The sequence below is a fragment of the Cygnus atratus genome, chromosome 13, assembly GCF_013377495.2.
Source record: "Cygnus atratus isolate AKBS03 ecotype Queensland, Australia chromosome 13, CAtr_DNAZoo_HiC_assembly, whole genome shotgun sequence".
NCBI classification, from domain to species: Eukaryota; Metazoa; Chordata; class Aves; order Anseriformes; family Anatidae; genus Cygnus; species Cygnus atratus.
The window spans coordinates 5,332,035-5,400,082 of NC_066374.1; the positions used below are offsets into that span (position 1 = coordinate 5,332,035).

The 68,048-nt window shown below is 55.0% G+C and overlaps 3 protein-coding genes and 1 non-coding gene across 8 annotated transcripts; 3 read left to right on the forward strand and 1 right to left on the reverse strand.

The window, feature by feature from the left end:
• Positions 1-13,202: 13,202 nt before the first annotated feature.
• Positions 13,203-13,274, reverse strand: TRNAE-UUC (transfer RNA glutamic acid (anticodon UUC)). The gene has a single exon. It is a non-coding gene; the product is annotated as a tRNA-Glu (tRNA).
• A 163-nt stretch (positions 13,275-13,437) lies between these two features.
• On the forward strand, positions 13,438-24,751 carry LOC118245572 (ras-related GTP-binding protein A). Of its 2 annotated transcripts, XM_035541892.2 has the most exons (10): positions 13,438-13,503; positions 13,623-13,656; positions 14,274-14,373; positions 15,322-15,388; positions 16,373-16,595; positions 18,479-18,574; positions 19,646-19,768; positions 21,825-21,916; positions 22,844-22,959; positions 24,203-24,751. In XM_035541892.2, exons 2-10 carry the CDS (start codon positions 13,630-13,632, stop codon positions 24,298-24,300), a joined length of 942 nt encoding a protein of 313 aa, XP_035397785.1. In that variant the 5' UTR covers positions 13,438-13,503; positions 13,623-13,629; the 3' UTR covers positions 24,301-24,751. The 2 variants fall into 2 exon arrangements, with proteins under 2 accessions (XP_035397785.1, XP_050569378.1); XM_050713421.1 differs by lacking the exon at positions 13,438-13,503 and having other exon boundaries at positions 13,520-13,656.
• A 3,276-nt stretch (positions 24,752-28,027) lies between these two features.
• KLF8 (KLF transcription factor 8) lies at positions 28,028-32,307 on the forward strand. 4 transcript variants are annotated; one of them, XM_035541496.2, is made up of 5 exons: positions 28,028-28,087; positions 28,800-29,385; positions 30,033-30,135; positions 30,234-30,370; positions 31,493-32,307. In XM_035541496.2, the coding sequence occupies exons 1-5, from the start codon at positions 28,061-28,063 to the stop codon at positions 31,672-31,674; spliced, it is 1,035 nt and encodes a 344-aa protein (XP_035397389.1). In that variant the 5' UTR covers positions 28,028-28,060; the 3' UTR covers positions 31,675-32,307. The 4 variants fall into 4 exon arrangements, with proteins under 4 accessions (XP_035397389.1, XP_050569325.1, XP_035397388.1 ...); XM_050713368.1 differs by having other exon boundaries at positions 30,009-30,135; positions 31,493-32,109; XM_035541495.2 differs by having other exon boundaries at positions 28,812-29,385; positions 30,009-30,135; positions 31,493-32,109.
• A 4,195-nt stretch (positions 32,308-36,502) lies between these two features.
• Positions 36,503-54,831, forward strand: LOC118245365 (Krueppel-like factor 5). Its single transcript, XM_035541494.2, has 4 exons — positions 36,503-36,667; positions 48,288-49,191; positions 51,701-51,760; positions 54,514-54,831. The coding sequence occupies exons 1-4, from the start codon at positions 36,503-36,505 to the stop codon at positions 54,690-54,692; spliced, it is 1,308 nt and encodes a 435-aa protein (XP_035397387.1). The 3' UTR covers positions 54,693-54,831.
• The last annotated feature ends 13,217 nt before the right edge of the window (positions 54,832-68,048 follow it).

Consider the following 68,048-nt stretch of genomic DNA (forward strand, 5'->3'; position numbering starts at 1 on the left):
GAACAGATAAAATGGTAGAGAGCCTGTAACATTCTTAAGGGAATCAAAACAATCAGCGATTAAGGATAACACACTAACCAGTGTTACTTAGAACAAATTTAATGTATTGGAGAGAACATTAGTGTTTTAGAGAGCCAAAGCACTCTGTAGCTGCTGGGGTGAAAGAGTTTAATCTTCATTAGCAGTGTTGGTAGGATTGTATTAAGCTGACAAACAGAGGGGTTAGTTTTGCCTAGACAACATTTTTATCACTGCAGCAAAGGTTGCCAGGATTAGCATTATTCTGATTGCCATTAGATGGCTAGAGAACATGCTGGGAGGGAGCCAAACTCCCAAAAGCGTAAGGGAGCCCTGGTCTTCTTTTGTTTTTTGGAAACAAAACCAGGTACAGAACAGATTTTATTTTCTAAAGTAAATAAACTTCAGAGTGAATTTAGTTAATTGCCATCCAAGCAAATAACCGATCAGATTAAAGTTATTTCTGGGTCACTGGCAAGGTCTGTGCAAGGAATTTAAAAGAAATGCTAATACTTTGTGGTCAAGACCTCAAAAATTAGGAGAGTGGAATTACCATTTCTCAGAAACGTTGATTTGTTGAATATGTATAATAGAGTACACCGCTGCCAGCTTAAGCCAACAGTAGATTTTGGTCTCTTTCAGTCCTGGTTGGTCACAGCTAGGATCAGGAATAACTGGCATAGATTAGGCTAAGCACCCTTAGCCTAAAAGTAGAAATGGCCAAAACTTTTCCTTTTGTACAGGTTTTCCACGCTGGCTTTCTTGCTGAAGCTGAGCAGAAGTGTCTATGTAACATTTTTTAAGGATGTATCTGTGCATACCCGATTTGTCCATCTCTCTGTCTCTGGGGTTGAAGGGTGAAATGCTGCTGTCTGTGTTCCTTGCTGCTTTTAATCACTTCAGTTTCCAGGTTCAGATGTGCAACTCAACCTTGTGGGTTCCCCCTAATTCTGGGGAGCGCTCATGTTTTTACAAGGTTTCAGAAACCACTATCTGCCTCATACTCTGAAAAGCTTCTTTTGCGCTAAGCTTATTTTCCAAAGACCTAAGTGTTGTAGTATCACTGCTTTAAGCTGTGTGTCCTTACACGTATCACTGATGGCAGGAATTAAGCCGCCTTGTTACAGCTGGTCTGTCTTCGTAGTGAGTGAATGGCTAAGGGATGCCGAAGGGGTTGAGAGGATTGTTTCTGTGGCTATGGAGTCCTATGGAAATGCCAACCATCTGCAGCTTATTTAGTGCTCTCGCTCAGCAGAACTGCAGACACATAGCTCTCTAATACCTTATTTAGGTGTCTATTTACTGAGCAGAATCCTAGGATGCATAGCTAAAGAGGGACCTGGTCTGTCACGATGTTACTTTGCACCGGGGAAATCCTGTATCTTACAGCACACCCGACTGAAAAATGACCCAATAAATCGAATCGGAGGAAGGGATTTTAGTTTGTTCTTCACTAAAGTGCAAGGTTAAAATTGGTCCAGCCAAATCTAGCTCTTCTCTACTGCAGCTAAGATAATGTGCCATGAAATAACCTTAAGCCAGAAGTTTTGTGCTGAAGGTTGTGTGTAACACACCCATCGTGTGTAACTGCTTTTCTGCAGGACACGGTTCGACTCCTTGATTAAAGGTCAGAGTGGAAGTGGGCCAGGCTTGAGTCTGTTTTGGTTGACATAGGTTGAAAGGGAGTGAAAAGATTAAAATTCTCCCTTATTAATGTGGAAATCGTGAAATGAACAAGGCAATGCTGGACCAGTACCTGAGAAGCCAAGAAGTGAGGCAGGCTATAAATACAAAGGGAAACTAAATCGATATATTAGTATATGATCAAAACAAACAAAGTGGTTTACCAAATTATTGCCTGCTAGCTGAGATGCAGTAAGTCTGCATGCACCCCAGCAGTGAGATGAAATCCATTTTGCACATGAAATTGGCTGAGAATGAATATGCACTTAGTTCCACGAGGTAGCAGACAGGTGGCAATTTGCAGTAATATATTCATTTTCAACGGCGTGCCTGTACTTTAAGATGATGAATGACTATAAAATGCAAATTAACCACTGTTAACTAGGAAGAAGAGTCAGGATACCGATTTTTTTTTCTTCCTTAGGTTTTATGTGGGTCAGGCTAAGCTGATACAGACTCATGTTTTACTGTTTAGCAGCAAAGACAGTGAAAAAAGAAGCAGAAGTACTCCTCAACACATTTCAGGTACGTGCCATTAGTAAGGTCACCGGTGATATGTGGTGATCTTTCCTTGTCAAGAATCCCCAAAGACTGGCTGTTCTTCTGGAGACCTTGACTAGGCCTTGCGTGCCCGGCAGAATAAGCAGCAAGGAGCTCGGCGGGGTTTGATGCTGTCCTTTGTTGATTGTGCAGATCCATTTAACATCTGACTCAGCTCTACTCTTTTTCCACTGGAACATTGTTAGCAAGTCAAGTCCTGGTGTGTGCTTAGGGTTATTTTGCACCCCTGCCCTGTGTAGTTAGTAATTTAAGGACAACATTATAGGAGGTGGCAGCTGTTGTTTTTAATTTGAATACAGTGCTGATTTCTCTCAAGGAGTCTTTGTCCCCCTGTTAGGAGGGAACAAAGAATACTGTACTGGAACCATCCCATGATATTTTTACTACATCCTACTCATCTTTTTTTTTTTTTTTTTTTCCAGACAGAGGGTGATATATCTTAATTATCATTTGGCAAATCATCATTATTCTTCTAGTTTATCATTTCATATGATTAAAGCTATTTACAGCCTTCCCTTTCACTTGCTTCTGCCTATATATGTATTTTAGGGCCGCCTGAAAGGGTTAAGAACAGATGCAGACATATCCGTAGGGGAAGAACGGAGGAATACATCCCAGACTCTTCTTTTTTCTTTCCTCTCAGACATAGTAACGCACAGTTTTACCATTATTATCTAGGCATTGCGGACAAAGAGAATGATAATATGCAAGGAGAGACAAAATAAACATGCTCCAAGACTGCTTTTCTCTAACTAGGTTACTTAATATGGCCTTAGCAGATGACAGTTGTAATGAGAGGAAGGTATAAGATAACACATGGCATCAGAGTTCAGCAAAAGCAAGCATGTGTTTCAGCACGCTCAGAATGCTGACCTGGGAACCTGCATCCCGCTATGCTTCACGCAGTCCTCGGGACAATCTAATTTGAAGTTGTATTACATTCCTCAGTTCCTCATTTGTGCCTCATTCAGTGATAATTTTCATCCCCCTATGAAACAATTTGAGGTTTTGCTTTCCTGGAGAACGAAGCCAACAGACTAGGGACATTTATCACTGTTTATACATGTGAAATGAATTCTCACGTTAGGACTGCACAAGAACTCCTAGATGAGAGATCCTAGTGCAAGGTGGCTGTGGGGTCAAGCTGCAGCACAGTCACTGGTATGTGAGTAAAGCAGTGAGATATGAAAGTCTGTTCTCACCGGGTTAAATCTTAACTCTATGTTTCCCTTGCTGCAGTGCCATGGAAACAGCAAAACTGCAGTAGTTCCTTTTGGCCAGGCCTCCGAGTCCCGCTGGCAATTGTAAACCTTCGGAGTTCACCCCTGTTGATAGAGGAGTTTTAGAAGAAGGCAGAAGGCTGGTAAGGTAAATCCTTTACTCTGTGGTATTAGGGTGCAGGAGAGAACTTGAAGTTACGGCACAAGTTAGAGGTTCACTGTATTTATTACGAGGGGCAGCAGTACTGTCATGATAAGAGGAGGCACTGCTTCTTCTGCCCCTTCCTCTCCTGACTTGTTTCTTCCCTCTCTAACCCCAGCATCTTCTTGGAAAATGCTAGAAGGAGACAGGTGCATTCATTTTGCTGTTGTTGTGTGTCTAATAACGCACCTTCATTCATTGTTAGCCCGCTTTCAAGCTCAGAGGTGTTAAAGATAAAACTCTGAAGCAGTGGCCATCAGGTCAGAGATATGTGACTAGGAAGGAAGAAAGAGAGGTGCACTTCCTAGAAATGATATGGCTGGTTTATTCTGTTATTTTCTTGAGACACTTTGCTAGCCAGCTAGCAAGGGTTGGACAAGTCCAACTGAGTCTTAGAATTAACAATAAGAAAGTGATGTAAATGCTAATTCTCTGTCAGAGGCTACCAGACAGATTTTGCTCTCTGCTTCATTAGAGAAAAATACGTAGGAAATTCAGTGTGATCAGCAGACTCATTCTAGATTTACGCTCATGTAATAGGATTTGGTCCAAAGAGACTAAAAAGAACTGATGTATCACTTTTATTGAGTTGCATATAGCTGTCTCGCTCTGTTCAGGAGAATATTTTAACCAGACCCCATGTAATATTGCCTGTACTCTATGACTAATTTCTACAGCAATATTAATTTAATACTGCAGCAATTTATTGACTAAGAAAGAACTAAATTGCTTGGCAGAATAATGGAGAGAAGAAAAAACCTAGCAGGAGCGTTAAGTATGGCAGTCTTCATTGACCACAAGAGTACTAACTATAATACACTGAAACCAAGTTCCTTTAAGAACAATAAATAAAAAACTCAGTAGATTACTAGCAGGTATGAACTGCTTAATCTCTTTAAGACATTGTGCCTTGGTCTGCTTGGAAGCCAGACTCCATCTTGCCTGACATAAAAATTGTTTTCAGAGCCTCAAGCCATTAGCTCGTAAATAACACAGAAAATAATGTTATTGTAGTGCTTCTGCTAATTTCATCTCCATATCATTGCCGTGCTAAAGCAGGAAAAAAGTCAAAAGATAAAAATTCTTAAAATCAAGAGGGAGGGTGTTTGTGTGGTTTTGTTATTGTTGTGATTTTTCTAAATATTATAGATGATGGTAAACTCGTATTAAGTGGAAACTGGTTTCAGTTCTTCTCTTCTCCCACAAGGCCTACAATTATTGAAATACAGAGGCTATAATGCAATTTATTTAAATCTGTTCTGATGAATGTAGAATGAAATATTAAAAATGACTCAGCCCTGCTGAGTTTTTTGAGGATCCGTTCAGAAACGTTTTGGTGTGTCTGAATGAATCCAGGAAGATTAAGCATCAGAAACACACCGCTTAAATAATGAGCTTGTAATTGCAGCTTTTATGTACTAGGAAGAGGCATTTTGGTCGTTTGCACTCCTTAGCTGAGATGGAAACTGCCTTTCCTTAATTCACTTTTATTCTACTGTGGAAGATAATTTACACAGAGCACTGAGGCTCTGGTGGCTTAAATAGCGAGGCTGTAACAAGAAACTGGATCAAACAAAAATTTTGTTATTTGTGAGAACAATTTTGATTCTGGGTTCCTAGTTTGCAAAGTGGAGACCAAGAGCAAAAATCATGGGCGGTGCAAGCAGGCATAAGTCCATTGGTCTGAGAGGGCAAAAGGGCATTGGAAATTATCCCAGTGTAGTCTCGCAAGAACAGAACTCATTTTGCACTGCTTGTTTCTTTGAAACCCAGCCCTCCCTCTCTACCCCCCAGTAAAAGCACTCCCATCTAAATCTGCAAGTCCAGTCCCAAACAGCAATATATCTGCCTTGAATCTTGCCTGCTTTTTGGAGTCTGTGTCTGACCTGGGATGGTTCTTGTATAACGTTTTAATCCAGATGTTTTTCCTCTTCCAGCTCCGCTGTGTGAATAAGACGAAGCTGTTGTAGGGGGAAAGGTCCAGCTGGCATGGGGGGGCTCTTTGCGAACCCCCCTGCTTGTGCTGGCAGCGTGCTGCTTCTGTGCGGGGTGAAACTCTTTGCTTTGTCTGAAGGTAAGAAATGACTCAAAAGGAGAGCGGTGAGAAATGTGTTACTGTGATCTTTTCCAAACCTGGAGACTCGAATGCAGTTTTGATTAGAAGATGGTGAGCTAATTTCTCAGGCAGCTTGGCAAGATAAATTTGGTTCCAGTCCTGCCTCCTAATACCCTCCTGTAGCTGCTGGCCCAGAGCAGCTCCTCAGTCATACATCTAGCTGAAAATCACCCAGCACCTCGCAGTCTCCATCAGAAGCTGAAAACTTGTTTGGATGTAGATGAAAATAGTGTTTCGTCTGCGGGCTCCAGTCTGGCATGCCTGTGACTGGAATCCAGAAGAAGGTTTCTCCGAGCCACGGATGTTCGCCTGGCTGTTCGCGGGGACAAACAGCTGCCCACTCATTTACCTGACCATGAAATACATTTCCCATGTGAAAAGCGTCAAATGGTTTTCTTAGGGTGACAGTAAATTTTAAAAGGATTGTCAGGCTGGGACAGGCGAACTTGAAATGGTGCTGGAGCAGTATTCAGCTTAGTTTTTCCTTTAAAAATTTAAAAATAAAATTTAAAGACTGAACCAACTTTGCAGTTTGGGATACTGCAACTCCGTTAATGAACAGGGCAGATTCACCAACAGCTTCAGGAAATCAGACTTCTCCCATGATCTCTTCTCAGTGCTCATGAGCCCAGAGAAATCTAACGGTGTGAAGGAATCAGAAAGTAACTTTTAAGCTGTTCGACTGGCTCAGTCCTTGACATCCCCGAAGATAATACCAAGAGCCAGCTGCAGGCTTGTCTCACACTGACATGTGAGCACTGCTGCAAGAAATACCTGCTCGTTTCCTATTGCCCAAGGAAACATTTGGTTCTCTTGAAGCGCTGTGAGAGCTGACAGGCAAGGCTTTGATTTTAGTTTTTATTTTTAAACATAACTTCCAGTACCCTCAGCCCTAGCTGTCCTTCCATTACAATACAAATCAGCCTTCCTCTCACTTCAGTCTGGAGCGCAGAGATCGTGTTTATTCTTTTCTCCTTTTGGCAGCACAGTGCAGATCTAAAGCAGCTCTCCCCCTAACAAACCTCGAGTCAAGCACGGAGTAAGATTCGTGCAGTGCTCAAATTGAGGAGAGGGGTAGCAGGGACCGGGCAGCAGACTTCTGGCAGTGAGGTGGCACTGGGGCAGCATGAGCACAGCCCAGCTGCGAGGTAGCGAAGCCAACGCTGCTGATGTAACTGTGGCCCTAACGTGGGGAGGAGGATGGGGAGAAAAGAGGGGTGGCAGAGGGCTGGTCAGTGCTCTGTGTGTGCCCCCACTTCAATGAGAAGGGAATGTTGCTTTAGCTACACCTTTTCTTCCAGGCTTTACTGGTTTTGAAGCACTGGCAGATGATGACGGTGGAACGAAAATGGCACCTTTTCACAAGGCACTTTGGAGATGTTGTGTCTTCCTCTCTGTCTGCTCAGGAATGAGATCACGAGCTAGGCAGGCAGCTGGACTTAGCAATGGCAAGCCTTTGACTCTCTCCTTTGCTCATAGTCAGTGGAGATGTAACACTGCTCAACGGCCCGTGATGGACTGCCCACTCGGGTGTACCTCTGCTAGGGCAGAGGTCTCGTCAGCAGGTTCCAGCAGAGCCGCTGTTTGAAAAGCTGTTAGTAGGTGCAAGTAGCTGCCACTTTCCATCTTGGAAGCTCTTATTTCCTGCAACATTGCCTGGGTCATATATAGGGTGGGTTGTTCTAAGCCCAGGGTCACACTGCAGTGTAATTAGGTTTCTATCTCTGTCTTAATTAAATAAAAAGTCAAGCATGGGCAGATAAGGAGACATCACATCGCTGGGCTGACAGCTTTGGAAAAGAGATGCAGGTGATTTGTTTTACCCGGACAGCCTTCTTTCTCCTTGAACAGATGTACCTCTTTGCTTCGCATCCAGACAGACTCACGGTGCATTGGCTGCTACAGGGTCTGGCTGGTGCAAGAAGATTTGGGGCCAGGCTGGAAAGCAGTCCAGACTGTGCTCAGACCCTGACCAGTTTGGGTTTGAGGGGATTTAACTTTACTCAGAGGCAGGGTTCTGACCCAGCTTTAATAACAATGCACACGTGGCTGTGGTTTAACTGCCGGCAGCACGAGTTATGACAGTACTGATGAAAGGCCAATGCCATATGCTAAAACACATAACAAACAGAGCTGCTGACATTGAAAAACCTTATTTTTCCTTAGACCAGACTTTCCTACAAGTGCTGAAATATCGATGGGAATTTCAGCACACAAAGAGACGATTAACTTTTGGCTTTAGCCAACTTAGCTAAGGATTTGAGGGCTGTGGCAGCTCCATCAGGAGTCCTTTGCCATCGGCTCACTCCTCGTCACATGCAAATACCTTAAACTCGTTTCTCTCTCTGGTCTCAGCTGCAGGATTTTGGCACGGGGAAAGGGCACCTGCTGCTGCTGAAGAACTTGGTGCGTAACAGATGAAACCCAAACGTGTTGAATCCCACCTGGAGCCTTGCTGGCAGCAAACGCAGGGCCCAGAGCGGAAACGTGATGTTTTCTCAGAGAGACGCTTGACTTGGTAAGCGGGATCTTGTGCTCTTTTTGTGCGCGATCTTGTGCTGCCTTTTGCTCCCCACTAGTTTCAAGGTACGGTCCTATGAAGATCCCATTGTAGAAATCTAATCCTGAAGTGATGAAAATGGGTGGTCACAGCAGGATTCCTGCATAGGCAGGGGTCCCAGTGCACGTGTGCAGGATTTTCAGGTGTCAGCATTATATTGCATTGCAGATGAGTTTTGCTACGTGGCCTCCATCCTGCTGTCCCACCCAAGCGGCCTTTCTTGAACAAAAGCCTGGGCTAGTGCCCTGCACACAGGGTGGTGTGTATATTCAGTAATTACCGTCAATTTTAAAGTAAAAATGTGCCTGCTTTTCCCAACTTTCAGATGGCTCATTGCATTTGTGCTTCTAGTTTTCTCATAACGAGCTGTCTACAAAAGCTCTAGTTCAAATTCCTTTCCAGATCTCTAACAACCTGAGCTTAGCGAGAGAAGCAAACTGCCAGAGGATGCAATTAGCTTAAATTTAACCTGAAACCGAAATCTTACCCAGTGACATGGGTGAATCCCTGGTGGTTCATGCCTGGGGAGCAGAGATCAAGGTGCTTGTTAGCTTGGGTGCTGTCGGGCTTTATATCCCCTGTCAGAGGGCAGCTGTCCCCCGTCGGGCCGGACGGAAAGATGCATGTCCTGAGCGACTGGGGCTTTCCTTGGAGTCTGCTTCGCCACGTGTTTGTGTGGAGGCAGCGATTACATAAAGGAGTGGGAGATGGGGTAGCGTTATTTCTGTTGCAGGCTCAGCCTGTATGTGTGATGTGCGGGACGCGAGCGTGGTGCGTGAGCCACCGTGCACAGGGAGCTCGGCGCGCGGCCCCACGCCAGGGTGCAGAAGAAGAAATGAAACAGTGCCAGGGGAGCTAACGCTGAGCTTCCTGAAAATTGGGGTTTTACTTCCCACCTTTACGATGAGCTGGGGATTTGAAAACTGCACCTGGAAGCGTGCAGATTGCAGCCCTCACCCAATCATGCGTGCTGCCACCGTGGAGTACTCGTCCTGTGTGTCTCTTCCCTGCCTGTTTTAATAACAGCACCCTAACTGCTTGTTTACAACCAAATAATCTGCACAGGAATGGCACGGCTTTGGTTCATAATGCTTGGCAAACAGCACGGCCTGGGCATAAGCATCGTGGTCTGATCTCCAAGCAACAGCTTCTCCTCTGCCTCACGCTGCTGCTGTCTCTGAAGTGGGATTCTTTGCTGCACCAAACTGCCAGGAGGTGATGAGGGATAAAGGACATTAATAAGAGCCCAAGCAGGCTGTGAAGACAGCATGCTGCTTGGGAAGAGGGTGCTGCGGTACCTTCACTAATAAATCAGGATCATTATCACACCGGGGGAGAGAAAGAGAACCCAGAGCACCAGCATCTGGCGTGAGTTATGTCTTGGAGCCAGCTGGAGCTCTCCGTCTTCCTGAAGCACTTGCTCCAGCTACGCCGTGCAGCCTGCCAGCAGCCATTCATCCCAGGCGCTCTGGCCGGAGAGCTGACACTGGGCCGAGGCAAATATTTATTGTCTGACTTTTTTCTTTCCTTTTTTTTCTTCTTTTTTTAATACATGCTGAGAGCCCAGAAACGCTCGGAGTGCTTTCTGCAGGGGCTATGGGCTTGTGTGTCAGTGGGAGGAGATATAAAGGCCAGGGAAGCTTTCTCTTTTTATGAGTTCGATTACCCTGTTTGGCTCCAAATAGCCGCGTGTGTAGAGAGAGTGACAGCTGCTGAGCACAGGGACGTCACTGCAGCAGTGTGTCTCTCCTCAGAGTCCATTTCTTACACTGTGCTTCTCCTTCGGCCAAGCAACTGAAATGGGAATGGGGGAACGCTGGTAGCGATGCTCCTGAATTCATTAGTTTCTGTTTTCGTCCACACTTGTTAAAACACAAATGCCCTGAATGCTTTTCTGAGAGTGATCCTGATTTATGCAGCTAATCCTATTTGTATTTTTTTTCCTTTGACGAAGGGGCTTTTCAGATTGAAAGCTTGTGAGCACAAAGCTGCCTTCGTATGCTGGAAGTGCGATGCCGTGACCATGGCCACAGACCAGTTTCAGGTGATGCATGCTGACATAACACAGCGTGTCAGAGACTCTTTGCAGACATTTCCTCAGTATTGATGCCAGACACGCCAGGGGTCACCAAGGCACAACGGCAGGAATTACACGAATAAGAACTTGCATTGTCCAGCCAGTAAAACATTTTGGGCTTGTCTGATTGTCTTTGTTCCTCAGGAAAGAAGGTGGAACTTGAAGCCCCAATAACCATTGAACTGGGAACCAAGTATCCGGGAACCAAAATACGGGGTTCCTGACAGCCACCTCCGGGTTATTACCAGGGGCTGGGTCCCCTCCAGTTGTTCCCTTGGAGGGAGCCTGATAACTGGGTACGGCAACACAGGCCTCAGCACTGCTCTTCTCCTCCGTGGAGACCGATGGTTTCCAAATGACCATACCCAGCAGCTGGGCAGGTTCAGGAGCTCTGGCTCAAGCTGCTCGGCCTTGCATGAAGCACGTTTTGGTGACTGGGGGCAGTGACTTGCAGAAAATGGACTCCACAATCAGTAAGATTGTAAAGTAGGTATGTTTATTCAGCTCTGGGCAGCACGGGGCGTAGTCCCGCCGAAGTTGTGCATGCCTGACGCGGCAACTTGCCTTGGTTATATGCAGTAAAGAGTTACATATGCATGAAGTTTCACAATACGCCTATACATATTCATAACCTGTCCCCGCTTCGTATTAAAATTAGTTCCAAGGAGTCATTTCCATAAACTCCTCCCATCTACACTTGCGCAGTGTATTCTGGTGGTGGTCGTCGGGGGTCGTGGGGATGAAGATTGATGACTCTTCCTCGTCACCGCTAGTTGACCTCTTGTCTTTGCACAGACTCAGTTGCTCCTTGGCTCTTGTCCATCTGCAGGACCAGTTTCTACCAGTTTCTTAAGACGGGCTCACTCTCTTATTAGGAGACTGACCTTGGTAAGGGGCCCAAGGCTTCTTGCTTTAGTTAATTTGCACAATGCAATAGTTAGCAAAGACACTAAGTAGCATCCTAGTTTAATGCTGTCAGCGCTCTATCTCCACTTGATAAGATTCTCCTAACTCCCTCTCTCAGCAGGTAGGCTGCTGGCTCGGTGCTCCTGAGTAGCCAGGGGAGAGCTGCGTGCTGGATGTTTACCAAGTGCTGAGTAACGCACAGTGGTGAATCAGCCTGGAGAAGAGGAGGCTCAGGGGAGACCTCATCGCTCTCTACAGGTACCTGAAAGGAGGCTGTAGCGAGGTGGGGGTTGGTCTGTTCTCCCACGTGCCTGGTGACAGGACGAGGGGGAATGGGCTAAAGTTGCGCCAGGGGAGGTTTAGGGTGGATATTAGGAAGAACTTCTTTACTGAAAGGGTTGTTGGGCATTGGAATGGGCTGCCCAGGGAGGTGGTGGAGTCACCATCCCTGGAGGTCTTTTAAAGACGTTTAGATGTAGAGCTTAGTGATATGGTTTAGTGGAGGACTTGTTAGTGTTAGGACAGAGGTTGGACTTGGTGACCTTGGAGGTCTCTTCCAACCTAGATGATTCTGTGAATCACACAGGTTCTCTTTCTTCCCATTAGAATTATCGCAAGCAATAACACCATTGACCCGGAATAAAAATAACTCTAACAGAAGATGTACGTGGAGGTATTAGGGGACTGCCTGTTGAATAACCAAAGCTTAAACACTGCTTTTGCCATTTCCAAAAGGCTTAACTGCAGTGCATTACAGCGAGTGGTGTGCTAAGGCCTCTCCTTTAAGGAAAAAAAAACAAAAGGTAGTGGTAAAAATGATGCTTAGACGTAGCAGTAGCTCATTTAAAGGGAATTCAAAGTTTATCTCTGTGCTGTGGGGCTGCAGCCCACGGTAAGTGGCGACAGGTAACAGAGAACGCGGACGAACAAGTTTATTTGAGTGTTTCCTGACGAACTGGGTGAATAACGGCGCAGAGGCGCGCTCTGAGGCTCCTTCCTGTCACAGCGCCCCGCCACCACAGGGGGGCGCACTGCGCCTCACGCCGCCACCCGTACGCATGCGCGCTGCCCGAGCCGCGTACGTGCGCTCGTTAGCGCACGCGTGCCGCCCCGCCCCGTAACGCTGGGGAAGGCGCATGCGCACAGAGATGCGCCGGGGCGGTGACGCGACGGCGCTGCGTCGCGCATGCGCGCCGTCTCAGGCCTGGAGAAGGGGAAGGCGCATGCTCAGCGACCCGCGGCGCCGGGGGCGAAGCGCATGCGCGTCGTGACAAGGGGGGAGGTCTGTGCGCATGCGTGCTGCCACATGCCATAGGCAGTAAGCGACGCGCGCTCGCGGCCCCGCGCCGGCACGCTGGCGCATGCGCATTGCGTCGTACGTGCGTGCAGGGGCGGTGCGCATGCGCAGGGGCATTGTCACGGAGCGCTGCCCACACGCGCATTGCATCGCACCAGGGGACGGAAGCGCGCATGCGCACAGCCCCGTGGGCGCCCCCCCACACCCGTCCCCCCCACACACCGTCCCCCCCCACACCCCGTCCCCCCCCATGGGCACAGGTCGGGGCATGCGCACTGAGCGGTGCTGGGCCCCGTCAGGGCGGCTGCGGCCGGGGCGTTACCGGGCGCAGTTAGCAAAAGGGGGGCGGTTGGCAACGGCTGAGCTGCGGAGCTCCCCCTCCGGCTCACGGAGGCCTTTATCTGCCTGATTGCGGCCGTTTTTCCCTCGGCGCCACCCTTCGGGCTCGTGTCACGGGCTTGCAGCGCGGGCATTTCGGCCCTGGGCGCTCCCCTCCCTCTGGGCCCCCTCAGAGCTCCCCGGTACCGTCTGGGTGCGCGACCGCCGGACAAAAAGTAGATGCTTCCCATACCGGGAGTCGAACCCGGGCCGCCTGGGTGAAAACCAGGAATCCTAACCGCTAGACCATATGGGAGGCGCTGTGAGCACTGCGCTCCGCCCGCCCTAAGCCCTGCGCAACCGGCGGCCCTCAGCGCCCCCTGCAGGCCCCCCCCGTCCACACGCGCTGAGGGCTGCCCGCTCCCGACATGGCGCCGCGCGCTTCGCTCCCGCCCCCTCCCTCCCCCCCGCCCAGCGTCACGTGGCGGCGGAGGGGCGGGGCGCGCGCTCACGTGACCGGCGGCGGCCGCCGAGCGCTGGGTCCCGTGAGCGCGGCGGGGGGGGGGGCGGCGGGGCCGGGCCGGGGGGGGCGGCGTAAGGCCGGAGTAAGGGCGGCGTAAGGGCGGCGTAAGGCCCGCGTAACGCCGCCGTGCTGTGCCCGCAGGTGGGGGATGCCGAGCGCCGCCATGAAGAAGAAGGTGAGCGGGGGGGGGGGGCTCCGGGGGCTGCGGGGCCCGGCCCCGGGGAGCGGCGGGGCTGGGGCTGGGCGGGCGGGGCCGGGCCCCGTCACCGGGCTGGGGCCCCGGGAGCCTTCTGCGGGGCAGGGTCTGTGCGACGGAGCCGGCGGTTGCCGGCCTGCAGGAGGAGCGAGCGGGGAACGGCCGAGCGGGCGAGTGGTCGCCTCGCCCTAAGGCCTTTAGGACAGAGGCGGCTTTGGGCAGGTCCCTTTGCCTTCACCTCAGCTCTGGCAGCCGCGCAGGGAGAGGCCCGTGCGGGGCTGCGGGCTGCCTGAGCTCTGGGGGGGGCCGCACGCAGCCAGCTGGAGCCAGCGCAGGGAATCACGCGCAGGTTTCCCTTTCTTCCCCTTGGAATTACTGTTAGCAGTGACGTGGTTGGCACGGAATAAAAGTAACTCTAACAGGAGGCGGCGTAGGGAGGTATTGGGGGACTGCCTGGTTAGTAACGCCCCTCGTACCTGTGGCACCAGGGGCCTGGCTTTTGGGTGCTCCAGCTGTAAGATGTCAGCCCTGAGGGAGCTGCGGAGGGCTTGGTGCTCTGCGGTAGCTGATTCTGTCTTTTTTTTTTGTCTTCCCAGGTGCTGCTGATGGGTAAAAGCGGGTCTGGGAAGACCAGCATGAGGTCCATTATCTTTGCAAACTACATCGCCAGGGACACACGGCGCCTGGGTGCCACCAGTAAGGCTTCCCTTGCGCAAATTGGAAACTCCTGGGGCTCAGACTCTGTCTGTTCGAGGGGTGAGGCTGCTCCTTGCCTCTCCTGTCCTGTGCCAGCAGCAGGAGTGTGCTCCCACCTCGCAGCGACCTTCGCTCCGTGGCTCAGATGAGGTCAGGTAGAGGCTGGAGTGAAAGGGGAAGGAGCACTGAGCGCTGCATCCAGTCCTGCCGCTTTATTCCTGGAGTTTTATCCTTCCTTTGTTGGGGGGGATCAGGGAGCAGCCTTTGTTGCTGCTACACCTGCTATCGGGGGTGTGTTCAGAGCCGCCTCCTCATCCTTTTTGGTGCTGAGGCCTCCCTGTCCTTAGCGTGCTGATCGTGAGCCCGGCGGGAGGCACGGTGATCTTGCTATGCACCCGTGGTTATGGCATGGGAAGGCACCAGTCTGAATTAGTGCCTTCTGCGTCTTTTTTTTTGCCAAAGCCACTGATGTAAAGAAGCCCTAAATCAAAAAGCCCTCTGCAACAGCCTCGAATCGCTGGGATCTAATGCTCTGTGAGGACTTAATGTCTGACTGGCGCGTGCCCCCTTGTTGCTGTAGGTGTGGTCTCTTCGTAAAGTTTACGTTGTTTGTGTTTTTTTAAGGCTCGTTCAAGCCCTCGCAGAATGTGCTGGGGCTAGTGCCGTGCTTAAAATATCGCAGAGATCAGCGGGCGTTGTGACGGGGGAGCCACCTGCCGTGCTTCTCAGCGGAGCAGCGTCCTGGCTGGCGGGCGGGAGGGCTTGGGTTACTCCGGGAGCCGCATTTACCCACAGCGCCTCCCGCTGCAGGTTTACACGCAGCAGTGCTGTTCAGACGGAGTTTTAATAACCGTGAGCTGAATCGCGAAGAACTGCGGGCTGCCCGAGGAGGTGGCTCTGCTCTGGGTGTGCGGCGCAGTCAGTAATCTCCTCGTTGTCTCTTTGCAGTTGATGTGGAGCACTCCCACGTTAGATTCCTAGGAAACCTGGTGTTAAACCTCTGGGACTGCGGAGGGTAGGTACTTTAATTCCTGCTTTTGGCACTGCTGGGGACCAGCTCTGTGGCTAAGGTGGGGGTGGAACGAGAGCAGAGGGCCTTCTGCCCCGAAGGCACCGGCGTGCTTCTCGTGTATGGCAGGAGTGGAGCAGGCGTTCTGCTCGCCACCGTGAAACTGGTGAGGCAGCTCTGGGAAGAGCGGATCCCACATCTCAGGGTGTGGGTGGAAGGAGGCTGGCCTCCTGCCTGCAGTCTCTGAGCCACCTCCACATGAAAGGCCTAGGCCCACCCTTTCCTTGCTGGCTGCTTTCTTCTGCTGGCAAAGAGCCCGAGCCCTTCGCCTGGGCTTTCTCTTGCAAATGGTGGCCTTGGAGGCGGTGCCGGTTTTGGGACCGCTTATCACCAGCTTGACCCAAGCGAGCTGTACGCCGGGAGGTGACACTAGAGATGGACGGTGGCTCTGGGGTTCCTGGAAGCAGCCTTTTAAAGAACGTGCTCCCGCTGGCAGCGCCTCAGCAGAGCTGTCAAACTTTGCTAAGCTTCATCGGGTCTAACGTCCTCGTGCCTTGTCTGAGCCGTTTTCAGAGAAAGTTGATTAAAACAGACTTAAGTCCTGTAACAAGAGGCTGCACTGGTATTTATACTGCTGTTGTGGCTTTTATGTGCAACTCTCAAAAAGCCAGCTCAGGTGCAGCGGCGACGTAGCTTTATTTGCGTGTTACCCTGCCCAAGCCAGCCCTGAGCAGCCTGCTGTGCTGTGCAGGAGGCTGCAGCTTCCTTGGGGCGCTGGGAAGCAGATGCTCCTTGGGAGCCCCCCACCTTGCTCGGGTGGGAATGCTCAGGGAGCCGTGTGCTGCGGGGAATCCAAAAGTAGCTCAAAAACGCAAACCCTCGCATCTCTAGCGGGAGGTGTTTCTCACACAGCGCGTTTCCTGGTGGCGCTGAACGAGCCTGGTTGCTCTGACGGGGGTCTCGTGGTTCTGTTGCTCTGCTCCTCCTCAGCCAGGACACGTTTATGGAGAACTACTTCACCAGTCAGCGGGACAACATCTTCCGCAACGTGGAAGTCCTCATCTACGTCTTCGATGTGGAGAGCCGTGAGCTGGAGAAGGACATGCACTACTACCAGTCGTGCTTGGAGGCGATCCTTCAGAACTCCCCCGATGCAAAGATCTTCTGTCTGGTGCACAAGATGGACTTGGTGCAGGAGGATCAGCGGGATTTGGTGAGAAGCTGGTAGTTGCCATAGAAATGCTTTCCAAGAGAGCATCTTTTGTCTGTGCGTTGTGTAACGTTGCTATTTTGTACTTCGAATCCAGCCCCATCAGCGCTGGTCCTAGAAGAGTTTCTCAGGTGTCTCTAAGAATCGTCTGAGCCCCTTCCTCCCTTCCCAAATTGTACGTCAGTGCTGTGTCTTGCATGTATCCAGTGGAGAAGAGACCTGATGATTTTTAGTGGCAACTGCTCTAAGCCTTTGCTTTCATAGCTCCGGTTCTAATGCTTTCAGCAAACCTCCGTGGGCAGGGAAGGAAGGTAGACCTGAAAGAAATCCAGCAAGCTTGGAGTTGCCTTTAACCGTTTGGGTGCCTTGGAGGATTGTGGTGATGACAGGGATGGTTGGTTCCTTTTCAGCTCTCGCTTTCGGTCCCACATAAGCTGGGTTCTAAAGGCTAACAAAACAAGGGCTGACACTTTCCCGGTTGACTAGAAAGTGGTTTGTAGCAGTCAGTGCTTCTGTTTTCTGTCCCGAGGCGTTCGGCGTGGCTGCTTGCCCAGAGATCACCTCAGTTTAATGCTCCCGTGCTCCAGGAGGCATCCTGCAAAGGCCGTGGGTCAGCCTCTCCGCGAGGTTTGGTGTTTTCTGCTCTCTTCAGAGCTTTCTGAAGGTTGCAGGGAGACTGGAGGGTATTGGGTGTTACCAGCCTCAATTTTTCAGCTGTGACTGAAAGCAACCAGCTCCTGGTACCAGAGGAAAAATTCTTCGTGGCTTAGGCACCTTTGCCTGACGAGTACACCCCTGGCTGCTCGGCCGCTGCCTGGCCTGCAGCGAGTCTGGAGGCCCCTTAGGCTGTTGTAAGAAGTCCCATGAAACTTCCTTCTGGCTCCTGGTGAGCGTCTGCAAAACTAGCTCAAAGAGCTTCTTCGTAGGGTCGATTTGAGGGCCTCTTCCTCATTTCCATCTGCCTTCCCTGCAAGCTGAAGGGAGAGTCTAAAAACTTCTTGATGCCGCTCTGCCCTGCGTTGTTCCGGGACTGGTGTACGGCTGCTGGTTTTAGGTGGCTGTGCAGATCCTGCTGAGGCCCTGAAGTGGGGGGTGGGCAGGCGGGAGGGGGCCTCCCTCTGGTTCTATTTCCAGCGCATATCACTGCGCAGTCATCACGGTCTGTTTTAAGGTGTCTGCTGTTCCTGCAAACGCTTGACCTGGGCCGAAGCACTCTCCCTGTAAATCTCGCGTAAACCTTCGCCGTCTCAGGCCCCACATGGTCACTGTTGGCCTGCGCAGCGTTTCCTGAAGACCAGCTTGTTCTGTCATGCTGGGGTGAAGGCAGTCACTGTGCAGGGGCACAGTGCTGGCTGCCTTGCTGCCTTTTTGCCACTTCTGTAGGAGCCTGGTGCGAGGCCGTCTTCTCTTTGTCCCCTTCCTTTCTTGTAACCCGAACTTCTGAGGGCAGAATTTGGTGGGAGAAGGCTGTACGTGAGCCTCGGAGCTGCCGTGTTAATGCAGTTCCTATTGATGAAATTCTCTAGTGCCTTCCTTCTACCCTGTTCCCAACGACCCAGGTTTTTGCGTGTGGCCGGGGGATGTCAGATTTCAGGTCCTCTCTAAAACTCACGCACATGAGCTTCTGCTTCTGCTCCACAACACCGCGGTTATCCGACGTTTGAGCCTCCTACTGCAAGACAGCCGGGGCCTGCTTGTCTCTGCTGCCCCAGCAGAAGGGGTTTCTGGCAGCCTGTCCTAGCCAGCACGCACTGCTGCTCTTCTTTCCCCAGTGCTGTGCGTTGTTGAGTTGTTTGAAATGTGTGCTGGAAGTGCAAGTCAGTAACCACACAAAGGAAAAAATATTTACGCTCAACTGCTAATCTTTTTTTTTTTTTACTTCCCAGATTTTTAAGGAGCGTGAGGAAGACTTGAGGCGCCTTTCCCGTCCCTTGGAATGTGCTTGTTTTAGAACTTCCATCTGGGATGAGACGCTCTACAAGGTTTGTACACCATCCCCTCTGCATCTGACCTTTTTCCCCTCCCCACTTGAAAACAAGTATGAGGACGGTGAGTGGTTAGTTGCTGCTGCTTTGTTACTGACTGCTCTGCAGATCTGCACTGACTGCTGCTCGTGGAGGTTAGCTGTTGTCAATGGCATCAGCGTTTTAAATTAAAAAACAAAAGTAAAACTCCACGTGTTGGAGTTGCGGTGTCACTTTAACGCTGCTTAAACGCTTTGCCTAGCCACTTCAGAAAGACCTTCTGCGTCTTTTAGTCATGTGTAGCCAGCAAGGAGCTGTTTCCTGTTTGTTTTTTCCCCACATTACAGTTAAAGTACTTAGGCATTTACCATCCTGGGAATTTACTTTGCTACTTTGCTTCTAGGAGTGTGTGAGGGTGGCTTTTTGGTGGTGGTGGTTTTGGTTTTCCTTTTTTATGTTGTTGTTGGTCAGCCCTCATTGCAGTGTCAGAAGTCTTTAAGGTGTGAGAGTGGTAAGTGCTACCTGGGCTGCACTGAGAGCAAACGGACGTTATAAGCTGCTAATGAGCGGTGGTGGCAGCACGATGGTTTGCTAGTCGGAAGGTGAGGACCTCTTCCTCTTGGCTTCAGTGGGACGTCAGATGGCAGACTTCACCATCCTGGCAAATCCATCCAAAAGCAGTTTGGATTCAGTGTAGGATGAGGTCTGGCTGAGGCTGATCCCGTACTGTGTGCCAGATATCACCCTTCGCAGTGCCTGCACCCGGCTCCCTCTAGAAACTGGCCTTCCCCGCACCATACCCTGTGTCCCTGCAGGCATCCCTAACGGTTAGCAGACTGTGTTGCTCCGTTTGAGCTGCTTAAAACCAGGCAAACCCGTGCTGCTCCAGACACAGCCCTGCTGGAGCTCTGCAGACCTTGTGCCCTTGGGTTTGGCCTGGCTTGGCACTGGGCAGCAGGGTGGTAGGAGGCTCTGGTAAGTACCGAGCGGGTAGGAGACCTCTGGGAATGGTAGGTGGAAATGTCACCAGCTTATCAGGAGGGTGGCTGATGTGTTAATGCAGCCCTTCTTGTCTTTCTTTGTCGACAGGCTTGGTCCAGTATAGTCTATCAGCTGATCCCCAATGTCCAGCAGCTGGAAATGAACCTGAGGAACTTTGCTCAGATCATCGAGGCAGACGAAGTGCTTCTGTTTGAGAGAGCCACTTTCCTGGTGAATACAGCTGTTCTGCCCTTCGTGTTCCTCTGCCCAGCCTAGCACGGAGTTCCCTGGATGGAAAGTGCTCTTGTGGCAGTTGCCCAGAGAGAGGTGCCAGCACCAGATGGCAGAAGGCTTTGATCCAGGCCTTGTGATACTGAAAGTAGCTGACAGGACTCCATGGCTCATGTGACCTTCCCAAAATTTCCACGTCTAGCAGTTGAGCTGAGGGCTTGATTGGTATTTCCCTCTTCCAAGCTGCGGGAGGGTTTCATATCCCCATTCTGTTGTCAGCCATGGGACTCTTGAGAATTCCTTTCTGCACAGGATGAGAGCCTTCTTTAGCTTGAAAAAAAAAAAAGTCTTTTCAGTTCCTTCTCGACTGTTTTTTAACTGTTCTTGATTCCTTTTTTGCAAGTGCCTGATGCTCTACAAACCTTAAGTATGGATAGAGGATCACTAGCAGTTGGATTGCTGTGGTAAAACGTGTTGGTTAAACCCCCACTGCTGCTTGTCTTTCCGTACTCTAGGTTGGTTTCTTCAGGCTTTGTACCAGTGCTCTTGCTGACCTGAAGAAACTGATCTCAATTTTGAGTGCTGTCCTTGACAAAGGCCTGACTTTGAAGTGATGGTGTCATTGCTTTTCTCACTTCAACTGTCAGAATTAGGCACCTGCCATTTCTGGCAAGTTCTGGTTTTAGAGCTCGTGTAGATAATAAATAGTTCCACCTTTGTGGTAGGTAACAGTGCTTACGTGCATTCAAAACCTGCATTTTTATTTTTTTTTACTGAAAACTACTTCTTTGCTACAAAAATTCTGTACTGATTTTTCAGTGTAATGATGACTTTTGAAGACTTTCTCCTTCTCACTGTTTTCTTACACTTAAACTTCCCCAGGGCCTCCTTTCTCCTGAAGTGAAATCTTATTCTGAAATTGTATTCGCAGCGCAGTAACAGGAAAACCTGGAGAGTTGAGAAAAGAGCATGCATGTAGTGAAGGCTTTGGTATGAATGTGATTCTTGAATATGGTTAAACTTGTATCTGTAGGAATAGTTGGACAGGCTTAAAAGTAGGAAATAAGTACCTTTTTTTAAGGTGCTTGAGGAAGGGGGGAAAGAACTCACAACTTAATTCCTGCAAGCCTGTAGCAGTTGATTACTTGATTCTTCTGAGCTTAAAGCTCGTAGCGTAATGTTGTTAAAATAATGCTCCTTTTTGGTTTTCTGTGGGAACAAAGATAATGCAACTGTTTGGATGTGTGATTCCCCCTTAAGCAGTAAATACCCTTCTCAGCCTGCTGGCAGTTTGGCTGGGGAGTGAAGGTGTGTGGGCTGCCAGCCCTGGGGAAGGGGCTGGGGAGAGGCAGGCGTGGGTCACCGCACGAGGATTCCTGAAAACTTTTGATCTTTCCGGTCTCTGCAGCCAAGCACGAAGGTCTGCACCTTGCTGCTGGATTGCTGCGTGGGAGGGGAGGGAGGGGAGCGGATCTGAGCGCGGGCAGCTTAGCACAGTCTTGGTCTGACTCGGTTAATTGGTGGAGGGAGAACTCCCTGGGAAACCAGCCGCCTTTGTGCCACTGTTCGTAGCCAGAGAGGAACAGCTTGTTTTGGCTCTGCGAGCAGCGCTGCGCGTCCCACGTGTTGCAGAGCTGCGCGCTTCTCAGGTTCGGTCCTCGAGAACCTGCAGGATGCCAGGCTTAGCTCAAACGTCCCCAGTATTTGTCAGGTGTCTGGTTGCCCTGTACGAGGTGACGGTCCCTGCCTTTCCCCACCCCGCCTCGCGCTTTGCTGTGCTTTACATCGAGATAAAAATGGCACTAAGTTGGGGTATTCAGACCCCGAATGGACAGGAGTGCCTCTTGGGTGTTCACACGTCTGCACTTGTGAAGGGCTCCCCCTGACTGCATGAATCCTGCTTGGCCCTGAAGGCGCCACAAGTGTTGTTGCAAATGGTTTTCAAAGGCAAAGGGAATCCCTGTGCTGGTCACCACCCGTTTCTCGTAATCGCTGTTGAGCATGAGAGCGCTGTGCTGAAATAAATGACTAACTCTGCACTTTTTCTGCCTTCCAGGTCATTTCTCACTATCAGTGCAAAGAACAGCGGGATATCCACAGATTTGAGAAAATCAGCAACATTATTAAACAATTCAAACTAAGTTGCAGGTGAGCTGGTTTAGTGGGAAGGATCCCCGAGCAGGTATTTCCGTGTCACACTGGAACAAGGAAGCTTTCCAAATGAACATTAGTCTTATACCTCCTCAGCAGGAGGAGATGCCTCAGCTAAATTGCTTTCTAGAAAGCACGGTGGTCAAAAATGTCTGAGTTTCTTGTTGTCTTTCATAACTTCCTCCTTTGGTGATTGTTGAAAGGGGGTTGTTTTGAAACAACCGTTTTCTTCGAGGCCTTTTTCTCCTGGGCAAGGTAGGGAAGTGCCAGGACCGGGCTGATGAGCTGGAGGCAGTTAGCAGTGCTGTGTAAATTCAGGTGAAGAAGGGCTTTGCTTCAGGCTGCGTACCAGCGTCCTGGTCTGGGAGGAAGGGGCTTGCAAGCACTTACTTATCAGTGTTTTGAACTGAAAAATAGAAAGCTTACTTCAGAGTACCTTGTCTTTTGAACCACCCTCAGGTTCCACAGTCTGTCAGCAACATCTGGAAGCGTTCAGAGCCCGAACAGGACGGAGAAGCAGCAGTGTGCTTTGCAGAGCTGCCTCTAGATACTTCAGCTTTGTGCTTGCTTACAGAGGGTGTAAAACTGTCCTGGGGAATGACAGCTGTTAATCCGTGGGACAAGTGATGCTGGGCACAGTGTCCTCAAAGGGGCGGCGGAGCTGTGTGTCTCGAGTTACAGACCGTCATCAGTCAATACTTAAATGGCTTTATGCTGCCCTTGGTGGATGAATTAAGCCTAAAGCTAGAGGGTTTCTTCTTAAAAATAAACTGTAGCCTCACCTGGTGGCCAAGTCCCGGTTTGGCAAGCAGTGCTTCTTTGTTTCCAGCACGGAACATGGACCTTGGGGATGGGGTGGGAAACTTGTGAGCATTGTTACAGTAACATTACATTTCTTTTTCTCTTTTTTTTTCCCCTTTGTAGTAAGTTGGCGGCTTCTTTCCAGAGCATGGAAGTCAGGAACTCTAACTTTGCTGCTTTTATTGACATCTTCACATCAAACACATACGTGATGGTGGTTATGTCAGACCCTTCAATACGTAAGTTGAAGCAAAGACGAGCCTGTGGGTGGCCGTTGGTTTTCACGGGGACAAACAGCTGGGTGAGCGTAGCTTAGAGTGCATTCCTGCTGGAACATGGCAAACAGCAGACAAAGCAATAAAAAGGATTGTATTAAAAGGTACGGAGGGCTCTGCTGTCCTGCTGGCTTGCCCTGTCTGAGCAAAGAGGGGGAAAGGTAAGGTGGTTCAGCAGTGGCTTACCTCGCAGGAGGAGCGGAGCGTGCCGTGACCGCTGAGCTGTTTGTTGCTCTCCAGCGGAGGATTGTAGCGACGGTGGGGAACTGCTGTAGCAGATGTGACCTGATTTAATAGGTCGTGTCTAATAACCTATTTTGGGCTGCGCTGATTTGGCAGCCACGGTGATTTTTTGGAAAGGAAACAGAGATGGTTTATGCATGGGTTCTTGCTCTTCTTGCCTGAACCGTCTTGGTGGGCAAGGGCTCTAATTATAGTAGCATCTATTTATCTTAACGACTTGCGGCCAGCAGTGCCAGAGGCACGGCCTGAATATTTAACTGTTTTTATATTCATGATTGAAGCTGCTTCTGTTAAAATGTGAGGTGCTTAAGGCACGCTGACCTGGGCAGCTGTGTGGCCGACAGTTGTTAATCTTGTCCTCCTCTTTTTGAAGGGTTTACTGGATTAGGGAAAACCTGTGCAAACCCTGCGGCCGTGGGTGAACTATTGAGCTGTGATATTACTGTGCTTGAGCAGCAAATGAGAAGCTGAAGTGACTTCTGTAACTATCGCTGTGAACAAGCTGCGTGACCATAGCTTGTCCTGACTCTTCTTCTCTATCTCCCTGATATCAGCGAGCAAACCCGCGCCTCCCAGCACCACGTGTCCTACAGCTGGGAGCAGTAGGCTTGACACGGGGGCTTGCTGATCGGGATGTTGGTACCCTCTGAGCATTAGGGAAGAGCGCCGGCTTCACGCTGCGTCACTTCTCCAAATTTAAGTGAAATCTGGCGCTAGTCGGTGCAAGAAAAAGCTGTAGGACGCTTCTGCCCTCTGCTGAGCAGAGGGCTTTACTCCTTCTTTTGTCCTGCAGTCATGGTGCAGAGTTTAGCATGGCAACACGAACCCAAACCACCCAGGGTTCTGATTTGGTTCTGCTGATAGGAACTCAGATAACCGCTGTCCTCAGGCAGCTTTCAGGCAGCGCTTCTGAGGACTTGGTTTCCCATCCCTTCTAACTTTTTTTCTCCCTTCTCTGTCCTAGCTTCCGCAGCTACGCTGATCAACATCCGCAACGCCAGAAAACACTTCGAGAAGCTGGAGCGAGTGGATGGACCAAAGCACAGCCTGCTCATGCGCTGAACACTGGCCGACGCACGTGGTCTTTGGGGGGAGAAAAAGTGAATTGGAACTACTTTTTTAGGAGAATCTAACAATGTGGATGTCTTTGTGGGCTTTGAAATGAGTGTGCTGCTTACCACCGCAATCTTCTTTATTGTTTCTCCTTTTAACGTTGGACACTAGTCACTCGGATGATGTCTGGATACACTGCGGACCTTCAAAAGAGACTTCCTGGCGTGTGTGGGGTTGGGAAGGAGTAAGGACAGGTGATGTGCACGTGGTCTCATGCTCCTGGTTGTCATAGTGGCACATGGCAGAGCCTTTTTGGATGTTCTGCTCCCAGGTGATCGTATAAATCACAGGGATGGAGTATTTACTATTTTATTGGTAGGTTGCTAGAATACATTTATAAATTTCTCCTTGTCTTCAGTCATGAAAATAAATTTTTTGCTACCGGGGATTTCAGATCCTAGAGCTTTGGACAAAGTGGGCTTTCTTTCTTCTAAAACCTAGGGCAGCTTTGGCAAGCAGACGTGCCCTCGCTGCCTTTCCCCTTCCCCAGTCTCTGGGGAGTGTCAGCTGAAGGTCACTCCAGAGTTTCCACTTGAGATTTTTTTTTTTTCCACGTCGAGGCAAAATTCACCTAATGGGTGAAGCGGTGGGGATGACGTTGGCCTCTCGACACTTCCCAAGGTGATGGAAAGGTGGCAGTGAATAGGAGCCAAGGGCAGCGAGATAGTCCTGGCGTGCCTGGCCTCCTTGCCGGGGCTGACGTGGGCACGTAGGAATTGCGGAACGTGGTTGTTGTGGGTTGTGTGTGCATGAGCTGTATTAGCTGTGTTCGTGACGGGCCAGTTGGACGGCGTTCGGCACCGGTGTGGCTGTAGTACCGTCTATTTTTTAATGAGTTTTTGTGCGCGGTTCCATTAAACACAGGAAGAACAGGAGCACTGAGTTAGGGGAATCTCTGACTTGCTGGGTGGGAGCTGATGCCTGTCAGCATCTCTTCTTTTTTTTTCTCGCTGCATCAAATTACTGTATAAAAAAGGTGTGGCAACTCCGAGCCTAGCTCTCCATTTTGTGTTCTCAAAATCACACTTTTCCCCTGTATCCCTGGCCCACACACTCGGAAAAAATCTGAAAGGGTGAGTCTGTTATGTGAGAACAGAGCTAAAGGGCATATCTCAGCTGGGGAGCTGAGGCTGGGCTGCGCACGAGATCTTCCATCGGTTCTAAATCGTTGCAGTATTAAACACCCGTGTCTTGCACCGCCTACTCAGCAGATGTATTTGTGATCTGTAGGGCTGGGTGTATTTCCAACGAGAATCATCAAGTCAGCGTCCCCGTGGGAGAGGAACTTAGATGCCGATTAAAAATTCAGCCGCCTGACTTTCCGGGGAGCTTGTGAATGGGTTGGGGATGCAGCGGAGGGTTTCCCTTTGTCCTCGGTGCTCGCAGGTGTGCGCGCGGTGCCCGTGCTGCAGTGGGGACACCGAACCTTGCCCGTGGCGCGGTCGCTTTTTGCCTGGCGGGCTGGAGCGAGCCGGGACGCGGCCACAGCTCTGTCCTGCGGGCGCTCCCCGAGCGCTTCGACGAGGTCAGCCCCTGCTCTCGCTCCGCTCGGAGGAACTTCGTGGCTTCCTGCGCCCGAGCCCTGCCCCGCGGAGCAAGAGGATGCGTTGCTGCCCCTCCGTACGTTGTTGGAGCCCCCGGAAGGTCGACTTCGGATGCCTCCGAGCGGCAACCGGGGAGGAGGCACCTTCAAGACTTGGGGAGAGCAGAAGATGGCTTACGGCCGTGGTTCCAGCGTGGATCTGAACGCCTTCTGTTGAGGGCGCTGCTTCATAGCAGGCAGCTGCTCCTGCAAGAGCTGGGGGACGGGACGGTGGGAAACGCTGCCTCATTTCCATGGTTACAGAACCAAGGGGGGGTTATCTCGTGTTCTGTACGGGAGAGCAGCCTGGGAGGCGCCGCCGGCTTTCCTCGGAGGACGGGCTGTTGGCATGTGGAAGTGGGATGCGTTAAGGGGGGAAGTGTGTGGGGTGGGGGGGAGGCAGGTAATAAACGGGTGTGAAGGGAGCTGATCTGAAACAGATGGAGCCAAACCCACTCGCAGGTACCCCGGCTGGCTGAAGCCTCTCCAGGGCCGCTGATACAACAACAGGAGCTGAAGTGCTTCTGACGCAAACCCGTTTTCTTCAGGCGTGTGTATTTGGGGGAGCTTTGGAGCCCAACGTTTTCCTTCTGCTCCCTGGCAGAAGTGCTGCTCTGTGCGAGCTGTCAGACACCCGCAGCGTCGATGAAAATAAGATGACGGTTCTATTTCGAGGTGGCTGACTTACCTTTCGACGGTACCACGTTGTATTTTGTTTGGCTCTCTCCCAAAAGCCAAACCTGGAGGAATTTTTCCGAGCCTGGGGTCGGTCGCTGCCAGCAGAGGTCAGTGCAGCTGTGCTGCTCGGGGTCCTGCCAGAGTCCCCCGGCGGTGTGTCAGAGCAGCGAGGTTGGGTGGATCGCCCTCCTCCTGCATTCCACCAGGCGCTCCCAGTTAGCAGCAGGAAGCCCCTCCTGAATTTGGCAGCTCTGGAGGCCTTTGCTATCAAAACACCCCAAACATTGATGCCTGCTCCAGCTCTCGCTCTCAGGCATCCTACACCCGGAGCTGGCCCTAGAGAGCCGGATCTGTGGGCTTTTAGAGCTCTGCCACCCAGGCTTGACCCTGGCACTGGCAGAAGCGTCACACCAGCAGGGACTAAGACGCGATGAATTCCCAGCCCAGTTTGTCTGGGAGCCTCCCAGATCAGGGGGACCCGGTGCGAGCGCGGCCGCCCCTCCGACTGTGCCTCCTGCCGGCACGCACCTCGCGCCGGGGCTCTCTGCTCCTCGTGGGTTTTCTAACCATTTCCTTCCTGCCACCTGAGGTGAACTGAGCAGAGACGGGGAGGGGGAAAAAAAAAAAAAAAAAAGAAAGAACACGCTTTTTTGTTTAAGTGAGTCTTTGCACGGGGGTGAAAGGAGTTGGTCCCTGCCCTGCTGTGAGGGGGCCTGGGGAGCTGTTGGTGACCTGGCGAGGAAGGGGACCAGGCCCCCGGCTCCTTGGGCTGTTCTCGGGGTCTCCCCGGGCAGGAGCGCCTCACCGCCTCCTGGCGTCGTGCCGCTGCCATCAGGGCCGGGCGAAGCCCCGGGAGCTGAGGTGGGGCCTGCAGGGCGGGGGGGGGACCCTGCTGGGGGCCCCGGGCGCGGAGGGCTGTGGTGCCCCCGCTCCCCTAGGGCTGGGTGCGGGCTCCGGGCCCTCAGGGGACGGGCTGGGCCCCTCAGGGCGGCTCCAGGCCCCCCCCCAGTCCCCAGTCCCCCATTTTTCACCCCAAACCCCCCCGCCCCCCCCACCTCTCCCCAGCCCACCCCCGGGAGCCCCCCCAGATTTCGGGGGGCAGCGCGCCATTACGCCCCCCCACCCCCCCCAAATTTCTCCCCCCCCCCTTATTTCCCCCCCCTCCAATTTGGCCCCCCCCCCGCACCCGTTCCCATGGCAACGGCCGGGCGCTGGGGGGCGCCGCCCATTGGCTGGTGCCGGCGATGACGTCACTTTTGGGGGCGCCCCCCCTTCCCCCCCCCCGCTCCCTGTGAGGGGCCCGTGGCGGCCCCGCCCCTCCCCGCCCGTGGGCGCGGCGCGGCCCGGCCCGGCCCCGCCCGGCCCGACACGGCCCCACCCGGCCCGCCCCGCCCCGCCCCGCCCCGCCCCGCCCGGCGCCGCCCGGGGCCCGGGGCAGCGGCGGCGGCGATGCGCTCCGAGGAGGCGCACGGCAAAGTGAGTGCGGCCGGGCCGGGCCGGGCCGGGGGGAGCGGGGCGAGGCCGCCTCCATCTTGCGCGGCCTCTTAAAGGGGCCGCGGGGTTGGGGGGGGGGGCGGGGGGGGCCCGGCCCGGCCCGGTTGGGCCCCGCAGGTGCCGCCCCGCCCCGCACGGGGCCTCCCGGGGCCTTCCCGGGGCGGCGGCCGGGGGCGGGACGGGCGTGCGGCGGGGGCCATTTTGTGAGGGGGGGCGCGGGGGGCGAGGTCCCCCCGGGGGCGGCTCCCGTCCTGTGCGCCCCCCCCCCACACACACCCCGGGGTGGCTGCGGCGGCGCCTTTAAGCGCGGCCCCGCTTCCGGGGAGCGCGCGCCGGGAAGGTCACGGCAGGAGGGGGGGGGGCGGGGGGGGGGGCGAGGCGCGACGTCGCCGCGCGCGCCCCCCTCCCCCCCGCCCCGCCCCGCCCTTTGGTCTTAAAGGGCCCGGCCCCTTTAAGGCGCGGGGGAGGGGGAGGGGGGCGGGGCGGGCGGGGCGCGACCCGACCACGCCCCTCGCATGGCCCCGCCCCCTCGCAGGCCCCGCCCACATTCGGAGGCCCCGCCCCCGGGCACAAAGGCGGGGGGGGGCGGTGGCAGTTGGTGGCTCCCGGAGCAGGTGCGGGGCGGGGCAGGAGCACGGGGGGGGGGGGGTGTGTACAATTAATGACCCCGTTGATTAATTAATTAATTAATTAGCGCTACCTCCAGGGCGCGGGGCAGGGGAAGGCGCCCCCCAAGATGAGCTCGTCCTCGCTGCTGGCCGAGCCCCCCCTGGAGCCCCCGGTGCTGCTGGCCGACATCAAGACGGAGCCGCCCGAGGAGCTGCTGGCCACCGACTGCGGGCAGCCGCAGGCCGAGCCCGTCGACCTCTCCCTCAACAAGGCCAAGGCCCCGCCGCCGCCGCCGCCCGCCGCGCAGCCCCCGGCGCCGCCGCCCCCGCCGCCCCCCGTGCACTCGTCGCCCCTGCTGGTGGCGCCCCCCGTCCCCGCCGCGCCCACCGTCTCCATCGCCTCCCCGGCGCTGGGCTCGGCCGCCTCGGCCATCCCGGCCGTGCTGTCGCCCGGCTCCATCCTGGCGTCGTCGCAGGGCAGCGGCGGGCAGCAGATCCTGCACGTCATCCACACCATCCCCTCGGTCAACCTGCCCAGCAAGATGGGCAACCTGCAGACCATCCCCGTGGTGGTGCAGTCCCTGCCCGTCGTCTACACCACCATGCCGGCCGACGGCGTCACCGCCATCACCGTGCCGCTCATCGGGGGCGACGGCAAGAACACCGGCTCCGGTAAGGGGCTCCCCACGCCACAGGGACACCCCCTGCTTTACGCACGAGGCCCCAACGACGGGCGGCCCTCGAGTCCCCCAGGGCGTGCCATGGGACAGCGGTGTCCCCGTGCCGGTGGCCTCGTGCCTGTCCCGGGCGGGTGACATGGAGCGGTGCCACCCTGCTGCTGTCCACCCGCAGTGGCTCCAGTTTCAGTGTCCCCCCCCCCAAACGTCCCCTGTCCCTCCTGTGTCCCCGTCCCCAGCCTCCTTATGGGGTGGGTGGCCTGGGTCCCCCCACCCCCCCAAATGTCCCCATTGCTGTGTCCCCATCCCCAGCCTCCTTATGGGGTGGGTGGCTTGGGTTCCTCCCCCCCCAAATGTCCCCATCCTCCTTACGAAGGGGCTTATATCTCACTTATGTCCCCTCCTTTGGGCGGAGAGCAGCGTCCCCAAGCTGCCTCCCCGTACCCACACGGGTACCTCCCTGTCCCCGCCCGTCCCCAAACTGCCATTAATTTTTTAGGGGGGGGTCATGACACCACCTGTCGGTGCGCTGGAGGCAGCGGGCGGGTTTTCGGGCTGTTAGCTCTCCACGTGCCCTGCGCTCCCGGCCTGACCCCATCCCTCCTTGTTCCTCAATAGCTTTTCTTTCCCGCCCCCCCCCAGTGAAAATCGACCCGGGCGCCATGTTCCCCATGGACATGCCGAGCGACAGCGAGGACAGCGCCTCGGAGAGCGGCCCCGCGCCCTTCCAGGACCTGCAGCGCGAGTGAGTGTGGCCCCGGGACGTGGCCCCGGGAGGAGGGGGGTGGTGGGGTACCGGGGGGCGCACGGCGCGGCCATCCCTGTCCCTGTCCCCCCCCCCAGGCCTGCCACCCCGCGCCTGCCCCGCGCCGAGTCCCCCGACCTGAAGAAGCGGCGGATCCACCAGTGCGACTTCGAGGGCTGCAACAAGGTGTACACCAAGAGCTCCCACCTCAAAGCCCACCGGCGGATACACACGGGTAACGGGGCCGCGGCGGAGAGGGGAACGGGGTGGCGGGGTGACAGGGCGACGGGATAGTGTGGTGGCGGGGTGACAGGGTCGTGGGGTGACGGGGTGACGGGGTGACTGGGCAGTGGGGCAAAAAGGTAGTGGGGCGATGGGGTGAGAGGGCGATGGGGCGACAGGGCGATGGGGTGACAGGGTCGTGGGGCTGTGGGGTAACGGGGCAGTGGGGTGAGAGGGCGACAGGTTAGTGGGGTGACAGGGTTGTGGGGTGACAGGGTGACAGGGCGACAGGTTAGTGGGGTGACGGGGTTGTGGGGTGACAGGGTGACAGTGCAGTGGGGTGACAAGCTAATAGGGCAGCAGGGTGGCAGGCAGCGGGGTGACGGGGCCGTCCCGGCCAGGCCCGGAGCAGTTTCCCAGCCCGGGGCAGTCCCTGGGGGCTGCGGGCGCTGCCCAGCCCCGTGCCCTGCCCTGGGGGCCCGCGGGCCCCTCTGGGCGCGCCGGGGGGCGGGGCCCCGGGCCGGGGGCGGGGCCTCCAGGTGCTGCCGGCCACGCCCCCAGTGCCGGGGTGGGAGGGGCCCGGCGGCGTTGGGCACGGCGCGGCCGCTCTGGGCGTGGTGCCGTAATGCGCCTAATATGCGCGCACGCCTCCCCCGCCCCCCCCCCCCAGTTTAGGGCTGGTACCGTAGCGCACCCAGCGCACGGCCACACGAGGGCAGCCTCGCCCCGGCCGTGCCGTGGCCGCGCACCCCGCACGCAGCCGCCCCGGAGCTCCTCCGTGTGGGGGCGACACCGGCCTGCGGCTGGCAGACAGCGGGGTAACGCCCATGGGGGGCACGGCGGCTGGAGGGCGGTACCAGTGCGCCTGACACACGTAGGTCCCGGCACTTCAGGGCCGGTGCCATAACGCAGCTAACTCACGCCCGTACACCCCTTTAGGGCAGTTGCCGAATTGCACCTAACGCACACCCCCAGCACGGCGCCAGCACTTTGGGGCCGTTACCGTATGTCACCTAGTGCGCCTCCGCAAGCACTTTGGGGGCGCTACCGTATTGCACCTAGTAGAGAGCGCACCGCTACTTTAGCTGCCGGGGCGGGGGTGCCGTGCCGCCTGACCCCCCGCTCCCCCCCCCAGGCGAGAAGCCCTACAAGTGCACCTGGGAGGGCTGCACCTGGAAGTTCGCCCGCTCCGACGAGCTGACCCGGCACTTCCGCAAGCACACGGGCATCAAGCCCTTCCGCTGCTCGGACTGCGACCGCAGCTTCTCCCGCTCCGACCACCTGGCCCTGCACCGCCGGCGGCACATCATGATGTGAGGAGCGCGGCGACCGGAGGCACGGCAGCCTCGCACCCCGGGGACTGCAGGGAGCGAGCCCCAGCACCAGCGTGGGACGGCCTCCGGAGCATCCTCCTCTTCCTCTGGGCCTCTCCTCCCCGCCGGCAGCACCTGGAGGCTCCTCCTGGGCTCCTCTCGGCTCTCAGCAGCCTCCTGCCCATCCCTCTGCGCTCGCCTTCCCCGTGGGCAGCAGCGTGGGGACGTGGTGAGGACCGAGGCGGGGAGGCCTCCGTGCCTCCGCTCTGCCTCCTTCCACCTGGGAAAGCCGCCGAGCCTCCTTCCCCGCCTCGCCCAGAGCCCCCCCCCGTGTGTTGCCTCTTCCCGCGCCCCCCCTTGGCTCACGCCGGGCTCCCCAGGACTTGCTGGGGGCCGGGAAGAAAAGAAAAAGCAAGCGGGGGGTACAAAAGGCAAAAAAAAAAAAAGGAGAGAAAAAAAAAAGCCCCATCCCACAACTGAGACCGCCACCGCTGAAAAAAGGGAAACTTTGCGGAACGTGGAACTGTGATTTTTGGAGTTCTAAGGGGGGTGGGAGGGGGTGGGGTGCCGGCTTGCAGTTTTTGGAGACTATGGGACAGTCCAACCGTTTCTAACTTAAAAAGGCATCAGCCTCCCTACGGACCGTGGCCACGCGCTTTTCTTTGTAATGGTAATGGGGATTTTTGTGGGGTCGCCCTCGCTCTGGTGCTGGGAGGGCGGCAGGATTTGGGGTGGTGGGGAGGGGAAGGGTGATGGGGGCTGTGACCCCCCCCCGGGGCCAGTTGGAGCCAGGGAGCTTCCCAGAAAGCTGCCTTAGAGGTTGGGGAGGGGGGGCAGAGCCCCAAGGCCCCCAGAAAGGGCCCTCTTGGGGGCTTTTCCTCTGTGTGCGTGTGTGTGCATGTCCCCATCCTGCCCCCTGCCCATGCTCACCAGCTGGTCCAGCTCCTTTGGGCGGGGGGGAGCCCCCACATCCTTCCCTGCCTTGGCCTCGAGAAGACCCCCGCACCCCCAAAGGGGAGGCTGTGACAACCCTGGGGGGCCAGCACTACTGATGTCCCGTCCGGGGTCTGTCCTGCGAATCTGCTGTTTTCCAAGACCAGGATGGGGTTTGGGGTGGGGGCTTTTTCTTTTTTTTTTTTTCATTTTTTTCCCCTTTGTTTGTTTTAAAACCGTGAGATTTTAAACTCTTGAGCTGTGATATTTGTACAAAACCGTTTGATGTTTTTCTACAGGGGAATAACATTGGAAGCGGAGGAGCTTGGTGGTGTGTGTCTGCGCCGCGGGAGGGGCTGAGCTGGGTGAAACGACGTTTCTGGGCTTCACCATCTCCTCTCCCAGACCCCTGAGGTCCTCTTCTGAGGTTTTATTGAAAAGCAAAAAAAAAAAAAAAAAAAAAAAAAAATCAAAATGGCGGGGGGGGAAATGGAGTTGTACCTGCAGTTGTACCTGAGAGGAGGCCCCCACTGAGCTCACCCCTTTCACCCACCTTCTCTTGGGGTTGGGCCCGGCACCCCCAGCCCCTGAGCGGGGCACGGCCGTATTCGTGCTGGCAGAGGGACCTCCCCCATGGTGGAGGCTTGGGCAGGCAGTGGGAAGGAGCTCCTGGGAGGAAGGCCATGGACATCGTTCCCATCTGCAGGCTGCTGTGGTTGAGGAAGGTGCTCAGGCCCTGCTGGGCTCCTGCCTCCTCCCTTAATATCCTCTCATGAGGCTCCACTGCTTCCCAGCCCTGCAGAGCCCTGGTGGCGCTAATTAGCCTTAATTGCACTGAACAGCCTCACATGGGGCCTCCACAAATAGCCCCGTGGGCCCAGGAACCCATCCACGTTTGGCCTGGGGCCACCACCCGCTCCCTGAGCTGTGCTGTGGTGTCCTGGCCCCATAGTGGCCATGGACCCTGCCCCATGGGCTGGCTTCAGGCCTGCCTCGGCCCCATGAACTCGCCCAGTGACCACCCAGGAGCTGCTGGTGGGGTTCTTGCTCCTGGGTCCCTGGGGAGGCTGCCGGGACCCCACTGTGCCTATGCAGGGGGATGTGCAACTCGTGGCCTCCACAGCGAGGCTCCAGGCAGCGCTTACCCAAGCTTATTGACCCCACAGGCCTCCACCATCTGTTCTGGAGACTGCGGATCTGCATCTCGGCCCTGCGGCACCCACAAGTGACTTCCCCATGCGCATGGGAGCCCCCAATACCTCCTTGAAGCCCAGCCAGTGCCCACCAGAAGCCCCCTTTGCGTGGTGTGCTCAGGCCGAGAGCAAGGTGAACCCCAGGGAGGTCCATGTTCTTTGGGGCGAGTGGAGCCCGGCCCCGACCCAGCCTGGCCTCAAGACACATCCTTGTGTCTTCTGCTCCCTCCTCAGGACATGTATCCCAGCTTGGGCTCATCACCAGTCCCACAGCCCTCCCAGCGCCGTGCTAACACGACCACGGGACCCAGCACCCCAGGAGGATGCTCCAACCTGCCTGCACCTCAAATGGAGGCTGGGCAGGAGCACGACCCCGTTTGGGTGGCCTGGGCAGCTCTGGCTGTTGGCTTTCTGGTGGGAATCGGGCGTCGATCGCTCTTCCAGGCGGGGAGGACAGATGATTAATGAGCCCCCCCGTCCTCCTCCTTGCTGTGGGGTTCGCCCCGGTTCCTCGGCCTGGGTTCCCAGGGGGCCTCTCCGGCCCTGCGCTCACCAGACTGGTTTAGCAGGGGCCGGGCAGGAGGGGCGGCTGCTGCGCTTTGAAGAGCTCCCGAGAAGGGTCTGATGGCCGCCAGCCTCCCGGCAGGGAAAAGGAAGAGGCAGAAGAGGTGGTTTTGGGTTTCGGCGGGGGTGCGGGCTGACCCGGCAGCTCTGCAGGGCTTTGTCTGCTGGTGGTGGTGAAAGGGATCCCTGGGGGTCATGTCCCCCCTGCTGCACCCGAGGGGAGGAAAACTGGGGCCGTGCAGTGAGAGGCGGGTGCTCCCGGGACGGGGCAGCACCCTGCAGGGGTGTCCGGCACCGGAGGGGGGACCCCAACTTCGGTTCTCGATCTAGGCTATGGTCGGAGCTTTTCCTGCCCCTCGCTCTGGTCTGACTCAGGGATGCTCAGCACGGGTTTGGGTACAGCAGGCGCTGGCATCGCCCGGTTTCAGGCACCTGTGGGTGCACCCAGAAGCCCCCTGTGGCCGGGGGAGCAGGGACAGGAGCCCCCCGTACCCGACCCGGGGACGGGGCCGCCCTCCCCCCCGGGCCTTAGGGCAGGAGCAGCCCCAGGCCCCCTGCACAGCGTCCTGGGGATGGGCCCGCAGGAGGGATGGCTTTTTGGTTTCTGGTCAGGAAAAAAAGGCGATTTTTATTCCCACGGTGCTCTGCCTTTCCATACTCTTTTTTTTTTTTTTTCTTTCGCCCCTCTTTAGAAATAAATCCAAAACTACAAAACACCAGGCTTAAAAAAAAAAGTATAATTTGAAAAAAGCCAGGCATGCATATATGCAAAAACAAACAAACACACAAACAAAACAACAACAACGACAAAGAAAAAAAAATAAAACAAGCAAAAACCACCAGGCATAATAGCAAAAGAAAAAAACCTCCAACAACAACAAGAAACAACCAACAACCCAAACCTCAGGCATAATTGAAAAAAAAAAAAAAAAAGGAAAAGAAAAGCAAAAACACAGGCATAACTGTAAAAGGAAAAAAAAAAGAAAGAGCATAATTGCACAAAACCCCGGCCATAATTGCCTCGCGTGTCCGTCAGAGCCGAGCAGGAAAGCCCGGCGCCCTCACACATGCCCTTCCAAACTTTTTCCCCTATTTTTCCCCCAGTTTCCCCCAAACCCCAGGCTCCCCCCCCCGCTCGGGGTGGCGGCCCCGTCCCCTCGCTGCCCCCATCCCCGGGGCTCCCCGCTCCGGGCCGGGCCGGGCTGGGCCCCGGGGCCGCTTTTATCCGCCCGTGTCCCGGCGGGGCCGGCGGTCCTGGTCCTCCTCCTCCTCCTCCTCCTCCTCCTCCTCCTCCTCCTCCTTCTCCTCCTCCTCCTCCACCGCCCAGGTAAAGCCGTCCCCTGCCGGCACCTGGCTCCGCAGCCGCCCCGGGGCCGCGCCGCGTCCTCCTCCTCCTTCCCCTCCCCTTCCTTTTCTCAACTTTTATCCCCCCCCCGTTTTTTTTTTTTTGCTTTGGCATTATTTCCCCCTTTTCACAAAAACTTTTATATTTTTTTCCCTTTTATATTTTTTTCCCTTTTATATTTTTTATTGTTTTCCCTTTTATTTTTAGTTTTCCCTTTTATACTATTTTTTCCTTCCTTTTTCCCCCCTTTATATGTTTTTCCTTTGATTTCCCCCCTTTTATAGATTTTCCCTTCAAATTTTATCCCCTTTTACATATTTCCCCTTCGATTTTTCCCACATTTTATAGATTTACCTTCAAATTTTCCCCTTTCATAGATTTTACTTTCAAATGTTCCCCCTTTTATAGATTTCCCCTTCAATTTTTCCCCCTTTTATTGTTTTTCCCTTCAATTTTTCCCCTTTTATAGATTTTCCCTTCAGTTATTCCCCCATTTAATAGATTTTCCCTTCAAAATTTTCCTCTTTTATATATTTTCCTTTCAATTTTTCCCTCTTTCATATATTTTCCCTTCATATTTCCCCCTTTTATACATTTCCTCTTCAAATTTTCCCCCCTTGTATAGATTTCCCTTAAAATTTCCCCCCTTATATATATTTCCCCTTCATATTTCCCCCTTATATAAATTTCCCCTTGAATTTTCCCCCCTTTTATATATTCCCCCCCACCCCCCCTTCCTACCTTTCCCCTCCTCTCCCCCTCCCAGCTCCGTCCCCCCGCAGCGGGTGCGCGGAGGGATGAGCAGCGGGCTGGTGCTGCGCGCCCCGCTCCCCGAGGACGCCTCGGCGTTCACCCCGCTCAAGCCCGTCACCATGTCGGGGGAGCCCGGCGAGGACGCCTCCGTCTTCGAGGACATCAAGCCGCCCGCCCGGGCCCTGGACAACCCTCCCGACCTGGCGCAGGTAAGGCGGAGGCCAGCAGAGGTTTCGCCCGCTCAGGTGCTGGAGCCTCCAGCTCAAGGCCGATCACTGCGTGCCTTTGGGTTGAATTCTCCTTCACTATTTATTATTATTATTTTTTTTCACGATGATAGTTGCCTGCCTTTGGTCGAATTGTGCTTTTTCACCCACTTTTCGGCACTTTGTCCGCTCGTCCTTCCTCCTCTGCAGCTCTTGCTCCAGGGCGCGCTTGGTTTCATATTTTTCTCTTTCCCTTCCCTGCGCTGCCGTTTCGGAGCTTCGGAGCAGGGGAAGCAGCCGGGGAGGGGGCACCAGGGTCCCCATGCCACCCACTGGGGACCCCACGGGCACCAGGATCGCTCCCACGCATGGCAGAAAAGGGGGGACATTTCCTTTTTTTCTGATTATTATTTATATTTCCACCGCACGAGATTTCTGCTTCGAGATTCCCCAGCCCGTGGCCTCCCCCTGCACTGGCTGGGGATAACACCCCAGATTTTGGGTGCCCACCATGAGGCCACTCTTCTTGGTGGCCATCAGCCGGGACATTGCTGCCTCAGCTGCTTTCCCCCCCCAGGAGAAATGGGGCAAGCGGGGCTGTGGCTGGTGCTCAGCCCCACTTGCCCAGCACCGCTGTGACCGGGGCCCCGCGAGGTGGCAGGAGGGCGGCTCCTGGCCCCGTGGCCACCCCATGGGGACACCTCCTGTCCCCCCCTGCCCTCCACCTGTGTCTGGCTGGGCTGGGGGGATCGCTGTGTCCCGGGGCGGGGAGACCCCCGAGGTGGGGTGGAGGTGCCCAGTGCCCCCTCGAGCCCACCCAGCTGTGGTCCCCCTGGTCTCCGGTGCAGGCTCACCTCCTTATCTCGCTCCTCAGAGCTGCACAAATCGCTGCTCGATCAAGGCTGTGAGGGTTTGATGACTATGTGCTGTTGAAAATTTTATTAATTTGGGTGGATGTAGGGCCTATGTGGGGTTTGTGCCTGTTTTTTTTTTTTTTTCCCCTTTACTCTGCCTTTCCAGTGGCTCTGCCCCAAATTTACAAAAAAAAAAAAAAAAAAGAAACAAGGAGAAGAAAGAGTTTGGTAGAGAAAAGAGTTTTTTCCTTTCCGATTTGAGCCAGATTGACCAAAAATAGCATTTTCCCCTTTAAATCCCGAGAGGCTGATGCCAGAAGGAAGACAGAGAAGAAAATTAAACGAAACCGAACCCAAGGTGTGTCCAGGGAGGCACTGCAGGGGAGAAAGAGATGTTCCCCCTGCAGCACCCCCGGGGGGCCGGTTGCTGTCAGGGGGGCGACGGTGTCCCTCCGGGCTGGCCTCGACCTCCGGGTGGGTGAGGTGTCCTGCTGCCGTGTCCCCAGGGCCACCCCGTTGTCACCTGTGCTCAGCGGATCTGGGGTGGGCTGTGGGCCCAGGTGGGTCCCAGTGGGGACAGTAACGCGTGCATTTGGGCAGCGTGAGGTCGTGGGGTGTAAAATCCCCTTTCCAAGGGTACTGGCAGAAAAAGAATCGGCACTAGAGGGATGTTGAGTTACAGGCTGGGCAAGGAGGAGTGGGATCACTTGATCCCTCCCAGCACGAGTGGAGACTGGGAGCTGAGCCCGGGTCTCTGGCTGGGGGCTGGATCCCACCAGGGCTGGGTCTCTTGCTTTGGGATCAGCTGGAGCCTGGTGCTGCCAGGACCAGCCTGCAGATTTGCAAGTCCGATTGGGTCTCAGCCGGGCAGGTGTCTGTGGGGCCGCAGGGAACTGCAGCTGGAGTAGGGCCTGTCCCTGTGCCCCTGCTCGGACCTGTCGGCGCGGTGGGCTCGGACCAGGCCAGACCCCATTGAGGGAGCAGGCCCAAAGTGGGGCACTTCAGACAAAACCAGCGAGCCAGCGATGGGGAAATTTGTGTGGGGTCTGAGCCGGCGGCAGCGGTTTTTAGTTTTGCCTAATCCCCCAACCCCACAGACGTCCCGCGGCTGAGCAGGCAGGCAGGCGAGGCGCGGGATGGGGCGTCTGGGCCGAACTTTGAGCTCACAGGAGCACAATGGCTTTGTCCACGTGGTACAAAGGGCGATTGTTCTGCAGGATGGCCGCAGGAGGGGACGCGGCGAGTGGGGGGCCGCAGGTGTGCTGCCCCCTTTCCTGTTCGTTCCCGGTTGCCCCACATGGAGAGGTTGTGGGTCAGCGAGGGGAGCGTGTTTGCTCGTCTCTGGCCGCTGGAAGGGCAGGTATGCGAGGGAGGAGGCGAGCGGGGGACCCGGCTCCGTAATAAACGCAACGGATTTCCCTTTATCGCTCTTCCTGAATGGGCTGTGGGAAGCACACGTCGGCTGGAATTACTCACGAAGGTCTAGGGCAGTTCATTTTTGGCCGGTGCATCATCCACCGTGAAGTTTTCCTTCTCGAACCTGTTTGGTCAGCTACCTACGCTACTTTGTTCCCATTCCCTGGTCCAGTGAGCTCCTTTATCTAACCCATCCACTGCAAATAATCGCACTTACCACCGTCTTGTTAGCTGAGCCCCTTGATTAGAATATTTGCTTTTCTTGGGCTCCATTGGTGAATTACATGAGTCACAGGGTACTGCTGGTGTTTAGGGATTGGATAACCGCTGTTTACAATTCAGATGTTCTCAGAACTTGAGCTAGCATGAAAACTCTCAAAAAAAACCCCATGGGCTGTTTCCCACATCAAAGAGGTTCAGCCCCTTCCAGGCTCAGATTGAAACTCAAACAAAGAATCTTTCATTATGCTCAGAAATGCTTGGAGAATTCTTTGAAAATTATTTTTAAATTTTTTTAATGTGATGGGGGACCTTCAAGTTTCCACCAAGGACAGGATTTGCCAGTGTGAAAGTGTATTTAATGACCTTGCTCCTTGTGGCATTTCCAATACAAGGAGAAGGAAAAAAGGGCGAGAAATCAGTCCCAGTAAAGTCAGGTCGGGTCCTTCAGCTTCCAGAAATGCAGGTACTTATCCCGTGCAGGAAGGAAGAGTGTTATCCATCTGTTATCACCTCTGCCACATCCAAAGCAACTGTTCCACACGTGTGAACCATCCCAGAGCGGGCAGGGAGATGTGGATACCTGCTCACCTGCCAGCCCAGCCCATCGCATCAACCTTACCCGTACAACATCATCCTCTTCCACTTTGCTAGGATAGGGAGCGGCAGCCAGCGGTGGTTGAATGTTTTCTGCTGGAAACCCTCGCAAGGAATGCGAGGTTTGGTGGTGTTCTCCGACAGGTGGGAATGACCCAAGTTTGTTAAACCAAAAGGAAAACTTCGGGCATTGCTCCTTTCCAAGTGTTGAAACAGTTGGCACTGTAGAACAGAACTCTTTGTTGGGAGCAGTGTCCAGTGTTTGGTGTTTTGGAGGTTCTTTTGGGACTCTCCCTAATCAGTGTCCCTTAATTAGAGCAACTGGCTATTCATTCCTCTACAGAGAAGATGTGGAAGGAGAGGTTTTGTCCAAGGGAATGGGTCTGGAGGACAATCTTTGAGGCTTGCTTCTTGTGGAGTAGAGGAAGGACCCTCCTGGAAGCACAGATGCTAGGAAATCTATAGGGCAGGGTACTCGCTGGAAGGGGCAGCAGTATGTGTCCTCTCAGTCCACGGAGTGAGTCTGGCAGTATTTACTTGGCCCTGTACCATGCTGGGTGCCGTGCGAGCCCAGAAGAAAGAAGTTGGCCCAAAGACCTACTCACTCGAACGCAATGTTTTCACACGCCTTAGGGTTTGTTTTGTTTTGTTTCGCTAACTGGTTTGGCAAGGAAGTTGAGGGCTGCCGGGACGGTGGGATTTTTGTCCGTGCATGAAACCTGACCTTGCTTCTCCCAGACGTGCATGGGGTATTGGGTCTGCCTTGCTCATTGTACTGGGAAAAACAGGCTTTTTGGCCCGTCTTATCGTGTACTGACTGCCAGGAGGACTTCACAAGTCCCAGCAAGCAGCAGATGACTCACTCTGCCTTTGTCAGACCCTGCCTGGGAATGTGCGCCTTTTCTTCTGATTGGAAGAGGCTGGGTGATGAGTGTGAGCTTTCGGATGGTTTGAGTGAGGTGGAATGAATCCCACCCATAGTCCAGCTGGGGGAAGCTCCCTGCGAGCTCTAACAGCCTCTTCCATGTTACACTTGGTTCGGGAACCATGGGAGAGCTCAAGGAGAAGCCCAGTGCCCTGTGGCCATGCAATTGCTAGAAATCAGTGGATAAATTTGTCTGGGTCATCCTGGGGAGCAGTGACATTTGAGATCCTCCATCTTGTCAGATTCGGAGGGGAGGGAGTGCTGGCGTGGAGGCTGCAACAGGGGATGGCCACTGGAAAGCCTATCCAAATTCAATTTTTGCTTATGTGCATACGTAAACCTGGGGAGCATTTGAGCTCCTGCACATTTTAGCTGAGACTGAAATAGCTCCAAGCCTTCTGATCCTCCAGGAGTTGAAGTAGCACTGGATCATTTAGTCTTTCCAGAAAAAGCATCCATACCACAGCCCACCCAGTGCAGCCTCCTGCCTCCAGTTGTGGGTGCCCACCTTGGTTGATGGAGAACCTCCACTTGGCTTTGACGGGCTTGGCCCCAGCCTCTACTGAGCAACAGCATTTTGGAAATAGAAAGCTGTGTACAAAGACATGACTGCCTTATGGGGGTGTACTCCCCTCCCATGCAGGCACACTTCCGGAGAGCTGTCCTCCTGCCAGGGCAGAACAGGGACGAGGAGAAGGCTGTCCCCATTTCCCACCCGTGGCCTTCGGGCTCCGTCCAGGCATTCATTCTGTGCTGAGGTTGCAGTTGGTAGGTCTGGGAAAGGAGAAACCAGCGTGGAGATACTCTAATACTGACATGGGACCTCCCAGCCCAGCCCAAGGCAGGTGGGCCCGATGCTTGTGGTGTTCAGCAGGGCCTGGAGATGGTGCAGCTGGGCCAGAGCTTCCTCCAAGTTCCATGCCTCCAAGGTCTGTCCTGGTTATTTTTCTGCTGCTAGCTCTCTTAAAGCCCCACCGGAACCTGGTTGCTCCTCTTCTGGGCACTTGACCTTGGAGATGGATGGGGTGCTTGTCCTGCTTTCTCTGGCCTTTGGGATTGCTGGCTGTAGTGGCATGGTTTCTGCGACAAACACCCGAGGTAGATGGCCTTTCAGTGGGTTGTTATCAGCTGTCAGAGGAAAGGAATAGTAAACAGTCGGGAAGCCTGCTGGAAGCATTGCTGCCTACTGGCTCAGCCAGAGGCCAGCTGCCCAAATCTTGCCTCAGTGGTGACTCTTGGGCTCAAGGAAATCCCTTGATTAGAAAAAGTGATAATTAACTCGGGTAGTTCAACCACAGCAGCGGAAAAGAGCTTGGGAATAACCCTCTAGAGCAGTGTGGCTCAGCTCCTGCACCATCCATGAGCTCCTGGAGGGAACCTGGAGAAAGGGTGTATCTCTGTGACTCATCCTGCTCTAGGAGGTGCTCCTGCAAATGGGAAGACATGAAAACCTCGAGATGGGAAGCTGGTGGGGTAGGGCACCTCTGGCAGCCTTCTCCATGGGCTCCAGAGAGAGCTTGCACAGACTTCAGCTTAGATGTTTGCTTTCCAGGTGGCCCAAGCTAGTGAAGATGACTCTTGCCCTGTTGCACCTAATGCATCAGGAGCAGCACTAGCTTCTCGGAGTCACTCCTCACCTCTTTGAGATGGAGCAAGCAGAGGAGCCCACCTGTGGCACCCACCTACCTAAGCCCAGGGCTCACCGTGCTGCCTGCAGTCGTGCTCGGCTGTTCACAGCAGCCAGACATTTGGCCCCGTGTGCTTGAAAGGAAGAGTCCCGGGGCTTTCTTTCCTAATCCCGTTTTGCAGAGAGTTCCAGAAGACTTGAGGAACAAACAGAAAATAACGTCGATCGAGGTCAATATCAAAACCAAATGATCAGAGAAACAAATATTTACTCAGGTCAATATTTAACTAGGGAGACAATAAATGCTGATATTGAACCAAATCTGTATATAAATACAGTCTATTTATAACGTGTCCCTTTAAAGGGGTACTGCCAGGTACTTGCCTGGTTTTTGATTGATGATTATCCTCCCCATTGTTTGCTGATTCCCTTGGAGGCTGGAGTTTCATGCAGGTGCAGGCAGGAGAAAGAGCCTGTGCTGCGTAATCCCACGGCCCAGACACCGCAGCCCTTGTCCCACGCGTGCTTGTGCTCCGGGAGGTCCCCCCCGAGCTGGGGAGGGGGCTTGGGGCTCAGCGCCCCCACTTGGCAGAGCAGCAGGGGTCTGGGGCCAGGAGGGCTGGAGGCTGCCAAGAAATGAAGAAACTCCTTCTCCCCCCCCCCCCCCCACTGCTCCCTCTGCCAACTTCACGAGCTCGTCGCCTGTTTAGCAAACATTGATTTCTCTCCCTGTTCCCCCGTGGTGACAACATTTGATGTTTCTATGGAGGTTTGTTATTTATCAACTTCAGATTAGAAAGCGTTTAATCATGGGAATGACACGGCCTGCCTCCTGCCTCGGCAGCCGGCTGTGCCTTGCGCTCCTCTAACGATGCTCGTGGTCAATCACTGCCGAAATGGCCCGGTTGGCTCAAGCACCCGTTTTTGTGTGTCCTGCAGAAAGATGTTTGTCTGGAACTCCGTGTGTGTTGATCGATGCCCCGATAGCTCCTCAGCCTTCGTGAGATCTGGATGAGGGGTGATGAAGGCCTCCAAGGCAGGAGGCTCCTGCGGGTTGTTTGGAAGCTGGAGGCTGGCAGAGCAGGACTCGTGTCAGAGCCTGCTGGCCACGGGAGCATCTACTCGGGGGAGAGAAAAACAGTGGAGAATCCTTTCCTTTGCCAGATTGGGATTTTTTCTTTCCCTTTTTCCTCTGACAGGTTGAGAAGACCCTGCTATGCAGTCATAAATAGATACTGTGACCCTGAGGGGAAAATACAGGAATTCAAGTCTTTTATTGCACTGTAAGGTATTCTTATTGGCTTTCCCTTGCTGGTCAAAACAAAAATCCCAGCTTGGAGGAGATGCCTCTAAAGCACAGAGGTTTTGTTGATGTCTGCTTTGGCTGTGTTTCCCCTTGGCTCACTTTTTGCCCCAGCCAGTGACCCACGACTCCTTTACGGTTCCTGGCACCGCTGTCAATGCAGTTGGTGGAGCCTGGGGCATGCCCGTCTCATCCTCGTCTGCAGGGATTGCGGTGATGGCACTGCTAATTAATGCCTATAGGGGAAACTGGGCCACTGGACCCACCAAAGAGCTGCTGGTCCTTCAGCTGCAAGGCCTCGGAGTCTTCCTCTGTGGAGCTGCGGCAGGGGTGGCTCTGGCAGTAATGAGAAGACCTGGGTGCTGAGGCTATGTGATTGGTTCAGTCCTCCTCAAAAAGGCAAGAAAATGGTTAATTCCCTGCCCATGCCTGGCAGATGGGGAGGCAGGGACAGGCTGAGCATTCCTGGTCACTCCTGCCTCATGTGAGCCACCCTAGTGTCCTCAGCTGCCCTCTCAAGGGCCGCCCTGGGCAGGGCCGCAGCGTGCCACCAGGACCTGCTCCAGGCTGGCCAAGGAGCGCAGAGGCTCGGCCTCCGCAGGATTTCCTCCTGGCTTGGCCTGCTTTGCTCTCGGATGCTTTCTTTGTGCTTCTGCTGCTGTGTTTCTGCAGGGTGTGTGTGTTGGTTTCCTGGCTTGGCTGACCCCAAGATGGGGTGGCTGCAACAGCTGGGCCACCACCTGCAGGCTCAAGCATTACCTGTGAGGGAGCCTGGCTGAACCACGCAGGTGTTTCTGAAGCTGTTCCTTGCAGATGATGGGGGTGACGGGACACAAATACCTGCAGCCCTTATAGCTCTGACCCAGACTTCACACTGAACCATCTCCTTGTGCTTCCCCACAGCACATGGGGCCAGCAGCTCCCGTGCCCTTAGCCCTTTCAACACCTGTCTTCTCAAGGCCACGTTTATCATCTCCCTTCAAGGAACGTCCTCCATTTAGATGCAAATCCAAGAATACATACACCCCAGAAATGGGAAAGCTAAGTCTATTGGGTTGGTTTTGCTGGTTTGCTGTGGGAAAGAGGGAAGCCTGGGCTGGTTTCCACCCCTTGCTGCTCTGACCGACCAGTGTGCGAATGATCCTGGGGTGCGATGAAGCTTTAGGAGATCAGTCTGTAGGATCGTGGCAGTGGTGCCAGGCTGAGAGCTTCACCCGGCTTGTGCCACGCCCCAGAGCCTCCCCTGGAAGGCTCCGTGTCCCTCAGATCATCCTGTCATGAAGCCCCGTGTTCGCCACCCCTTGCAGCCAGGCCGAGCTGCTGCCCGCACTCCTCAGGGCCATCCTCTCCGAGTGGTGGCAGCATGGCCCTCTCCGCCCCTCAGCAGGGATTAAGAGGTGAAAACAGAGGCTGGCTGTGTGAGCTGGGCCCCTGGCCTGCTCATCTTTGCTGCTCTGCCCCTCCTCCCCCTGCCCGTGGTGTTGAGCAGGAAAGAAAGCCAAAAAACTGTCCCTGTTGGTGAACAGAGGGAGGGTGATGTCATGGCTGCGTTCCCACCTCAAAATGGAGGTTCTCCCAGCGCTGGCTGCTCCGGATGGCTCCCCAGCCCTGGCTAACCTCCAAGGAGAATCGCTGATGAAACCCCAATGGGAATGGGGTGCTGGAGAGGACCGCTTGGGGCGTGGGTTTCTACTCAGCCTCCCTGCACACCTGGCTGTTCCTCCAGCAGCCCCCAAAACCCATGTCCTGGGGGTACCAGGAGGGGCCGGTGGGGGTAGAAGATACTTGTGGGTTGCGGGAGGTGGTCTGGCCTCAGGGGGACCTTCCCATTAACCCAGCACTGTCTGTTCCACAGCTGCACCCCATGAGGATGGAACAGCGGATGCCGCTCATTCTTGAGGTGAAGAACTTTTCTCCTTCCTCCCTCCGCTTGTTTCCGCCCCTGTTCATGAGAGGTACCTGTAAGAGACACCCCCCCCCCCCCCCATCCCATCTCATCCAGCAGCCCCCCCCAGGACTTGGTGGTGAGGACGTGGTGGTGAGGACGTGGTGGTGTGGACGCACTTCCACTGGCAGGGGTGCGTTCCTCATGCTCATGGTGTCTCTATCTGTGCTAGCCACCTGGACACCTATGTGGGTATCTCCTCCACATGTGGGTATCTCCTCCACGTGTGGCTATCTCCTCCACGTGAAGGTATTTCCTCCACGGCTTGCATGCCCGTGTGAACTGTATCGCCACCCGCTGTGCAAGGAGCCGTAAGCGACAGCCAGATAGAGACACCTGTGTTTGGGACGCGTGAGTTGGATCCCACCCAGGCACGTCAGGAAGGCAGCCCAGCACGTAGTCAGCCCAGCTATTGTGCCAGCTGCGGACTGAAGGGTTGTTTTTGGGTGAAGCGTTGGGTGGGAGGTGCTTGGGCGAACGACTTGGTGTCGGGTATTTGCTCAGTGCCCAGCAAGCAAAGAACTGCCTAGGGTTGCTGGGTGTTTCTGGGCCACAAACAAACCGAGCGGCTCTTCTGAGGACATCCCTGGGGTGGTGTGGGAGCTGGAGCATCACCAGCACCATAGTGACCGTCTAGATTCCAGCAGGGTGGGGCCTTTGCCTGCAGGGTCCCCACAGTGGTTCTGCAGCCGAGGACAGTCCTGGCACCCTGCTCTGTCCCATCAAAGCCCTTCACTTTGCTTTCCTGACCAGCTGCCCCTTAGCACCCCCCTTTCCCCAGGACCCTGGGGCTGCTCAGGATCAGAAGTGGATTTCTCAGGCTCCATGGAGTGGCAGGAAGGAGACTTTGATCTGCAGGTAGGGGCGAGGAGAGAGGGCTGGGAGACAGCGGGCAGGGGCAAGCAGTGCAGGAGGTGGACGGGTGGATGGGCTCTGGGGCTCTGGGTGCAGGTTGGGATCTAAACTTGGAGCCCTTTTTCTCCCCTGAATAACCTGCTTGGCCACCCGCTGCATAAAGACCCGCTGGAGTGTGGGGGGGAGACCTTCCTGGGAACTGAAGGTGAGAAACTCAAATGCCAGAGATAAGGGAAGCTCAGAAGTAAAAGGCATCCAGCACCTTCCCCCCTGCCCCACTCCCCCGGCAAGTGGGGCCGTTTCATCGCTCAGGTATGCACGGCATCCGGAGCCTCCGGTCCCACCCCAGGGGTATGGTGAGGTGCCAGGGTGGGCGCATGGCTCAGCGCCACGGCACCCAGCATCCTGCTCCCAGCCTGTGGCCCGGGTCTCCCAGCTGGATGCTGCAGGGGGGAGCAGAGAGGGAGCCAGGTTTTTGGTGATGAGCAGGGTCTCTGGCTTTCCTCTCCCATTGCTGCTGAGCCTGGGTGCCCTCACCGCAGCAGGGGTGGACGTTGCAGGAGATTTGGGTGTTGCAGGAGACCTGGGCTGCTTTTCCGCCCGTGAGGATTAGGGAGCACTGGTGGCATGTGCCCGTGTTTGGATGGCAGCCAGCTTACCCATGCAGTGCCAGTGTGGCTTGCAGAGGTGCAAAGGCTCTTTGAATTCACTGAAAGCACAGGTGATGTGTTTCGCTGGAAAGGGCAAGGAAAGTAACTTGGATCCTGTCCAGCTTTGATAAAAGCAATGAACTTGCAGCAGGGATGACTTTGGCCCGGTGGCATAGTTCAGAGCTGCACAGCCCTCGGCTCAAGTGTGCTGGGCGTGGGGTGAAGCAGCCTGCGCTCCCGAAGCATGCTGTAGGCTCTGCCAGGGAAGACTGGTGGTTTTGCCAGCTCCTCTACATATGAATGAGCCTATGAGAGCTTTGCAATGAGCTCGACACAGGGATAACCACATAATTAAAGGCTGTAGCTTTATAGAGGAGCATTAGCGCTGGTGTCTTTAACCACAAAGAGCAGAACTTGAGTCATCAAATGCCAGGGGATGAGTTTCCTAGTGGATTGCTCCATCAGGTTGCTGAATTGTCGGGCCTGGATCCAGTCGGATGCCGCATCAGGCATGAACCCTGACAAGCGGTGACTGTCTGAGCTGGAGGTCCTGTTAGCCTGGAGAACCAGACCTGCAGAGCTCAGCCAAAGGCTGGGTGAGGGCTGAATCACTTTACCAAGATGAGGCAGTGAGGGCATGCCTGGCAGTTTCAGTTTTAGGCTCACAGTCTGTGGAGTCAGTGCCAGCATCGCTTATGTTTCTAGGGCTGTAGCCCAAATTACTCTCAATTGTCTCAATTAATTTTCTCAATATTGTCCATCTTAGTCCTAGAGTAAAATGCAGTAAACACTGGGTTTAAAGCAGGCCAGAGCCAGCATGTCTAAGGTGGGCTGCTCCCAGTGCATCCAAATGTGACGCTGATGGGAGCAGAGCTCCTGATTTCATCCCCTGCCCAGTGCTAGATGCCCTTGTTAGTGTGGCCGAAGCACTGTGCGAAAGCCTGGGTTTTCGTTATCAGGCTGAACTTCTCTCTTAACTGCATCCTGGCTCGGCCTTTGGTAGCACTGCAGGTAGGTCGGAGGGCGGTGGGACAGAGGACAGGGTGACTCACCCTGGGGAGCCTGCGACTGAGTCAGGCACCCAAGCCCGATCGCAAGTGCCTGACTCATGGACTGTTCTTGCTTCTCTTCTGGTTCCTCTCTAGCTAAAGCTCTTGTTGAATGTTCAGCTCCTATCACCACCATGTCAAACTGCCCTTCACAACTTCTCTTCTCTGTATTTCCCTCCGCAGGGACGATCCGAAATGGATAAGTACCTCTCCAGCCAGGTGCCTCCCATCCCCATGATGCCAGACAAGAAATACCGCCGGGAGAGCGCCTCAGTGGTGGACGAGTTCTTCTCAGCCGAGAAGCCCAGTTCCACGCCGTACAGCGTGAACATCAATGTGATCCTGCCCGACACCACGCACTTGCGCACTGGACTTTACCGGCCCCCCAAGCCCATGACCCCGTTCCCACAGATCAAGACGGAGCCCGGCACCAGCTTCGCCCAGCCCTGCTCCTCCACTGCGGGCTCCACGCAGACCCTGCCTGACTTCACCAGCGTCTTCAGCATGCCCCAGTCCGTGGCAGTCAACAACATCTTCATCAAGCAGGAGATGCCCTCTGAGATGCCGCTGTCCGGCAGCCCGCAGCAAGCCCAGCTTTACCAGATGCCTCTTGGCAGTGGCACCGCTGACCTTACCCCGCTGACACCCTCCTCCAACAGCACCACAGCCATCAACAGTCTCAGCGGTGTCACCATGTCCACAGGTAACGCCATGTCCAGTGTGCTCCACAGACCTGTCCAGCCAGGAGGGCCAGTTAAGCAGTACCCACATGTCTCCCAAGGACAGGGAAACTTCAACATCTCAGGGCAGTTCTACCCCGTGCCGGGGGTGAACCTGCCCCCTTCGCCCCCCAACTCGCAGCCCGGCAGCCCAGAAAATCAACCAGAGCTCATCAACACCATCTCTCCCCCACCATCCTATGAAGCCACTTTTGGACTGAAGCTGGTCCAGTCATCCCAGGTCCCCCCAGTCCCCAACAGCCTTGGGACCCTCTCCCAAGGGCACATTGTCATGCAGCCCCCCAAATACAACAGACGCAACAACCCTGAGCTGGAGAAAAGGAGGATCCACCACTGCGATTACCCAGGTATGCTCGCAGCGCTGGCTTGGTGTTGGGGTCCCTTCTTGGCGCAGGGAGGCTGCGGATCAGGCACCCCTCTGACTGCGAGGCAGGGCAGCATGGCACTGGGTGGAGAGCCCTGGGAAAATGAGGTCACCCCCACCAAGGGAATAGAAGGGGCTGGCCCTGCCTTTTTTCTACCCTTCCTTTTTCTCTTCCCGCTCTGGCAGTGGCAAACCTGGCTCTGAGAGGCAGGGAGTGCCAGCAAAACACGGGGATGCTCCCAAAAACCTGCTGCCTCAGCGGGCTGGTGTGCTCAGCCACGTGCTCTCCATGGGTGAAACCATGCTGCAAGTCAGTCTATTCTTTCCCATGAGGGTTGGCAAACCATCTACTGATTTCCATAAGCAGCCTTCTTGATCTCTCCATGGAGCCCCAGTTCTTTTTTTTTTTTTTTTTTTTTTTTTTCCAAAGAGAAGAGGGTCATGCCCTTCAGTGCCTTCAGGGACCACATCCAGGTGGTGTGGAGACCTGCGGGTTAGGGGCTTTGAGCAGGAAGCTGCACCCACGTTTTTGTGGTTAACGGCTTGTGCTGAATTTTCTACCTTCTGCGGGTGGCTGTTGTAGAGGGCTGATCCTAAGCCTTCCCACAGAGGTCCAGCTGGAGGTGAAGCCAGGCAGGGCTGGTGGCAGGGAAAGCAGCTCGTACCGGTGTGCTCTGAGCGAGGAAGCAGCACGAGGAAGCTGAGTTCTCACTGGCAGCAGGCTGAGCGGGGAGACCTGTTTGCAGAGCCCTGCTCCGGGCCTCCAAGCAGTGGCCCCGGCACTTCTCTGCATGCTCACAGGGAAATGAAACTCAGCCATGCCCTGCTCTGCCTTCTCTGTGGCTCTAGGTGCTCTTCTGACTTCTTCGCCATGCCCAGGAGGCCTTGGTCTTCTGCGTGCTCAGCTCAAGGCACTAGCCTGCTTTACTCCTGTGTAGAGCTGGGCCTGTTTTAGCCCTGTTTCCATCCAGCCAAAGGTGCAAACATTTGGGGGACTGGAAAGGCAGAAGTTGGCTTTAACCTTCTGAAGCCCCCGTTGCCAGAAAGTCCTGTGTCAGGGATGTCCACGGACTGCACCATGGCAAAAGAAAAAAACAAAAAGGAAGAAAAAAGATATTCCCTCTCATGAGTGTTTAGCATGTTGCCAGTTGGCCTTAGCTTTTCTTAGAGGCTGTGAGCTGAGAAGGGGCAGAGGAAGGAGAGTCACGTCCAGGTGGGGTTTCCTCTGCACGGGCTGGCTGTTTGCCCTCCTGCTTGGCCAGCGGGGCTGCGGGCCGTGAGGAACCTGGGACAGCCCATCCCAGTAAAGGGGACTGCCAGAACTGGGTTGATCAGTCTGACATTGATCAGTCGTGTTGGTTTTCGTGGTTGGGAGCACGGCCACTGGGAGGAGGTGGTGGCTTTCATCCATCCCCACTGATCGGGAGCTGGGGGACCCGGCCAGGAGTTGCAGTTGTGTCCTGCTGGGAAGCTGTGACAGAGCGGCTCTGGCTGCAGGATCAGGTGCAGCGTGGGCTTGTGCCAGCTCCTTTTTGCCCACCTCCACCAGCGGGACATAACTCAGCTCCCACCAAGAGCCCAAAGATGGGCACTGCAATGCCACCAAGTCTTCGTGAGCCACCATCGCAAGGGATGTAGGCTGCTGAGAGCTCTGCTGGCATCTGGGAGGTTGGATCCAAAGCTGATTAAGCTGGTGGAAAGAGGTATTCAGTGCATTGCTGGGGGCCTTCACTAAAACCCTCTGAGGAATACAGCTTTGCTAAGAGTTTAGCCATTTTCAGGTTTGGGGCCATCTCCCTTGGGAAGGGGACTGCTCTTAGTGTCTGTGAAGTACAGCAGTGAGGGACACTGCTGGTCTGTCACCTGTGGGCTCCTCGGGTTGGCAAACAGCATCTGCACACTTGGGGTTGCACTGGTAAGCAGTGCCAGCTCTGGGAAAATAAACAGTACTTTGCAAGTGGGTGGGGAGGTAGCAAGAGGCTTCGTTAGACAGTGTGGAAACAACAACAAAAAAAATATGGCCGGGTTGCTTACAAAGGTCATAACAATTCAAATTCATATTTTAATATACATGTCAAAACCAAATGAAGCAGGGCCATAAAGGCAGCACGAGGAGTTTTTCTAGACCTGAACTGACAGCCATTCATTTGGCAGTGCCTGTTGTCGAAACTTTTGCTAAAATCACAGTGTTTCTGCTGAGAGCCTTTCCCTGATTAAAATTTGTTGTTGCTGATCTGAAACATTTCCCACCGGCCGGGGTCCAACTCGCACCTCATCTGTCTTGGAGAATAACATCTGTCTGTCTGTCTTGGAGAACAAACGCTCTTTAGATACTGCTGAAACAGAACAGGGGTGGCCGGGCTTATTTGCATCCTATTTACCCAGTGTGCTTTTCAGGCCTGCTCTGTCCCTGACCTCAAACACCCAAGTTGTAGGTTTGTTGCAGCAAGGGCCCCTTTTTCACAGAGAAGCTATCTTTGCTGTTTTCGCAGGTTGCACAAAGGTTTATACCAAGAGCTCCCACCTGAAGGCGCACCAAAGGACTCACACAGGTAAGAGCACCAAGTCACCAGCAAACCCTGTCAGCCCCATGCTGGGTGGCTCTCAGGGCAGGCGCACAGCCTCTGGCAACTCCACACGGTTTGCCTGCCTTCTGGAGGGATGGTCTAGGATTTTGGAGATCCCCAGAGGGCTCTCCCAATGGGCCAGGAGGAGGAGGTGTCCCCAAGCCTCCGCCACCCGCAGTCTGAAGGATCTTCCTTCCAGATCTCCCAAATCCTCCCAGGTCCGATCCCACCTAGCTGGCAGAAAAATTGACATGTGGTGCACATCTACAGCCTCTGAGGAGGTGTCCAGCATCCCCGTGGCTCCCCAGCTGGACTTTTTGGGCTTGTGGTGAGCTCATCTGTCCTGTGGGCAGCTGCTGAACGCAGGCAGAGAGTGGCTGCGGGGTGAGGGTGCCGTGAGGAGGAGAGGGCTGGTGCCCCAGCACTCCCACCGCAGCCAGCTGGCCCGGAGTAGACCCAGCTCACTTGTGCATTCAAGCACAGGTCTCCTCATTAAGGCATTTATTATACCTGAAACTTTATCAGATCCCCAGGTAGTCCGAGAACCATCAGTGCCCTCATAAATCTCTTTTATAGGAGGGCTGATCTTTACTGAAAGCAATTAAGCTGGCCCAGAGTTCACTTTTCTTTTTTATGAACAACGAACAAAACCCATCCTGAGGCTGGGAATCAGCTCTCGTGCTTGGCTCCATTCCGTGTCCCCCTTATCAGCCCTTCCAACGAGCCAGCCAGGAGGTTTGCTTTGTGCATGAGGCACAATATTTCTCTGGGCAGGGAACGACATGGAAGGGGTGGCAGCAAGGCGCAGGAAGGACATTGTCCCGGCACCAAGAGCCGGTGGCGATAAGCCTTTGTCACAACGGCGATCAGCGCTCGGGGCAGCTAAAATTTCTCTTTCTCCCTTCCGCTCAGAGCATGGCCTGGGGACACAGCCCGTAGGAGACACATGCTGTCCCTGCAAGCCATGCTGTAAAGCTGTATCCGTGCAAACTTGGGCGCTTTTTGAACCCAATAAAGTGCAGTTGTTTGTCCGTGTTTCCCAGTAACGTGGCTGGAAATGCGAGCGTGGTTGCCTTCTTGCAGCTCACCTGCTGCAAGGGGGGGGGACCTGAGCAGCCAGGACAGCTGCTGCTGCTGGTGGTGGGGCCAAAAGATGGGAATCCAGAGCTTTGGGTTCCCATCTGCACAACCCCAGGGGTGGCACCGGTGAGCTCGGCGGGGCCGTGTTCCGTTTTTGGGGTCTCCTGTTCTGTTTTTGACTGCAAGACCTCAAAAGCAGCTGGCACCCATCCCGCCTCTTGCTGCCCACCGGGCTCCCAGCCAGGAGGGGTTCAGGGCGCCCACGGGACCCAAGCTTGGCATCGGCCAGGTCTCTGCTTGCGGTTTGCCCGTTGCTGTGGGCTGGGCTGTATTCATCTCCTGGAGACACCATTCATTTCCTGGGTGCCATTGTGAGATTAAATATATAACCCGGCGGCTCCCCGCCCCCCGGGGCTGGGAATGCCAGCCTGGGCCCTTTGTTTGAGCTTGCCCTGCCGTGCTGTCCTGGGAGATGGAGCCAGCTCACGGGACAATGGAAAGCATTTTCCCTCCGTCCTGGAGCTCAACCTGTTATTGTTTGAAGCTAAAGGGCCTTGGTGGGGCTGACCCAGCCGGGTCACCTGGCTGGGACAATGTGGCTGCACAGAGCAAATCCCACCTTCGCCTTAGCATGCCGGCACAATTGCCGGCAGCCCCCTGGCCCCCCAGCCTGCCATTAGATACAACTGCAAGCACTGCATTTACCCCCCTGACATAAAACCACAGTGCTTTTTGCCCCACGGCACACAGCGTTTTGGGGAGCAGGACGCGGTCTCGGTGCCCCATCTCCTCCAGGTCCGCGGCTGCACTTCCGACCCTGCAGTGTTTCCTCCGGTGCGTGCCGGATGCTGCTGCTCTTGCCCTGGCCATATGTTTTCTGTTTCCCGGCCAAATCCACAGCCTGTCTGGCGGCGGGGCGGGGGCAGGAACGGCCGCTCAGCAGCGAGCGTGCCGGAGCACCGCGCACATGCTGGTGCATGCATGCTGCGTGCGTACGTGCCTTCATGCCGCGATGGTGCGCTCAGCAATTGGCCGATGAAACGGTAAATATTTGAGGTCGGGAAAGTCAGCACATTCCCTGAACTCTGCCTGCTTGTTCAGGCTGTTAAGAGCGAGGGCTAATATTTGAGAGCACCACACCCAGGCAGGGAGAGGGCTGCAGCCAGGGTTCAGCGCGGCGGCTGGGAGCTGCAGGTGGGCATGGGCTTCTCCAGCCCGGTTCCCAGCTGGCGGAGGGGTTGCACAATTCCATTGATTTTGTTCGGCTGGGGAATAGGTGTGCGGGGAGGAGGCATGACATCAGCCCGATCATGGTGATGTCGTGCAAACACAATGTCCTGCCTGCAGCCAGCTGCCACAGGGCAGGGAGGCGGCTGTGGGGAGATGCGAGGCTCCCAGGAGCCCCTTCTTCCTCTTGATGAGCCCTGATCCCAAATCAACGGCGAAAAGAACCATCTGGGGCTTTTTAGGCTGGAAAAAAAAAAAAAAAAAGAGCTCTGGGAAATTTTTTATGCCAAAATGCCCTCAAAGAGGGCCTCCTGTGGCAGTGCCCCTTGGTAGTGCAGAGCACCAGTATGGGGCAGGGGATGGGCGCAGGGTGGGTGGGTGGCTGTGGTGTCCCCCTTGGGCGCCCGGTGACCTGTGTCTCTTCCCCGCAGGTGAGAAGCCCTACAAGTGCACCTGGGAAGGCTGCGACTGGCGCTTCGCCCGCTCTGACGAGCTGACCCGGCACTACCGCAAGCACACGGGTGCCAAACCCTTCAAGTGCATGGCCTGCGGCCGGTGCTTCTCCCGCTCCGACCACCTGGCCCTCCACATGAAGCGGCACCAGAACTAGGGGCCACCTCCATCGCCACGTCTCCGAGAGCAGCTGGGGACTCTTCTCCGAGGGGACCTCTCCTCCACTTGTACATAGGAACAACCCCACGCTGTGATCAACCGGCAGGGCAGCGGGCGAGCCCCGTCCCCGCTGTTCCTGGTTTTAAAAGAAATCTTATTAAAAAGAATGATAATTAGACTGATCTTGCGATGAGGCTCCCTGCAGCACTGGGGCGATGGGCCTTGGATGGCAAAGGGCTTTCTTCCAGCAAACCTGCTATTTATTTGTCACTCGGGAGCAGCTGTCCTTCGCGTCTTGAGCTCGTGGGGACATTTTGCCCCTCTCGGGTGGTGCCTCTGGGGAGCCCGAGGAGGGCTGGGATGGGCTGATGGGCCTGGGAGGTGCCACCACTGGTGACACCCTCTTGGACTGCCCCATGTCATGGCTGTGGATGGCACTGGTGACGTGCAGGGGCCCAGGGCTGCTTGGGTTGACAACTCCAGTGTCTCTGGGGGCATGGAAGAAAGCTATGAAGTACTGACCTGACGTGCCTTCAAGCAAGGGACGGCGCAGAAGCGGGTGACAAAAGCTCTGTCCCATCGAGCCCACCCGTGGTTTGCTGGCTACCAGCTCGCTTGGGGCTGTGAGTGTCTGCCCTGCTTGGCCAGGTTTTCTGGTTGTGTCCTTAGCATTTCCACTTCCAACATGAAATGTGACTCCAGGGGACTCTGGGAGGACCAGGGTGGGTCTTGGAGCAGAAAACCCACCCGTAAGCCCTGGTTTCCCAGAACATGCCGTGCCTTTTCTCTAGCAGGCAGGTTCTGCCCCTGCCTTGACCACGCACACGAAGACCCAGTTGTTGCCAATCACGCTGATTGTGCGCTGTCACCATTTCACCAAGTTCAGACAGAAAGGGAAGAGGAAAAAAAAACCAAGAGTCTTTGAAACAAATTCCAATAAATCCTGCTGTTCAGACTGTGGTCGTGTTACCTACCTCACCGGCTCCCTGCTCCGGGCTCTGTAAGGCACCGTCCTCCTCTTCCTTGGGTGCTGTGATGCATGGGGCACATCAGCTCCTCTTCAAAGCCTACCAGGGGTGAAGCATGGGCAGAACAAGGACCAGGCCATGCCAGTTTAACCAGCAGCCATGGAGGTAATAAATAAATCAGGAACAAACAAATGGGCCCGGCGTGTTCAACAGAATATTGATTTCCACCCCCCCCCCCCAACTCGTCTCTTGTTCTTCCTTGAACAAATTGAAGGGACGTGTGGATGGATGTGCCTCCTTGCCAGGAACCACACCACAGCATCTTCAGGCAATGGAAATGTGAAGGAAAGGGCCCCAGCTGCAGGTTAGCCAAAATCCATGGCCAGGTTCCTGGTGGCCTTTTGCCTTCGATGAATGAAGCTGGTCCCACCTGCGGCGCACGCAGCCGTGCCAGGAGGAAGAGGTTGCAGCTTTTGGGATGATGTGGCCGGGACTGGCAGTGGTGAGGTCTTTGTGTGAACACAGCTTCATCCTCCTCCCGTCCCGTGGTACCCAGCAGGTAGGGATGGAGGGGTGAAACGCACCCCGATGCTCTGAATTGGCGGGTGACTTGCCATGTCGGTGACTGGAGAAGGCTTCCCAGACCTCGGTGCTGAGGCTGGGAACGGGCTCGTCCCCTCTCCACCTTGTAGGCTGTGGGGTCTCTGCCTGCACTGGGGTCTGGGAGGAGCACTGTTTTCCCCTCTAGCTTCTATTTGGAGACCCACAGAGCAGGGTCAGGGCGGATGGGGAAGTCCTTGCCTATAGAAACCCCCCCTCCGGCACAAACACGGCCGTGTTTCTCCTTTCTTGAGTGGGTTGAGCTCACCACAAAGGAATCCAGGGTAGTGCAGGAGATGCCCCAGCCAGCCGCTGCCGGTGTCTGCAGGCTCGGTGGGGCTGGTGGGAACCCAACACTGCTGTGCTGGGACCTGCCAGCACCCACCCCGCTGCCGGCACCCGTCCAGTCCTGTCCTCGTCCCCCTGCTGCGCGCTGTGACCGCCAGCCTCCAGGCGAGGCTGAACCTCCCAGCAGGGTGATCCCAACGGCAGGGCATGGGGTCGACCCAGTCACCTCATGTGCCCTCCCAGAGGGGTTTCATTGCCTCCCCTTTTATTTTGGGGAGAGAAACCTGCAGCCACCGCCACTTCCAGTTCTTGGGGCACAAAACCCATTTGCTGGCAAAGAGCAAAAGCCAAACCAAGCAACAGGCAGCTTTAAGTCTTAGGGGAATTTGGAATAATTTTCCTGATGATCCTGTACTTTTATTTTTTATTTTTTAACTACAGAAAAAAATGCACCTGCTCATCCTCACATAGATATACATATATATATATTTGTTGTATTTGATATTATTTTGATGGGGGGATGGCAGGGGAAGAAGTGTCTTAACGAAAACCCCACCCCTGTGCAGCTCTGCACCTCTGGTCCGCATGCAAAATGCCGCCATGCAAATGTTTTACTAGCGCAAAGGCAATGCTTAACAACAAAAAAAGACTCCAGAGCAATGCCTCGGCTTTTATTCCCCTATTTCTGCCTCCAACCATGCATTTGGTGCTGCCTGTGAGCCCCAGAAGCTGGGGCAGGTGGGAGGGGTACAGAGGGAGGGCTCGCAGGTGGCACTGGGGAAGGTTTGTGACCCCGGGGGTCTTCTCCTGTGACTTTTCCATGCTTTGTGCAGAACAAACCTGGCTTTTGGCAGCCGGGGAGGCGCTTGTATCATAGCAGAAAAAGGCTGTAAATAGGAAAGCACTGCATCGCTTGGCGGGGCTGTGCGGGCTGGACTTGATCGTTCACTGCCCGAGATGAGCACAGCGAGAAAAAATGTTTGGGACCTGGAAAACTTGGGTAGAAGGTTTATTTTTCCGGTGATGCTTTTTGTTTGTTACACAGCCCCCCAACTCCGAAACTCCCCTACAACTTTTAATCTATCTAATATTTTGTAATAAAATTTTATCACATGGCGATGTTGTCTCTCTTCTCTCTTCCCTCCCATTGCAAATGCTCTTGTTACCTTTGCCTGCTGCTGCCCGTGCATGCATGTGTTGATTTTATGGGCTTAATAAAAGGAGAAAAGCTTTTTGTTAGGCTGGGTTAGGCAAGAAGGTAACCGAGCGGGGCAGGATCAGTGCGTGCCTCAGCACCAGGCAACGCAGTGAGTGCCATTACGTGGCTGAGGCTGACTATTTGGAGGAATGCTGAGCGCTTCCTCCAGCCGACATTGCAGTGCCGTGCAGAGAAAGAGGAGGGCAGGGGGCACTTTTTTCTCTCTGTGAATGCTTGGCTCACGGAGGGCACCCCAGCCTGACCACACGCTCCCACTGTTTGTCCTGGAAGGGGAGAAGGAGCATCCCTGGGCCAAGCAGGAGTGGAGCACAAGCATCCTCCTCCTCCAGAGGAGGGAGACAAGACAAGGAAGAACAGGAGGCAGGACAAGGAAGTGCTGAGCTGGGGAGGTGGCGGTCAAAATCCCCTTCTGTGTCCTTCTGTGTGTATATACACACGTTTATACGTATGCAAACAGACAGCTGCGCTTCAGCCGGGGCTGTTGAGCTCACGCCTTTTGCATGCATGCACCTGCACTTACAGAATCCTACAACTATTAAAAATATTTATTTGTAGGTGCATATATATAGATAATCAGCCTGTATACATATATATATGTCTAATATATATATATTATATATACACATATACAGGCTGGACTAAACAGCTCTTTATAAACTGTTCTTGGCTGGACCACATGTGCTTTCTCCAGCACCTTTGTGACCACTTTCCACGGTTGCCTCCTAGCTACTCTTGTGTGGTCATGAGCCTTATTCCATGTTAAAAGCAACAATTTCTTATTGCTTTCCATAGGCCTTGCATTACAGTTATATTTTCCATGGAAAACCTCCTCTTCCTCCCAGCAGCTAAGTTCCCTCAGCTGGAAGTGTGTTGTGGTGCTGAGGAGCTGTCTGACACCCTTCTCCAATGGCTTTTAGACAACCCCCAGGTGTTGTACTATTTTTCTTTCCAAGTTCTCCTCCTCCCTTGGCTGTTTCCAGACTTTGCTATCGCCCACAGGATGACCTGATTAAGATAAGGGAGAGTGGGATGTCCAGCCACACACCTGTGAAGCCATCTCCTGCTCTGCAAGTGTTTGCCGGAACTTCTTTTGATGTATGTTCTCACGCTGGCTGGTGTGGACGGAGCCAGAATGCTGTTCCTCTTTCTGAATACATTCCCAGCTCCCGTGGTGAGAGGCGTCACCTGCCCAAGCACCCTGCGCCCCATCCAGCTCCTCCTGCAATGCACTACAGCTTGCCCTTTGGCGCACCATTGTGCCCTGGACTTTGGCTCTGGCTGCGAAGCCAAGCTGTCCCTGGTGAGATCAAGAAGAAGAGGAAAGATCTGCCGTGATGTCATGAAAGTCCAGAGAGTGGCTTTTTTATTGCATGTGAAACCAGAGTGGCTTTCCTCAGCAGAGCTGCAGTGAGGAACCCACAGAGGGCATCACAGCGTGGACGGGGCTGCATGGCCCCTTCTCTCCTCATCTGTGGTGGTGCTGCTCCGTGGGATGGGAAAGGCCCAGAACCATGGGCCACAGCCTTCTAAGCCCACCCGTGGCCGTCTGTCTCTGCTCACTGATCTCTATCCCCCTTGCCAAGACTGATTTCCTCCGTCCTCAGTTTTGAGCGACAGGGCTGGCTGGAGCATGCGGAGGACAGCAGGCAGCCAAGGGCAGCGGGGCTGTCCCCGCTGGAGCACAGAGGAAAGGGGCTGCATGCCCCTGGTTCCCCATCTTTGCCTTTTCCCTCTCCCCAGCCCCAGTTTTCCTAGGGGTGGTAATGCTTTGCTCCACCCTGCCACTGGTGGCCCTGCTGCCGTGTGAGTGAGGGCCATCCGCTGTCTCAGGGCTGGTGGGGAGTTCTCGAAGGCAGGCTGGGATGTCCTGGGAGGACACAGCATGGGGAGTTTTGTGTTGGGCAGCACCAAGGGAGAGGTGCAAGACCCTGGGCAGGGTCCTCAAAACACAGAGGAGAAAGCAGTGATTAAAAAAAAAAACCAACATCCTCTTTCTCCAGACGGGACTCTGGCCCATAGCTCAAGTCAGGCTCTTCCCAAGGGGCCTTCAAGACAGAAGGGCAGTGCACAAGGGCCTCATCCTGCCAAAAGCCCCTCTCCTGGCCTGCGGACCCCTTTGTCCCCCCATGACTTTCACTGCTGCAGCCTCCCCCCGCTGCCGGTGCCGTCCTGGCCTTGTTTGTGCTCCTGCGATGAAGCAACGGGGCTGTAAAACCCTGCCTCGATCCCGCTGCCTGTCCCTGTGCGGTTATGGGGCTGTAAAGCCGCAGGAATGCCAAGATCGCGGCTGGTCAAGGACAGGGAGGGAAGGAGGAGGCGGGGGGGAGACAAAAACCTGAGGTGGGATCCTGGGGGAGGGAGCCCTGCCTGCTGCGCTGGGCCTCCACGCCCTGGGGAGCACCCATGGGTGCCCAGGGTTTCTTGTCCTTGCCTTGAAAGCAACGCTGGGAAGTGATGGGAGACAATGAGACGGGTGATGGGGTGGGCTCGGTGGAGATGGGCCATGTGGAGGAGATCTGGAGAAGACGGACGCCCACAGAGGTGTCCCAGGCCACAGGGCGGTGGTTTGCCGATGGCCATGGCAGTGACTTTCAGGGTGGGATTGGTGTTGAACTTTATCGGTCCCCCGGTGACTAATGCGGCCCGTCTGCCCCGCCACCGATAGCTGTCTCCCCAAGGTTATGCTGTTTGATGTTTTCTTGTCCGGGGCTGTAAAGTTATCCATTGACTTGGGAAAACACAATTAAGGGAGACAGAGCTGCCGGGCGGGTTGGTCAGGTATCTCTGCAGCTCAGCCAAGGACGGCAGAGAAGCGGCTACCGGTGGGCACGGAGAAGCCTGCCTGCTCCCTGCTGGGCCCCAGGGCTGGACTGGTGCTCACACAGCCTGGGAACAGTGGGTCAGCTCTGTGGAGGCCTCAGCACCCTCCCATCTCCTGTAAAATGCAAGGGCTGGAAGGGGAGCAACCAAGGAGGGCTAAATTTTGGAGACAGAGATAGAGAGAGGCCCGTGGCTGCTCCTCCACCAGTGGGAACGACGCTGTGACAGCAGCCACGAGCGCTTCCCTTCCAGCCTCCCTTATCTCCTCCGTCCCGAGGACTATAAACCCCTCAAGCCTCCCCGTGGTGCCCTATCATGTAGCTGAAGCCAGGACCGAGCCATTAAAGTTAACTATTACCCAAAGTGAGTGTTTATTTGGGGTAATAGAGGCCCTGGGGAAAGTGAGGGAGGGGAGGAGGAAGGCTCTTGTTGCTTTTTGGCAAGATATGGCCAGCCCTGCAGCGCTGGGGCAGCCGGCAGCCTGCCCTGAAGTGGTGCTTGAACAAGATGAATGCTTAAATAACAGCAGGCAAACAGCGCTGCCGGGAGCAAGCTGGCAGAGCCCTGGGCACCGCCGGCTGCCAAGGCCCAGCCAGCCCCAGAGCCCAGTGATGGGGATGCCTTGGGGTTCCCCGGCCATAGGGGTCCCCATCCCCTGCTCCCTGCAGGGGTGTCTTGTCCCTGTGGGAGGAGAGGTCTTTGCCAGTCAGATAACTTTGGGAGAAGTCCTCCCTTTCCAGGTGTTTTCTCCTTCCACCTGCGCACCCACACCCTATCTCCCACCACTTCACAGCTCCACCATGTCATATATCTCCCACCCTGTCCAACCTCCACCAGGACAGCCCCTTGTCCCACTCCCTGCCCCCTTGGCCATGCAGATATCACACAGGGAATGGAGCCAGGGAGGAAACATCCACATCCACACATTTCCTTGGATCACAGAGTGCCTGGCAGGGGGCATCACCCGGCTTCATGCTGAGCATCCCCAAAGCAGCGGGCTCCTTACAACAGCAGTAGTGCACAGAAATGTTGCGGTCTCAGTGCCACTGTAGTGTTGGTGGCTTTATGGACCAGTGGGGTTGTCCAAGAACATCGGGCAGTCTGAGCCCCAGAGGGAAGGTTCTGGTGGGGAACATGCAGCCAGCCCTGGAACCACTTTGGGAAAAGCCTGGGGAGCAGAAGAGCAAGGAAAGCAACCGGGGACTTTGGGAAGGACAGAAGAGAGCAGTGATGGGATGCAGAAAGACGAAAGCCACCTGCGAAAGCCTTGTAAGGGATGCAGACCCCATGAAGCAGGTGGATCTGATGAGAGGCCATGCTCAGGCAACACATGAGCTGCAGGACCAGCACGGAGACACTGGGGGACAGCAGCTGACCATGAGAGCTGAGCCGGGGCAGTGGGAAGCCCCACGAGCTCTCTAGGGCCAGGACAACTGCTGGCCCTCACCCCGAGTATCTCAGTGCCCACCGTGGTGGGACGGAGCTTCTGCTCCTCCCGTCCTGGGCACATGCCAGCAGCGGGACGGCTTCCCACAAACGGGAAGAAACCCAGTCGTATGCCCAGCGCTCACCTGAGCCCTCTAATCCCCTAATCCTTCACCAAGGAGACCCGAGCACTACCTGGGGCCACGGGAAGTGGAGGGGCCCCGGAGCGGGAGAATCAGCTCCCAGCGCTGCTGTCAAGTCCCTTTGCTTTATGGGTCATCCCAAAGCCCTGCCAGGGCTTTCTGATGTTGGTTCCCCTGGCTTGGGCACCAGCAGTGTTGCACCATCCCCGCTTCCCAAGCCACCTTTCTCCAGAGCTGCCTCTGCTTTGAAGAAAACCCTGACCTCAAGCTGTTGGCATGGGCAGTTTGGAGAGAAAAGTGGCTGTGTGCAATGAACCAGGTGAGATTTGGGTGAAACATCCCTGCTGGCAACAGGAGTAGGGGGCTCTGAAACAGATTGAGAGCAGCCCCATCGAAGCTCAGCACCAGGAAAAGGTAAATGGGGGGCAAACCCTGCCTGGGGGAGCACCAGAGGGCACAAGATGCATGGCTGGTGCTGTGCTTACCTCCAGCACCCTAAAGGCACACTGGCTTGTCGCTGAGGCTGTCAGGAGTACACATGTCAGGGAAGGACCATGCAAACCCCATGTCACCCCACTCGCCTTCTGCATCCACCCAGCTATGTCCTGTGACTGTGAAGGGAGCAAGAGAAGAATGAACATGTGGGTGGTGTAAATGAGGGAGGATGAGTCCCACCCCTCATCCTGCTCCCATGATCTCCAAGTCACCACTGGACACCTCAGACCCCACATCCCACCCTCAGCCCAACGAAGCTCCCACCACCTCCCACTGGCCACCACCTCACGTGGGCCAGTGCAGAGATCTCACAGCTCATTGCACCAGTGAACTGTTTTTTTTTTGTTTGTTTGTTTGTCTTCCAGGGGTGACACCAAGCACAATCTCTGCTCATTCCTACCTCCACACCGGGACTCCAGATGCCACCTGCCCCATCTCCGGCCAGCCTAGGGTGAGAGCTGTGGTGAAAGCAGCTGGAGCTTCACCCCGGCTCCTTCCCCAGACTCATCCCCCTCATCCCTCAGCTCCTCCAGCCACTGATGCCATTTGTCTGCACAGCACTTGGGGCAGCAGAGCCCTGCCCTTGGCTGAAACCGTGGCAATGCCCTGGGAGCCAGTGCAGGCTGAGCTTTGGCAGCAGGGATGCCCAAGGTGACCCTGCCCGGGGAGCTCCTCCTTGCTCTCGGCACAAGGCAGCGCTTTCCGCCTGCCTCCATGGACCAGAGCTCCCAGGAAGACATTGGGATGAACACTGTGAGGAGCTGCAACCTGAGGAGGAGGGATCCCAGGGGGATGAGGCCTTTTTTTCCTGCCCAGTGCAATTCCCAGCGAGCCGGAGATGGAGCAAGAAAACCAGTGGGAGGCTGACGCCAGCAGGTACGAAGCATCCCATCTTCTCCAGGTACCACACCGTGCCCAGGGGGACTCGGCCCCGCAGATCCCACAGATGCTTCAGGAGAGATGACGGAGTTATTGATGCAACAACGCTGGTAGAGGAGGAATACGAAGCTCAAGCCACAGCTGAAGCTCCCATTTAAAGCATCTCCTGCAAGACGGACGGCACCAGCCCGCACCACCAGGTTTGCTCGGGCTCCTGGCAGAGTTAGGTCTTCGTGCCAACATCTTGGGGTCTTCTCCTTTGCTGGTTTGCAGCTGGGATGGGTTTGCAGCTCCCGGGGCTTGGAGGCAGCCCTGGACAGCAGCTGGGAAGGAGCTGGTGGCCCTGCCTGTCCTGCTGTGCCACCTAGTGGGACACCAGCCCTGCTCCCGAGGGACACAGTCCTGCTGGGGCAGGGGACACCGGCTCAGCCCGCTACAAAACACCCGGGGAAAGCCTCATTTTATCCCCACTTATCCTTCTGCAGCTTGTGTCCCACAGCCCTTTCTGGTCCCCCCAGGGGAAGGGGACACAGGATCAGGTCCGTCCAGGACCGCGATGCTCCGAGTCCAGCCCTCCCATCCTGCGTTACGTGTATGCCCCCAGGAGGGCCAGGAAAACAAGAGAAAAGCCTCTGACCCTATTGCCTGGCTACTTTCAGACACGACCTGGAGAGCAACACTCGTGTCTGAGGGCTCTGTGTGTCCATGGGTCCTTCCCGCAGGGGCTGGGGCACCCTGGGGACTGCAGCAGCACCCACCAAGGCAAGGAACAGGCAAGGCAGGGCGAGGAGGCTGGCCAGACACCTCAAATGGGGCAAGAAGCTGCCCATTTGGGGCCTGTGGGCCAGGTGGGAAGCTGTGATTCCTTGCAACCAGCTGGGGCTTTGGCTGGAGGCAGGGCTTGCTTTCCTGCAGCTAACAGCATGCAAGTAAAAGCTGGTTTATTGGCTTTCTAAGCTACAGCAGGTGGAGTTCAGCTTTGAGGAGTAGCTTCAAAACCGAGAACATCTGCTGTGAGATCTCCTCGAAGTGAGATGCTGCCACCCGAAACTCTTCATTTCAGGGTTTCCTACCAGTGAGATGCCACGCAGATGGATAAGATTTCTTAAAGCTGTGACTTCAGAAAGAAGACAGATTTCTAGCCTGTTCCACCCCATTATCAGGCACCTGTAGAGTCCTCACACAGGAAGCCTCAAAGCTGCCTCAGGAAACACCCTGATGCTGCCATCAAGCAAGAGTTTGCCAAAAATGCCACACGCTGCTGCTACGGCTTCCGAGGGCAACTTTTCCTGATGCTGATGGCTTCAGCTTTTTGGCAAGAAACACTTATATAGTCACCCAGAGGGCTGCTGAGTGCTTGGAGGACCCTTCCCCTGGGCTGGTCCATGGCTCCTGTAATTAACACCATCAATCATCAGCGGGGACAGGGCTCGTCAGGAGGTGTGATTAGGTTGTACCAGCAATTGCATTGCTCCTAAGGAGGGTGGGGTGTCCCTTTTGAAAAATAGCCCCATCATTAGACCTGAAGCATTAATTGAAAACCAAGCCCGGTGGGCAATCCCTTCAGAGCTGACTGATCTCTCCAGAGCTTTCACAGATTTGCTGGAAGAGAAGTGGAGATGTGTTGTGCCTGGAGAAGACAGTCCTGCCCCTTTAAGGTTACTCCAAGGCTATAGGAGGTTTTGCAAAACATCCTGAACTTTTCTTTGAAGCTCATTTGGGCTCATGGTCCTCCAGGGCTTTCCCGTTCCTCCTCTAAGAAGATTCATGAGCTCTGCCACAGAGTGAAGGGCACAGCTGTCCTCGCTGGATTATACCCACAGGGAGGGCGGACGACAATTAATAACGCTCATGAGCAAGGAACAAAGCAGGGGCTGGGGAAAGAATCAATTAAGCTGCCTCGTAGCTGGGTGGCATTTGGGGGAGGACACGGACGGCTGTGAAATATGGGCAAGGTGCTGCAAGGCTCTGCTCACCCCTCCCGCAGCAGGCTGCGGTGCTGGAGGGGGGGCGCTGCACGAGGGAGTCCCCAGCCTGGGTTTGGGGAGGTCTGGGGCAGCCTCTTACACACAAACACTGACCCAGGAGGGTCCTGCATGAACTTCAGAGTACTGAGCTCCCACCTACCAACACATCTCCAGAGCTGCCCGGTGCTTCAGCGGGTGTTTAACACACAAACGAGCTTCCATACCGCTCCAGTTCCAGCTCTGGGGGTGTTTGCCAGGGACCAAGTCCTCCCCAGGGCGATAGCAACCCGGGGATGTGCATTAAATGAGCTGTTTTACAGGCAGCAGGTGACTGCCTCCAGCAGCGCAGCGAGAGCTGCTTGGCAAAGCTGCCCCGCGGCTGCAGGAATGCACCGGGGGAGTTCGCCGGGGACTCGATGTTCGCTGCCACCAGGTACGATGAAATTAGTTGGACATATCAGGGGAAATGCACATCTTCAGGGCTTCTGAAGGAGGAGGGATTCTTGGAGAAGGACGGGTTTGTGGACCTGGGTTCACAGGGCTCTTTGGGCAGCGGGATGCGCGCTGCTGGCGCCACACGGCTGGGGTTTGGGACCGGCTCTGCAGGGCAGACAAAACCCATCCCTCAGTCATGCGTGGAGCCGAGCAGCACGAGTGCCCACATTTCGATGGCAGGAATCCTCGTCTGATGGCTTTCAATAACACAGCATTGAAATATCAAGGCAATATGGTTTTCATTTCAGGGTGTTCACTGCGTTTGCTGGGCGCAGAAAGACACAGTGGAAAACAAAGGCGGCTGGTAGGTGACATGCTATTAGAGCCATTAACCACCATTAAGTACTAATAGCTGCACACTGCCTCCCGGTGATACAGGTACTGCAGCCACCAGGAGAGCACAATGCGGCCCTGACCTGGGGCTCCAGGACAGCTTCATGCTCTGCTCGGCTGCCAGGAAGGGCTTCAGCCACCAACCGTGGCTGCTCCCGGCCTCTGCCTCAACACACACATGCTGGAGCTGGCCCAGCATCCCCCCAGTGCCCTCCAGTACGAGGCTCCCTTTTCCCACTGCCCCTCTGTGGCAGCTTTTTCTGCAGGAGCACACGGTGACACGGCTCCATCTTCTCGAGCTCTTCTCCCAGGTGCTGGAAAGCTGCTGCCAGGTCCCCCAAAGCCACCTCCTCTCCAGCCTCTCCTGATAATGGGAGCCCCAAAATGGGCACTGTATTCCCCAGCTGCTCCCCCAGCCAGATCTTGTCACCTGCAAAACCAATGAGCGTCCGTCTGTCCCATTCTCCCTGTTGCAGGTAAGGACACCCTGTGGGAAAACCCCACAGCTCGGACCACCGAGGAGCCCCCCTACCAACACGATCCATGGGTTCCTTCCCTCTGGGCACAGCGACGGGATGTTTTTTGTACAGTAAGATGAATTGGTTGATACTTCCCATTCAAAAGCAGCCAAATCAAGTGACCAAAGGTGGTCAGGTAAATCTAACTGCAGGCACAAGGAGGCTATTTCTGTAGAAAGGTGAATTTTTAGGCTCCCCCCAGCCACCCACCACCCATCCTTGTGTACGATGAGGACAAGAGCAGCATATTTTTCAGCGCACAGCCCTGCTGCATGCTCACACCGACACCAGCCCAGCAGATGGCAGGTCTGTGCAGCAGTAGCTGGAGCAGGGACAATCCGATGTTGGAAAGAAGAGGCTGAAACCACTCTTCTCCCACTGAAAGTAGCTCCCAAAGCTCTTCAAAGTCTTCAGTGCACTCCCAGGAAAAGCATTTCAATGTTTCTGCTGCTTGCTGCACGTGTTCCGAGCTCCTGAAATTTATTTATTTTTTTTGCTTTTATTTCCAGCCTCTCTGCCAGTGGAGGAATGTCAAGGTCATATTTACATTTACTAGATTCGTCTTAATAGGAAGGACAGGAGCTACCAGAGGGCTATGGGGGAGGGCAGGTGAGCACGCTGCCCCTCCTGTCCCCTTGTTACCACGGGTCACAGGGGTCTCCCTGCGTGGTCATCGCCTCGGCTGGGGACTGCTGGCATGTCCTTGTCCCACTTGTCCCACCATGGCACGAAATGTCGTGCTTGGAAATCCCATCCACAGCAAAAGCTGGGGGGCTGCAAGAAATTTTGGGGTTTCTTAAAGGGGTTGGGCTTGGGAGAGAGGCATAACATTGCCAAAAATTTCCGTGTATGTGCCCTCACCTTGCCCTAGCCCTCTATCTGCAGTGGCCTTGAGACTCCCCAAAAAGAGAGGAGCCCCCCTCCAAGAGACACTGGTTCCTCTTCTCAGGCAGGCTCCTGCCTGTGAGCCAAGTGCCTGGCACTTGTGGGGCTGCTGGTCATGGATGTGGGAGCCAAAATAGCTTCTGAAAACAGGGATGAGCAATGCATGGCGTCTGGGGCTGCAGTGTGGGGAGGAATGGCACAATATCCAGATCCCCTGACTTGCTCATCTGCCTGGAGCTCCGGCCACCCCCATCTGCCAAGGGTTTAAATCTCTTCTGCCTGCCTTTAGGTGTTTATTCTGATTCAGTAAGCAGGCTCC

Coding starts and splice junctions, on each gene's coding strand:
- LOC118245572 (XM_035541892.2), top strand. CDS start 13,630: ATGCCGAGCGCCGCCATGAAGAAGAAG. Junction 14,374..15,321: donor ACGGCGCCTGGGTGCCACCA/GTAAGGCTTCCC, acceptor GTCTCTTTGCAG/TTGATGTGGAGCACTCCCAC. Junction 21,917..22,843: donor CAATTCAAACTAAGTTGCAG/GTGAGCTGGTTT, acceptor TCCCCTTTGTAG/TAAGTTGGCGGCTTCTTTCC.
- KLF8 (XM_050713368.1), top strand. CDS start 28,061: ATGCGCTCCGAGGAGGCGCACGGCAAA. Junction 28,088..28,799: donor CCGAGGAGGCGCACGGCAAA/GTGAGTGCGGCC, acceptor TTAATTAATTAG/CGCTACCTCCAGGGCGCGGG. Junction 30,371..31,492: donor CCACCGGCGGATACACACGG/GTAACGGGGCCG, acceptor TCCCCCCCCCAG/GCGAGAAGCCCTACAAGTGC.
- LOC118245365 (XM_035541494.2), top strand. CDS start 36,503: ATGAGCAGCGGGCTGGTGCTGCGCGCCCCGCTCCCCGAGGACGCCTCG. Junction 49,192..51,700: donor CCACCACTGCGATTACCCAG/GTATGCTCGCAG, acceptor CTGTTTTCGCAG/GTTGCACAAAGGTTTATACC. Junction 51,761..54,513: donor GCACCAAAGGACTCACACAG/GTAAGAGCACCA, acceptor TCTTCCCCGCAG/GTGAGAAGCCCTACAAGTGC.